Below are 56805 nucleotides of genomic sequence, written 5' to 3' on the forward strand. Positions count from 1 at the left end.
ATAACGTGTTGTAAGCCTACAAGTACACATATTTATAATGATAATGGCCCAAAGTTAATGTTAAAAATTAAAGTCAAAATAACCTAAAGTGCATTTATAATTCATAAAATCTTACTTATAATGGAAAAAATCATACGAGTATCTCATTTTGCTCATATGAACACATACACGCAAGTCAACTCCGTGTGAGTTCTAATCTTGCTCCAAAGTTAGCATCATATAATGAGATGTTTGTTTTGCAAATGGCACCACTCATTTTTAATCATTGCCCTCTTGCCGAGGGCGGTTCCTTCGGAAATATGTGTTTGCGGAAAGAGAACTTTGCAAGTAGCCATCAGCTACTCAAAGTAAGAAACTTTGAAATTTCAACGTAGGTAAATGTTTTACTGAAAGAAAAAAAAAAAAAAAAGTCCAAAAACTCTTATTTTTCTTTTGGCAAAATCCACTTTTTTTTTTTTAAAAAAAAATCATCTTTATGTTAACAACTTTTTTCATCAAAATTAATGTTAATTTTCATTTATTTTTCAGCTTCGGATTTGCTTATTATGAAAAGATCAGAATATTACTTTAAAAGAAAAAAAAAATGTAATGTAACATCAGGAAAATTCTGGCGAATTTTAAAACTTGAGGAAGAAGAAAATAATTAATTTCCACAAACGAGGTCATTGTCTCATTAATTGAATTAAGAAAAATGGACTAAACGTATTAATGGAATTGATTGATGTAAAGAATTGCAACTTAAGTTTGTCAATTTGCGAATGAACTTACTCATCGCGGACTGGCAAGACAGCAATGCAAAACTAGATACGTAAGAGACCATGTGCACCATTGAAATAAGCGATCTCTTTTTGATCTTATCGTTTCCTTTAAAAGTCTCGAGACTTTTGCTTTCATGAACTCAAAACTGTTTTTTAGACAAATCAGAGGTTTATGATGAAAATCTGTGTGCGTGTGTGTGTGTGTTTGGTTCGCTTTTTTCGGTTTTTGATTCGATTTACAACCCGTTCGGGTTTAAGAATTCAATCCAAATAGGTTAGGAAAATTATTTTAATTCGGTGCGGTTCGGATTTGAATTCGGTTCAGATTTATAATTTGGTTCGGTCTGGGGTTGTAAATTTTAGGTTAATAATTCAATTCATATTACTAATTCGGGTTAGACCAATATTAGTAATAAAAAAAAGAAAATTAAACAAAAAAAAAAAAGCAAATGATGAAATATTTATGTTATCAAAACACCAAATTAAACATCAAAATCAAATATTCCACTACAAGTTACAACAATAAAAGAAAATAACAATAAAGAAAGTAGCTTCCAAATTACAATTCCAATTTCTAAGTCATGAAGTTAATCAAGTAAATAAAAACAACTATAAAATTTTTGAATTAAAATAAAATGATCTCCATTTCTCCATTAAAAAAAACAGAAAATGATGAAGCAGACAAGTTCATTATGCAAAAAGAAAAGCAAATAAGTTCATAATGCAACAATTAAACTCCACCGAACAAGCATCAACAACCAACGTATATATTAATCCTTTATTCTGTTTGTCAAATCTTGAATTGGGGATTGGGTTTGTTAATTAAAACTGGTTGTGTGTAATGCAATTGAATAAAGGAAACGAGTTTTTTTTTTTTTTTAATTAAAGAGTTAAAACTGATCGGGTCTGAAGACTGAGGATATAACTCGTTCGGGTTTTGGAGTTGACCCGAACCGATCTGAAAATCGAATAAAATTTCAAGTTCGATTCAGTTCGGATCAACCCGACCCGAACGCCCACCCATAAGGGGCATCTCTCATTGAATAGTCGTATGCAATACATTATTCTCTTTATCCTCGGCAGTACTGTTTGAAAAGAGATTGGTGAATGGTTGATGCTTTTTTTTCTTTTTCTTCTTTTGGGCGACATCACTATCTGAAAATGGTTAATCTCTATGAGAATTTCAGTTTGTTATCTGATGAAATGATGTAAACCTACAAAATTATTCTCAGCACTATGCTTGGAATTATCAAAGTGTTCACTTTTTCTTTTTGTGAAGCGAAATGTTGAGAGGTGTGTTTCTCAAATTGGGGGACAAGACATAGTTGAGGTCTTTGTGGGGCTTAATAAAAGTCATTCAAGTGGGCTTCACTTTTACTTTCTTCTCATGCACAACATTGTTTATCCCACGCTCCAAAACCCAGCAGAAAAGTTATGGTCATAAATCTAGGATTAGCCTAAATAATCTTCTGTGACGAAGCTAAAGCCTAAAGCGAGAGATAAACAAGATCCCAGCTTCTCGAGTCTGTCATTTAGTCAAAATTTGATAGACATTAAAACAGCAATTTATGTTCCTCTGCATGAGAACTTTGAAACAACAGAATTTACGCCTAAAATTTGATGCCATTTGTCCAAACTCTAGCTATGCGCAGATGTCCTACATGCATGAACTTGGCAAAGCCTACTGAGAGTTCTTAGCCCATATTCGGTTGGAAGAAATGAGAGCAGATGAGAGGAATGAAAATGAGAGAAAGGAGAGAAAATGAGAGAAAAAAATATCAATTTCATTTTCATTATTTAGTTTAATATAAAATTCATCTTTTCTACTCTTATTTCTTTCTCCTCTTTTTCTCTCCTCTCCTTTTATTTCTTTAAAACTAAACTTACCATTAAATTTTAGCTAATTTTTATAGGCTGGTTTAACGCTTTTGGCGCTCGTCTTTTGCTTCTCTTTTAACAGAAATACAAAGTTTCACGGGACACTCCAGAAACGTGGAGTTGGTACAGTTTCTAGTCACTGCTGATATCTTTGGCTTCAAATTTCTCACCTAATCAATGTTGTCTTCGTTCAAATGGATGAGCATCTGTGTATTGTCGTCTACAGTCGAAAGCACAAGCAGCATGATAAAACAAACGGCTGATAACTGATAAAGAGTCCGTCATTAAGTATACTAATGCCTTTGCATTGCTGGCAATTTCACGAGCTGTCTCCACGTGTTGCATGAAAAACAAGTTTCATTCAAGCAAATCAAGCCAGCCTCTTACTTTTGCACAAAAGAGTTCTCAGTGCTCTGGTAAAGCGAGATGGCTCACAATAATTGACTACGGCACTGAAACTGGGAATTGCACCCACTCGTTGATCTCTTAAAAATGAATAATATTCTAGACTCCCGAGTATGTCTGTGCAATGACAAAGCAATGAATTTGTTCTAAGTGACCCAACCAACCAAATAACCAAGGAGAAAAGAAAACCAGAGATCAGAGGTAGTTTTAACAAGAAATTTTTTATTTCACAACTATTAATTCCAGTGTGCGACAGAATATAGTATAACAAAAGTGTGGCAAAATTACCAAAGAATGTCAACCGAACTCAACTGTGTGTCTACAACTAAATGATTCCCACAGGCACCTGACCAAAAAAAAATAAAAGAGACCATGCTATGACAGCAACAGAACTATGAGATCACCTTCAACTGTGCATCATCAAAATAACATGTCTAAAAGCTGACTGAATAAAAGACAATCAGCTATTATCTTTGTTAACCATGATATGGTAGTCAATGCTCTGGATGCATCACAGTTTGGGAAGCAAAACTTCAATATGTAACCAGCGCCCTCATCCGTCTATCTCTTTATCTAAGTCAGTATCATTACTTACATCATCTTCAGGAAGTCTAATCTATGCGGAATGCATCATTTTGTGGTCTCAATGTCCCAATCATAGAATGGGGGAATATAACCATGGAAGCCATAAACAATGTGAACTGCGGTAAAATAAACAGTAATTAGGCAGTCTCCATGATTATAATATTATACACCCATAAAAATTCATAAAACGTACCAAGAGAGGAAGGGTCAGAAAACTCCAAATTGGCCACAGAGCAAAGGAAAGCCTAATTGGACAAGAAGTTAGCTGAGCAGATATAGTCTCATAAATTCCATGTCATAAGCTTTTAAAGAAGATGAATAAAATGGTTCCTCTTACAAGAAAAAAGAGACAACTCCAAGCAGGGTAACATATGGCAAAGCAGAGATACAGAATGATTCCCACTTCTCATCAAATCTCCTGACGTTCCACACTAACATACTTGTATAAAAGAAGAAGGCAACATTCAACCCAACTAATACCATCCCGAGGTACAGAGGTAATCTACAGCAGAAATCAAAGACACATAAATAAACATACAGTTTCTCAATCTTGGGCAGTTAAACATATAAAGAAGAGTTCTATTGTACTTTTCACTGCAGAAAGTAGAATCTTCTAATACGTGGTCATAGCCATAACAAACTAGTGCTGGATGATGAAATTAGCAACTGATGAAGAGAATAAGCCAATGATTTGGTTGAATTGGAAATACTCCACCCTATACAGCAAAAGATGCCCTAACTGAAGTGAAATCACATCATACAGAATATCCAATATGTTGGTTCAATTGGAATCCTCCATTTATTACAGCAAAAGCTACTGTAACTAGAAAAGCTTTAAAAAAATACATTATATGCAATATGCCAAAGAGTTTGTTAAATGGGATCTCCCCACTTTATAGTGATAAAGTTAAAAAGAAAGTTTTAATGAGAGTAAAGCTAACTAGAGTAGACCTAAGCTCTTATGTAACTGAAACAATTCCATAGACATTAAAAAATAGGCGAGACTTGACATTCATGAAATATGCAACTTCATCATTATAAATTAATGAAGACTGAAAATTTTATCTGATACCTAGTAAGAGAATGCTACCATAACGGATCGGTATAAATTGAAGACATTCAAGCAAATCAAAACAAAAAGGAAACACATGAATAAATAAAAGAGATAAACATGAATTGCATGAACGAGATAACACTTGAGTCTGCTCCCCAAGAAGGACTGCTACTTTTCTTACTACAATAATTTCATACTTCATAAGCCACAGAACTCAACACCTATGTTGAAGGCAGAAATTCCTGGTGTTTGAATATTGAAAACCTTAAAGTGGGACCAGGAAACAAATTGACACTGACATAATTCCTTAATACTCTGATCAGATCCTGTAGGAGATATAAGTTTAACTTTGTTATTGACTGTTTCAAGCCAATTCTATTTTGTGCAACTGCATTCATAGGTTTTCATAAGAATCTTCCCTAAGTTACATTATACCCAGTTTTAAGCATGCATATGAATGCAATAACTCTGTAACATTTAACACTATCGCAAAAGTAGTAAGCCGTGTTCCTCAGATGTTAAATATCAAAACTCACATAAAGATAAAAATCACCAGAGTTCAAAAAAAATATTTCATACTTGAGGATGCGCACTATGATGATAATATCTCACGCTCCATAATCATACCTAACATTCCAAATTATGCTTTACAATCAAGAGTAGTCTCTTTCCCAGTCATGCAGTTCATTCAGTTTTTAATACTAGAAGAATTTCAGGCAGTTGAACCTGACATACATGAATGCGATAAAAATATTTGAAAACATAAACCAATACAAACACTCAATAATAGGGAATAAACAGTTGCAAGTAACAGAATCCCATAACCCACTACCACATAGAACTTACAGCAGAAAACAACTGAACCATGTTTCGTCCAGCATTAAATCAACAACACAGAATCAAATAACAAAGGATGAATTTACCTTCGAATTCGCTCGTCATGCCACAAAAGATAGATGAAATTAGAATGCCGGTCACCATAATAGATAATAAACAATGCAGAAGCAATCCAAAGCACATTCTCCAAAATCTCAACCCACGTTTTCGCTCTAGGAATTGACGGTGAAAAAGGCTGTGGCCTAGAGCATGCATCATCTTCAAGATCATCACCACTCGAGGCATAGCCCTGACTATGCCTTTGCCTCATATATCCACCAGCTACCGGGGTACTCCCGCCAGACATTTTATTTCACTCACAGTAAAAGAATCACGACTAAGAGAAAACAAGAATCAATAGAACCTCTCCAATTTGTAAACCCACTTGTGAAATTCAATTGTCCATAGAATCTAAGCATAAATCATGTATCTTTTCAATTTCTAGAAAATCACCACCCAATGCCACCATCACGTTGGTTCCATATAATTCATTGAAAAGAAAAAAAAAATCGAATGCAAAACTTAAAGAAGAAAGAAGAAAAGAATTCAATCAATCAAATCAATGAATCTTGCATCATTTTTAAACCCATTAAATAAATCAAATTCCTAACAAACCCCAGCTCATAAATGTGATCATTAACTTGAAAAAAAAAAAAGAATTTCAAAACTTAAATTTAAACAACAAACCCCTATAGAGCCCCGGAAAATCTTAAAACCCCACAATTGAGATTCAAAATTCTCTTCGATGTCCACGTAGCAATTCCTTTGGTTTCACCGGTATGCTGCGGTTAATTAATGCGAAAGAGGCAAAACGACAGGGGTAATAAAGTCCTTTTATTTTTCTATTTTGTGCTGCGCGTGTTTCTTGTTGGTGACGATATGGGATCTACCATTATTTGTAACGGAATGTTGAAGAATATAAAAAAGCGAATTGATGGGGAGCAAAGCAACCGAGAGGGCAAGAGAGGATACTTTTCGTGTTGTGCCTTTTTAAGATTTTTTATTTTGGAACTTTCTACATTATAATTCAATAAGCTTTTTTTTTTTTTTTTTTTTTTTTGGGAATATCTTTCTCTTCATTTTTCTTGTCAAATTTGAGAAATTTAATTATGGGTTTTCATGTTGATTCGGTGGTTAATCAACTTAGATCATTGATCGATCACATTGAATTGATGATTACCGGATCTTCAGAACGTGTCACGTGCTGATTGGTAAGAATCTGATGTGTAAAATTGAAAAGGAGTATTTTGTTCCTTGTCAAAGTGTCGTGTCATTTTGGGTAAGCAATAGGTGGTGGATTAGTTAGGTGGATCATCACGCTTTCATCACTCCGTTTGTAATAATTAGTGATCATCTTCCCATACAAGCTTAACCCAGAAAAAAAAAAAAAAAAAAAAGTCTCTTGCTTTTCTATGTGAATCACATTTACAACCTGGAGGGTGGAACAGGGATTCATAACCTCAGCATAAACAAAAAGTTAAAAAGAATGAGAGGCTTCTTCAATTTAGGACTTTGCTAGCTTACAGAATCTGTAAGTTACAGACTGCAGCATGAGCCGTTGGATGTGGTTGAACGTGGAGTGAGAAATTAAACAATGGAAAATCGGATGGTGGGCAGGTGGGAGATGTTAGTTACAGAGTCTGCACCATAGACTGGTCCATTAGCATCAGAAGTCAAAATCTCAATAAACCCACTTTGACTTGATGGAAATAAATAAGATGATAAAGACGGTTAACCATCCCAACAAATGGGAGGAATTGTGACAATTAAATGCTACAACTCTTGTTTTGTCCTAACTTTAAAATACTCCCCCACAAATAAAAAAGAAAAAAAAAATTCCCCATTTACAGCCATATCTATAACCGGTCTATACAGATACAGAGAATCAACTACTAGAATCACGTCTCCTATAAGAAAATAACGTATGAAAACTAATGATACATGAAACATGACCGACTACAAAAGAAAATAAGAGTTAATTTAAACAAGTGTGAGAGATGTATGATCAGTGGCTTCCACCTCCGCACAAACTAACCAAATCCATCAGCGTTGAGTATAAGACATCAAGAGACAAATGGCCCAAGAATTTCTTGTAATCAGAAGCATCATCAGAAATGTCTATACTGAGTTTTCTCTCTGCTGCAAAACCATCCTCCATTACCAACCACCATGAAATGCATCCACGCATGTCTTCTGGGTCCACATGAGCAACCAAGCTGACTGTTTCACCTTGGTCCAGCTCAAAGGACAAAGATAGAAAATCCCGATTTGCTTTTATTCCCACCATAAGAGCTTCCTCATGAAGCCAACGAATTACCTGGCTTGCGACCTATTGCAAAATTCAAGGACAACCACAATTATCTAAGAGATTGTTAAGCTAAATATTATCCATATCTACATAACCAATATGAAACATGAATGAAAAAACAGAGGCACATCCATAGACAGTAATATGATTTGCATAATGCAGTAGATCCTAAAGTTATTGAAATCCACTAGTCACTATTTATTACTCGAAAGCTCTTACATCACCAAAACTATTATATCCATGAATAGAAAACCACAGCAGACAAATTCTCATCCATTAACCAAGAGTTAGTTTTCAATATGCCACTTCACATTTGTAGAAAATCAGTAAACTGTCTGAAATTTGGGGTGAACATGCATCCAGCAAGCTTGCAACCAGGAATCATGCAAAAACAACTTCTAGCGTCAATTATAAAGGAGAAATATGTGCACTTCCCAATACTTCCTCCGTGAACATAATAGTGTAACATACTAATACTAGCCTTAGTATCCATAATTTAATAAGGCTGACATAAACAATGCAATTGAAAAGGCAAGGAACCAATTTAATAAGGCAATGTTACATCAAGCTGCAGAAGCACGCCCAGAAGTATTCACATTTTAACTAATAAATTACTTCTTATTTCATAACAAGTAAAATGAAAATCTCACCTTTTAAATAAACATGAAGTTGAAAAAAAATCATTGCATCAGCATAGATATGAGCTTGCCATCGAAGATAGAATCATAAACCAACCATTCTAATGCAAACCCTAATTACTTAACTAACCAAAACAAAGCTAGTTAACTAAAACATTTCTCAAATAGACTAGAATACATCTATTAAGTAAAGTCCCTTCATTATCCCACCTAAAAGCACACAGCAGCTTGCAAGAGAGAGAGAAAAGAACTGAAAGAAAAAGGAAAGAGAAAAGGAACAAACAGATATCAACTCAACTGAAAGACAAATTTTTCATGCTTTAAATCAATCTCTAACCTATGTCTCAGAAACTTTGATACCACTCCTAGAAATAAGATGAAGCAGCAAATCACCTGCTGTAGAATTATCACAGGAAGATCTGCCAAGTCACAGTCATATTTATTCATAGAAGACATGTCCTCAGATCTCCCTTTAAAAAGACCGACAACATTGGGTGTGCCTTCCCCCTCGACATGAATGCAATCATCATTTACCACCACATTAGTCCGAAAATGTGATTTAGCAGTTTCTGCTGTTCGCGAATTGGACTCTGCATGAAGAATGGACTGAGGAACTTTTAAGAAGACTGTCCATGAAGATGTTCGAGAATGCCAAGTGGGATGGGATACCAAATGAAGATAAGGAACCCCACAAACCTTGAGACATCACAGAAAATAAAATAAGGACAAGCTGGAGAGTAAAGAAAAGCAGAAAATGAGTAGCACACGTCCAAAGAGAGATAAGGATCATACCGCATTTTCTAGTTCCACGTGAACTTTGTTTGAAAATATTCTGTGAGCCAGAGACAGACAGAAATGACCAAGAAGACCAGACCCATCCTTCGTTGGTGGACCAGATACTCGAGTGCCAGTGGAAATGGGCTTATTTTTTGCTCTCCCATAAAGATACTCATGAAAAACTTGTTGCAGATAAATCTCATAAGTAAGAGGATTAGGATATCCTCCACTCTTTCTCAGAATATCATCCTTTTCTTCAGCTAACTTTACCCCATCATGTGAATCCAGAGGTAAAATTCCAGATTCGACGTTCTGGTTTACCCAACTGTCAACCGATAGATCACCCTGGTTGGACGGTATAAGTGATAGGAATATGGAGATTCCCAGACCTATGCCCAATTGTAAATAATTTTCTCTTATTCCAGTCACATTGACCCCTAATGATTGCTTAAATGCTTCACGATTCACTATATCAAAGACCTGAGGGGCCAGAAGAATCAAAGCGTTAAAGCAAGAGTCAAAATGTGATAAATGGATGCAAAATACAAAGAGAAAAAAACTCAACCTGTTCATAAAAAATTGCTTGATGAACCTCACGAAGAAGTGAATGTTTTTCTCTAACACACTCATCATCATTCACAGACTCCTTAGCTTCTTTAGATGGACGAGGTGAGCAAGAATTTTTGACCTTACTGCATTGCTTAGAACTATCTCCGGACTGAACACCAAGGAAACCAAAACGAAAAGAGCGGCATGAATTTGGGGGTAAATTTATAGCCAGCATACCAGCAGAATCATGGTCAATGCGAATAGTGGATAGAGAAGATGGACGTGAAACAGGTGCTGAATCATATAATGAATTGTCAAAAAGATCAATAGTAAAGCCTTCATTTCCTGAAGCTGGAGCTGCCACACGCTGCCGTTTAACTTTCCAGTTTTGCTGCAATCTATTTGCTTGTCAGGAATAAACTAGATAAGTAATGGGTTGAAGAAATAACGAAAGACACAGTCGTGTAAAAATTAGTTTCTTAGTTTCTGGATGTAAATAAATTTAGAGGAGAATACATAATTGTAACACTTTTTCAGAGCAAATATTATTTTCCATATGAATGAAGAAAATTTTGATATGATATCCACAAAAGATGCAATGCTTACATTTGGCAATATGATTATGCATTAAACCAGTGTATTCAATACTTGATAAGAAAATGAGGGAAACTCACCTGATAAGAGCACCATAGAATCTTGCCTCCTTAGCAATTTGCTGTTCCAATGATTTGGCAGACTGTTTAAAATATATACCTAGATGCTGCGACAGAAGCAACACATATTAAGAAACTACAAAAATAATAAAAAGGAAAAAGAAGATGCAGTATCATAAGAACAAAGAAGAAAATACTCGGTAGCACTGTAGCTTAGTTGCTGCAGAGACAGAAAGATCAGAGAGAACTTCATTAGGTAATGCCTTTGGTCTGGTCATGCCAGCCACCGTTACAGCATCGTTAGCTTCCACCTATGCACATCAAATTGATTTCTGATGTTAACATTCACTGTTTATCTTTTAAATGGCACTTTCCACTTCCCAATGAGTACTTGAAACAATGATCTGAATCGGTTACAACAAGTAAAAGCCAAACCTAGAGCAAAGGAAATTAGAAAAAAAAATTCTAAATTATTGACTTGCAAGGTTTGATGGATAAAAAATTTCCGTCCATTTTCAATTATACATTTGGATATAACTACAAGACAGAGAACTGATATCTCAATTTTGAGCCTTAAGAGTTAAGATCTTTTGACTAGCCCTCCTCCCCCAACCCCATCCCAATGCACAAGAAGAAAATATGGAGCAAATAGTTATATCAGACTCGATCAAGAAAAATTCTCACTGTTTTAGTTACTACCGGGCAGTAAAATCCATAAACGAAGTTTAACTTGGCTATATTTAGCTCATTTCACAGAAACCAAGCACTTTCACTTTCACTGTCTCATTCACAATCTGATCTAAAATCCAAACACACCAAACCAACCCACACTTTCAGCAATACAGTAACGTTTTAAAAAGAAACCATAAAATTCGCTAAAGAGGAAGAGGGTATATTGCGATTGAGGAGCTAAGGCTTTTGATCCACAGCTAATATCAATTGAAACCACTGGCTGCCAGGTATAGGTTGTTTAGTGGTTTCTAGAAAGTAGTTACCAAATAAAAGGGAATGTCTACTAAACAGAAGCAAGACAGTTGCAACGGTACTCAGATAGTAATTCACAATGCACCCAATTATCAATCAACAATCCGAAGCAACAATTGAGTAGCTTACAGTGTTGATAAGGTCTATAATGACAGAGAGCTCCTGGTGAGCAAACTGCAAGTTCTCCACCATATTCTGCCACTGCCATGGCGTAGTAGTGGCCGACGAGCTGCTTTCTTTTGAACTCTTCTTCAGCCTCTTGTTATCATCTTTCTCCACTGCCCACGCAAAGTCTATTCTCCGTATCAACGACTCTCGCTTCTCATCATAACCTACATCTCTGATTAATCACACGCAAAATACTCCCTAAATCAACATCATTTCAAGAACCCTAAAAATGAAAAAAAAAAATATACATATATATTATAAACAATTATGTATCTTTTGTTAAGGATAATTCCTGTACCTACAGCAGATTAAATATGAAACAAATTATAGAAAATTATACCTTCGAATAATGCTTAATTTGTTTTGATTTTGGAGGATTTATTTAATGAGAAACGAAACAAAAGGAGTTTTTAAGAGAGGGAACGTACGGAGGGAATCGTTCAGCGCCAGTTTCTTCAATGGCGTCTAAGCGTTTCACGGGAAGCTTGTCGACGGAGATTTCCAGATTTCCGTTCATTTTTCTCTGGCTGATTTTCCCGGAAAAAAATAAAAAAACAGTAACGAAAATTTTAAAGAGAGTTCACTTTCGATATTTGAAGGCCGAGAGGCAAGCGGCGAGCTTTCTTTCCATTTTTCCTTTATTTTTTTTTTAAACAGAGAAATTTATAAAATAGGGAGATTTAAAAATATGCAAAAATTTGTCAAACTTTTTTTTTTTCAAAATTTAAGAAATTAGACTGGACTAATTGAATTAATTTTAGGAAAAAAATCAAATATACTAACATTAACTTATTAATTATTAGATATGAATAAAATTATGTTATTTATATGGTCCGCCTGCGTTGCAACAGTTGCAACGTACAATACTATTTATCTTCATCCGAAAATACGGCAGGATTAAAAATAATTGAATTAAAAGTGATTGAATCTAACGATTGGAGTTAGAAAGTGAATAAACAGAGGAGCTGACTACTAAAACAAATTGTACAAAACAATAGATTAAATATCGAAATTTTTTCCACATTGTGGAAGTTGTGAGCATCTAAACATTTTCCACTCCTTAGAAATTGCGATGACCGAGATTTTTTCCATCCCCCACCCACAAATTGCGATCGTGAAGTTTCAATTTGGATGTGTGCGGACTCAGTGATAAAAGACGTCAATTAAAGCAAATAGAAATTTCGAAATAGGCACATCTCATTATGTGAAAATAAAGTTAATATGTCGTCCGTTTGATCTGTTGTTGTGGCTTTGGGGCGGACGCAGCAGGAAATGCACCCAAAAAAAAAAAAAGATTAATTATGTTTGAAAGAGAAAGACGGTAGTAGTTAGCCCAGAAAAAGCTGCTTACGTTTAGTTGTTAGATGAAAATTAAGGTGAGATTAGATTAGTAAGAAGGAGTGATTGTTTAATTTCATTGCAAGAATCTTTATATTGAAGGAGCGAGTGGGAGGAAATTAATTTGTTGGAGAAAGTGAACAAGAATCCATGAGTGAGCTATACCGGGCTGCAGCCCGTTATAAAAAAGGCCAAAAAAAAAAAAAAAAAAATCAAATATGTTAGTTAAATTTATAATCATGCCACTAATAATTAATTACAAGAGTGCCATTGAAACCAAAAAATCGATTGTCCCCTTCACGATTCTTCATCTTCTTCGTCTTCCAATTTCTTGGTCTTTGTATATTTTTCTACTGGTATGCTTTCCCAACTTATATAAAAGTCTTTTTTTTTTTTTTTGTGAATTGTGATGGATTTTACCAGTTTGCTCTATATTCTATTTTGATTCATTATTTTGAATTTCTAATTGGCTATTTAGTTTTTGTGATTGGTTTTACTGATTTGCTCTGTAATTTGTTTTGATTCATTAGTTTGTAAAGTTTCAATTTTGATTGCTATCCATATACGTCCTTGTAAAACTCAAGCAAATTGAATTTAATAGCTGTACAACTTTTAAAATGGAATTATTAATTGTTTAATAATTAAATTGTTTGATTGGCTTAATAATTAAAGATGAACAAAATTAAATTGTTTAATTTATTTAAGCATGCTAATTAAGCTTGTAATTATTAATTTATTAATTAATTCTTATGTAGTTTCGTGTTATAGTTTCGAACTAATTGATTTATTTTACATATTTTTTTTAATTTATTATTTTGAATGTTTGATTGTATAAGAATTAATAAATACAACAATAATTAGTAAAAATATAACAATAATAATAGAAAAAAGTTTAATACTCATTCGAAAGTATCATGGCTTAAATTGAAAAACGTAAGATAATGAAGAAAAAGGCAATGGGAAGCCTGTTTGCATTTGTTTCTTTTGCCACATAAGCTTTTGATTGTTCGAGTATTTTTATACACACGTGTTTTTTTTTTTTCTTTCAACGATCATTTTTAGAAAATTCGGAACTACATAAGTCAATCAAACATTTTATATTATTAGCCCGCTCATGGATCCGCCACTAATATTAATATGTTCGGTCTCTCTAATAATGACCATACACATAAACTTGATGCAAATTTTTAGAAAAATGAAGCAATGAACACAATAGATATATTGTCGCACAACACATTGGGGACTATGTATCAGTCAATGTATCAATAGTTTTACACAAATTCTGCTAGTTTCTTACAATAGTTGTCACATTACACTCTCTGTGGGATATCTAATACAGTCAAATGCAATTGATTAAGCATACACACTTCACCCATGACTAATTTAAGGTTCTGGTTGTGCAACTTGTACATGAAATATTGGAACATGATTTATAAAGATAGATCCAAGAACTGTATTTCAAATTAGTATCCCCTCACAATGCCACACAGTTGACAAATATCAACAGTAAAAAAGGCAACATGACACATACAAAATTTCAAGGGAATCCCCGTACCTGTCCTACACCCAAAACACTTCAATTCAAGCTACTTGGGGGATGTTCCTGATAATCCCCGAATTTGTCACCAATAAAACCCCACACCCATCACAATATATTTCAATTTGCAGACAAATTCTAACTTTCAAATTTTAATGTCCATTCTCTTCTTTTAATAAATTCAATATTTTCCAACATTTGGATTTTAAAGAATAAATTACAAACTATAAAAATCCAACTATGAAACATGTTTATTCCAACTATGACAAATCAAAATAAGTCTATTTTGACGACTCATTTCACCGAAAATTTCCAATTTACTATTTTAGTTTTAATTTTTGTACAAAAATGAATTTGTTAAGAAGAATCCACTAATAGGTCACCCAAAATGTGAGTATAATGACACGGAACCATGTTTAAAATTTCATAGAAAAAATAGTTGTCTTTCAATGTATTATACAAGGCTGCAACTTACTGAAATTCCATTCATTATAATCATATAATAGCCAATTGCATGCACTACTAATTACTCATCATCAATATAATATAGTACCAAAAGTCAGCATCTATTACTAGCGTAAAGCATTTCCCTTTGCCTTCAAAATGTGATTAACATTAACCTATTTCCCAATGTTTTGTTTCCTTCTTTAGACGGCAATGGCTATTGATGTGCTAATAATTTTCATATTATTTTAATGCTTCTATAACTTAATTTTATATTAAATTATATTTTATTACATTAATTTTTATATTTTATATTGAGAATATTTAAGTGGAAATAATTGCGAATTGTGGAAGAAAAAAAGGAAAAGGAATAAAAATAAATAAATCAATGAAGATTTAATTAACCATTAAACATGCATGCACGTGGGCAGCATTATAGAACTAATTGACAATTTAAATGGCAAGCACGTGCATGGGCTTAAAATTGGTTAAGCTTGGCTTGTTTTAAATCCTTTTCATTTAAGGATTTTGAGGTGGCGCAACAATATAAAAAGAAAATTTAAGAGGGCAGCCGCACGAAGATTTGGAGCCAAGAATGAATTAAAAGAAGAAAGCATTCTTGTGATGGGATTTGGCCAAATCTTTATTAGCTTATTAATTGAACAAGTCACGTGCATGCATGAAAGAATAAGGCGGCCTGGCTTTTGGTTTTAATTCTTTCCATATAACGATTTAAAGGCCACAATTGAGCCACTTCGGCCTTGGTCGGAGTGGTGGGCTGCTGCCCTCACAATGCTTGTGAGGGCAGCGGTTCAAGCCCCCACAAAAGTATTTGTGAGGGCTAACGTGCTTATTTGTTTAATATTTCAAAAATTTCCTCTCCCTCGTGCAATACGAGTGGAGTATGGACATCCCTCTTCTGTAAGGGATCATTTGTCTGGGCATGTACTTCACAGAATTCAATGTAATAATATAAGTCCCAATCATGTATTTCTGATTGTAAATATCAGTGTAATATATCTGCTATAATAGCAGTTGTAACTATCTGTGTAATGCAGTAATATGATGATTAATCAGTATTAAAAAAAAAAGGCTACAATTGAAGCTACAAAAAGGGCCAAGAGGAAGAAGAGGGGACCGACTTAAAAAGAAGCAGCAGCCACACTTTTAAGTAAAAGGCCGAGAGTAGCAAGAAGGAGGAGGATGAAGACGCGTTAATTCTTGAGTTTTTCTTTCTCTCTTCTCAATTATCTTTCTTAAATGCTCCCAATTAAATTTATGGATTCTCTTTATATTTTTATGAACTAATTTATTTTACTAGGCTACAATGTAGCCTAATTATGAAGATTTAATTCCATAAATCTATGTTATTTGTAGTTTATTATTCCATGGTTGAGTGGTCATTATTGTGTTTAATGCTTTTAAATATCCGACCATTTAAATGATTTGAGAATGCATAATGAAACCGAGAGGAGATTTATGTATTTTTGCTCTGTGTAATGGATGTCATAAATTGAATGAAAGACAAAGATGTGTCAACGTGATTCATGCAGTTTTTCTAAAAATTTCCATGGAGTTTAATGAATCTTTGCGTATTTAAATTCACATAGAGATATAATGAGGTTGATATGTGAATGTATTTTTTTATATTACTCCAGATAGGATATTGAATAGATTATGGAAATTCACTGTCAACATGGGTAATAAACTTTCATAGCATAGATGGAGGATTAAATTGGATTGGTTATGGTGAAATCATATGTCCTAGTGTCTTAATCTTTTAGTGAGTTTTATTACTGCTTGCATATTTATTTAATTTTTAGTTATTTTATTTTATTTTATTTTTAATCTAAATTCACTTATTTGGTTATTCAAATAAATTAGGGTTATAATAATTTCGGTAAATAATAGGATATACAATTTTTGTGGGACGATACTCTACTCTTCATTATATTACTTGTGCCGACTAGTACACTTGCTAATTTACGCATCAAGTTTTTGGCGCCGTTGCCAGTGATTGTTTGGATTAGTATTGATACCAACGAACCTTAGTTTAATTTGAATTTTATTTTTATTATTTTTAATTTAATTTAATTTTTTGTTTAATTTTATGAGATGTTCAAGAAGTTTTGATTTATTGCCTTTTGATCCAGCGATTGAACGTACGTGTAGAAGGCTTAATAGAGAAAGGAGAGAAGCTTTACAGGAAATGAGGATGTGAGACCTTTAAGAGATTATGTTGTGCCTATAGTTAATGGTGCTTGCTCAAGCATTGCACGCCATACCGTTCAAACCAATAATTTTGAAATTAAGCCAGCCAAAATCCAGATAATTCATACGCCAGTACAATTTGTCGGGATGCTGAATGATGATCCAAATGCTCATATTGCAAGTTTCTTTAAAATTTGTGACATATTTAAGCAAAATGGTGTTCAGACAATGCTATTAGGCTTGGGCTTTTCTCGTTCTCACTGAGGGATAAAGCAAAAGAGTGGTTGAACTCACTCCATGCTGGAACAATGACTACATGGGATGGTTTTGCACAGAAGTTTTTAGCAAAGTACTTTCCTCCAGTAAAAACAGCCAAATTGAGAAATGACATCACTACCTTTAATCAGTTCAAGATGGAATCATTATATGAAGCATGGGAGAGATATAAAGACCTACTGAGAAAATATCCACATCATGGTCTACCAGTTTGGCTTCAGGTACAGACATTTTACAATGGTTCGGGATCCAATACCAGAACAATGATTGATGTTGCAGCATGAGGAACGTTAATGGGAAAAACACCAAAAGCAGCTTATGAATTATTAGAGGAGATGACCTCTAATAATTACCAGTGGTCTTCAGAGCGACTAATAGCAAGGAGAGCTATAGGAGTCCATAAGGCTATGTAAACACCTCTTACACTCACTCCCTTATATCAGTTAAGTGTCTATCGATCTCTTTGATGGTCAACACTCGGATTTGTGGATTCTTCTTGCTCACCATGCTGGCGTGTAAAAGATAAAGGAAACATGGAATTGTCATACAATCCGACAACCCTTGAAACACCCTTATTAAGACTTCATAATATTAGTCTTATCTTCTCTTTTATTACTTCAACTACTAAAATATGCAAGAGTTGTACAAAATGATATACCAACGCCATATAGTTGAAAATAGCATTAAAACGACACCACTACCTTCACTCCATCAATATAACAATGCTTATTGACCAACTCCAACTGATGATAGATTTACGACAACCAATTGAAATTAAAAAACGAGTAAAAGGAATACGGAATACCTCAATCTCACTACTTTTTATATTCCTCTTGCATGACTGATTGCAGAGTGGAAATTGCAGTATATGTGTGATAGAGGAATAATAATATGACATTCTCCAACCATAATCATCCGGAATAAACAAACATGCTAGTGCCTCAAAGTGACACAACCATGAACAACAACTCGTGGTCAATAAAGAATTTGAAGATTAGAATTTGTAATATTCATTTATAAACTCAATAAACATTTTATTCAACTGAAAGTTAGCTGCTATAGATCAATTTTGTAAGCCGTTGTCTCTTGAATTATATAAACTTAGGTCTTACACCAATAGTTGAATACTTTCAATAGAGAAGATGTCGTTTGTCATATTTACACACAATATATATAATGAGTTTATCCTTTCTAAAGAAAAAGACTTCTTCAATTCTAAATGGTGTGGTGACTCTTGTTTCTGCATTTTAGAACTAAATATTTGTGATCTTGCAATATTAATATTTAGGACCATAATAGCATCATCATCTCCCTATGTTTTTTAACCAGTTGCTCCATCTCTCTCCTTCTCCCTCTCCCTCAAAACATCTACACACAGCCAGGCAGGGGCGGATTCCCCTTGGGACGTCCCCACTGAAAAAATAATAATTCTTTTATTAGTTAATTTAATTATCCTAAAATTTCTAATAAATTTTTCTTAAACCCCCAATAATTTATATTCAAGTCCCTAATACATATTTACGCTCAAATTCTCACACTCCAAATTTTTAAAACAAATCAAAAGAGATGGACTTTACAAACTAAAATCAAGCCCAAAAACATCAATATTAATTAAATTTTTAAACATAAATATTAATATTAGTGTAGAGAGAGCATTTTCAGCTATGAACATTTTGAAGAATCGGTTACGAAGCCAAATGAGAGAGCAATGGATGAATGATAGTTTGGTTGTTACATAGAAAAAGACTTATTTAATAATATTGATAATGATGTTGTAATGCAAAGTTATCAATGTATGAAAACTCATAAAGGACAATTGTCAACATATTTTGAAGTATAAAAACTCTTTCAAATTTATATATTTATTACTTTTTAAATTTTTTTATGTTATCGTTGAATAAGCCCCCAATCAATCAATATACTAACTCCGCCCTTACAGCCAGGAATGGATGTAGCACATGACCAGTGGGGGCTCAAACCCCCACTGGCCAAAAAAAAAATTTAAAAATAAAAGAGAAAAATATTTTAATTTTCTAATTAATCCCCATTAAATTTATTAAAATAGTCACTATAAAATATAATCCCCCATAAAATTTAAATTTTGACTTTTAAAAAATATAAAAACCTATATTTTAATTAAAAATAATGATAGCCCACCACCCAAAATATTTTCTATTCTAAAAAATATGGTTAATTCTTCCAGTTTATATAATAATAGTAGAACGAACGTTTTCAGTAATAAAACTCATGAAGAATCATCTTTGGAATCGGATGGGATAAGTGATAGTTTGGCTGTTTATACAGGAAATAATAAATTTAATAATATTGATAACGAGTCTATTGCATAACATTTTTAAAATATAAAAATACATAGAGACTAATTATAAAGGTATTAGCAAATATTTTAGATATTCAAAATTTTAGTTTATATATTTTACTATTATCTAATTTAGCCCCCGGTAAATTATTTTTGTAGATTCGTCACTGACACATCAGGCATACGTGGAAACAATTTAAAACACAAATAATGTATCTAAAACCATTAAGTTATAAGCTAAATGTTGTAATTGGCTAACAAATATATGTCCTTTCATAACTAAAATTGTAATTAGAAAATGTATTTACCGGACGTTGTGAATTTTAAATCGTACTACGGGCAACTTGCATGAAACTGCCTCCCAAATCGTATCTACCGCATTACTAGGCTGAGATGGATACTGATATTCAAAGTGTTGAACAACTTCCTAGCTACAAATCTCACCTTCTCTGACTTTAACAAATAAACGTAACCGGCCCTCCAATCTATTTACCAACGCCATACTCTTTCAAAGGAACTTAACCTTTTTATTTTTTTTTCAAGAATTACCTACTGCATTACTTTTGAACGGCACAACAACAGAGCAAACAGACGCGATATTCACTCTGGTTTCACCCTATCTCAGTCTGGGTTGTAGTTGCCCGCTACAATACCAATCTTGCAATCGGATTCATATCCATGCCAGCCATGTTCTTTATTCGAACCATTGATATCTTTTCCCCTCCCCCCCCCCCCCCCAAGAAATTATGATTGTTTTCTTCCGATTTCGCTATCTCCAAATTGATTCTCAAACGAAATCAGTTACACCTGATGCAGTAACAAAATCGCCATTGAATTCATACGGCTTACAGCCCAATCTGCAACATACGTGAATGAACGAAATCTTTTCCCCCAAAGAATTTGCAATCGTTTTTTTTTTTTTTTCTATTTACGTGTCTCCAGATTAATTCTCAATTGCGATACGTTAAACCCCAATTTTTTTTTTTCATCAATAAAACGGAATACGTTCTAATTGCGATGCATTTTGTGAACTTGACTCTCCCCATCACATGAATACATAACCGGTTTCAACGGTTGCCGGTCAACTCCTCATTTAAAATTTATGTAACTCCAAGTGTTAGATTGAGTCACTTTTAATCCAACGGTATTTTCGAATGACGAAAAATAGTATTGCACGTTGCAGCAGTTGCAACGTAGTGAGTCCTTGTTTATAAAAGAAAATTAACGATTTGGTTGTCAAGCTTGTAATGATTATTGAGTGGTATCATCATCTTATTGAATTTTAGTTAATGTTTCAATGACTAAATTCAAACATTGAAATTCGGATTTTATTAAAAGAGTTGGCCTTTTGACAACCCTAAAAATTTCACCATAAAACTCTTTTTTAATTGAAATTATCAAAATAATCTAAATTAAGTTATTTCAGTTCTTTTTTAATGAAAATTTAATTAAACGCTTAAATAAAAATTTTCTTTTTAGAAAGTTTTTTACATCCATCCCAATTCAAAGTTTATATTGATATTTTAAATTTTAATTGATTTTTTTTGAGAAACTTATAAGAATTTAGAATTATAAAAATAGAAATTATAAAAAATAAATTTCAAATTTTATATTTTTAAAATAAAAAAGTTAAACGAAATATTTTTTTTAGAGGAAAATTTCATGATAAAATAATTGATTTTGATATATGGTTAGTATAACTTAATTTAGGTGTATTGTATGAAATTAAAATTTAAATGGGATGTTATAAGAATTTAAAAGGGGTGTTCAAAGCTCCTCTCTAATGAAAATTATATTTGGGCCAAAGAGATACAAGATTGTCGGACCTTGTTGGATCTTTGATAGTTCTTGGTCCCATTTATTATGACTGTTTTTTTTTCTTTCTTTCTTCTTTTTTTAAATTTCATGAAATTTTTTAATTCAAAATTTACTCTCTTTTTTTTTTTTCTCCTTTTCATCATGCTTCCATAAACAATGTTCTTATATCATCACTTGACAGTAAATTCAAAAATTTGAAATTATTATATAAAGATGATCTTGCGATGTGTTATTCAATTCAATTACTTGTACCAGATTTGTTATTAAATCAAGTCAATTCCAACCAAACCCAAGCCACCATTTCCACTTATCCATGCTTGACAGTCTTTTTTATTGAAAAATAAAAAAAAAAACTAAAAGAGGGACTGAAGTAGAACTATAAAGTAAACAATTAACACAATATATCTTCACTCTACATCTCATTTCACTATTCAAAGTGTCTTTGTTAATTGGGGGGAATCTGTGGTGCAACTGTGGTATCGTGCCACAGTTGCATCCAACCGTTGGATGGCAATGGATCCCACCAATCTAAATGCATCCAACAGCTAGATGCAACTGTGGCACGGTACCACAGTTGCACCGTAGCCTGATCCTGTTAATTGATATGTTTCCAAAACTTTGAAACTCGCCTAGTCCAATTTTAGCCTAAACTCATATTTTTCTTAGGGGTCTCACTTTCAGTCACAATCCATATCGGTCCTTTATGCCAAGCTGTCGCACTTACCATATTGTTCCGTGTACCAAAAGTAGTATAAGCAACTGATGAGAAAATGACACGTGTTATTTTATTTAGGGTAACTCTTAATTTATTCTTTGCTTAAAATGATAATCTTTAATTTATCTTTAAAAATGTGAAAATGTCAATTTATCACTATATATCATTACAAAGACAAATAAATAAATAAGTAAATAAATGCACTCCTTATTTTTCTTCATCTTTTAAACGAAAATTATAATAAATTAAGATTTTCACATTTTTGAAGAATAAATTGATGATTGTCATTCTAGTGGGGGTGGATGATAAATTTAATTGAATTATCAATTTGTCTAAAGTGTGGCTCAAGTAGTGACATTAGAGGTAGCAATTTATCTACCAATTTTCAATATGCTTGTTATGACGTAATAGGGTTGTTGGATGGATGATAGACGTGGCAATCTCCAATGTATGGATAATTTTGTCAGCCTTGTAACCTAAAAACTGATGAGAAATTCAATTGCAATAGAACTTGTAAATTAGAGGACAAAATTGATTTTCTTTTTCTTTTTACTTGAAGTTGCATTAGGTACGTGATGTTAAATTCCAGCCATGGCCTTCCCCAGAAGCGATCAAATTGCAGGTACGCTTTCACTCTTTCATTAGCCGTAGAAGTGAATTTGAACTTGATGTACGCACAGAGCCGTACAAAGTGGCCCACAATTAATACAAAGATTGGCAATGTCCCAAAAATTAAATGAAAAAAAAAAAAATTCACACGTCACCCAAAATTCTGCTATAAGTTACTGATCAATTCAAACTCGTGCACTAAAAAATCATGCGGTTCGCTGACGTACGTGAACTTGCAAAGTAATTGATTGCAAACATATGCAATGGCTATCAGCTGTCATTATCTTATTTGTTTATTAATCATGACAGGTTGGCCAAGTTCGATCGATTAGTTGTATGCATTGGTTAGAAATTTATATGAACTTTATCACGCAACTCTTACAATTTTGACCATACAAAAAAAAAAATCTTAATGTTTAAAAGGTTGAGGCCATAAATGCAGTAAGAACTTTATACATGCAAATTGGAATGGTATAACAAATTAGTAGTATAATACGCTGCACTTATAAAGTTAAGATATAATACAAAGTTTGTATCCGCGGGACCAAATGTCAAATCAAGCTTATAATATTGCATGCTATCATATGTCTTCAAACTGAGTATCAGGATATCTCTTCAATATAGGCTGTCAGTTGAAATTCGAAGAGAATCGGATCAAAATATCAAATGAATCCTGGTAAAATAATAATATTTGGTACAATTACTCGTAATAATAGGCACAATGCGCTACTGCTCGTTGCATCATCTTTGCTAGCACTATATATATAGTACTTTTCTACTGCGGTTTAAAACCGCGGAATTTAAAAGAATTAATTTTTAATTAATTATCTTAAACTGTACGGTTTAAAAGTGTGTCTGCATTAAAAAAAATAATTGATCATGATAAATATTTAAAAGCATATTCAACTAGTTGTAGAACCGAAGCATCTCCAAGCAGGTCTATGCATATTTATGATTTATGACATAGAAACAAAATTCTTCAATTTGCAACAGCTCATGGATCATGATAACTCTATTGTTAGTATGACATTAATAACATCCTCTTCCTCTCTCTCTTTTTTAATATTTTTCTTATAAGTTAATTATTTCCTTGAGGATTAGTTTTAAGCTCTAAATTAAAATGTACATTTAAATCAAATTAAAGATGGAAAGACTAATGGGAAAAGTACAAGAAATAGATGCATGTTTTTGCGGTTTTTAGAGAGAGGATGTTGTTTAGAACAATTGAAATGAGGTTATTTTTAAACAACTATGGTTTGACCTAGTGGCTAGAGTCATTCCCTCACACTTGTGAGGGAAGTGGTTTGAGTTTCGGCAGACACATTGTAGGGATTTAATTTAAATTTATTTTCTCAAAACTTGAGTAAGAGGATGCTAATAGTTATGAATTTTCTGATATTATTTAATGGGGTACCCTTAATAAAGGAGTTTTAATTAATAGAATGTACAAGGGGTGCCAATTGCTCCACTTTATAGCAAAAATGTAAAACAAAAAAAGAAGTGGATATTATCCGATATTATTATTATCATTATTATATTTGCTTTTGTTTGAGTAATTTCTGACTCTGCATATAAGAATTAAGATATGTAAAGACTTGTCAACAGATCATATTAGTGCCAATCTAGATCCAAGTCATCGACATACATAGGAAATGCGTGTAACAATCATATCCATCCAAAAGCCTTACAAGAAAAGTACAGATGGCGAGAGAGAGAGAGAGACAGTCTCCAATCAAGTCCATATCTATATATACAGATGCCGCGCAAACCCGTAAAAGCCTGCGAAATTTAATTAATCAACAATATTTGTCGTAGCTGGCTGTAGCTTTTTAATTTCATCCCCGTTTCCTTCTCTTGATCTTCTTCACTTCCGTCATTTTTTGCCTTGTCCGTGCGTATTCCTGTCAGAATTTCACAAATGAAGGAAAGCGTTGAGAATCCTCTGTGTCTCAAGTCCTTGAATCACATATCACTTGTGTGTAGATCAGTTGAGGCGTCTCTTGATTTCTACCAAAACGTTCTTGGTTTCTTTCCCATCAGAAGGCCTGGTTCTTTTGATTTTGATGGTGCATGGTATTATTATTATTTTTGTATATCTACGTATATGTAACTCTTAATTGATGTTATTGAATATTTGGATATGTTTTGATAATATACCGACTGATTCATATATTTTGATATAAGCAGGCTGTTCAATTATGGCATGGGCATTCATCTCCTGAAATCTGAAGAGCCTGACAATTTGCCCAAGGCCGGCAAGAATATTAATCCCAAGGATAATCATATTTCTTTCCAAGTATTTCTCTCTCTCTCTCTCTCTCTCTATCTCTATATGTGCTTGAAATTAATAAATGATTAAACCACATGGGGTTGAATTTGTTGGCAGTGTGAGAACATGGCGATAGTGGAGAGAAGATTGAAGGAGATGAAGATAGATTACGTGAAGAGTCGGGTAGAGGAGGGTGGAATCAACGTTGATCAATTGTTTTTCCACGACCCAGATGGCTCGATGATTGAAATTTGCAACTGCGACGTCCTGCCTGTGGTGCCATTAGCAGGAGATGCCGTGAGGATCCGATCATGTACTTCGACTGTGAATTGCAATTTCCATCAGCAGCAGATACAACAAGAACCACAAATAAATCCACAGTCGTGCCTTTCTGATTCTATTCATGCGAAGGAAGATTTTCTTCATTTTGCTTCATGATTTTATAAATACAGACTTGTAAAAGCACAATGATTAAAGCTAGATTAATTCTTTATATCAGTATATATCAAGTAATTGAAGTCACGTGTGTATGTTTGTGAAATTTTGTGGGATGAAATCAGCAGAATGTCATAAGATTGATTGATATAACAGATTATTAAATATTGGACCAGTTTATCTCTGACAATTGTTAGTTGTAAATGAACTATCCAGATATAGCGATTACTTCAAGTTTGATAATAAAGGATAGTGAATTTACAACTTTTTTTTTATGCATTAATATGAATCATTACCCACAGCGTCATTTAATAAATTTTCAATGAAGGTTCAAGCAAAGCATTGCAACCTGCAAGATCACATTTTCAAGCAAATATATATCTTAAGAGATATCTCGTTTTATGCTCTAAGTTTAAACAAAAGTCCTACGCATGGTGTACTGTTTGTCTCATTCTCATATTCTAGCAAGATGAAATTCTTCTATACTTCTATTGCATTCAACAAACCCGGTGAAGCAAAAATTCTGGTTAAATCTCTTGCAATCTTATTTTCACACCAATTAATCTACAAGGGCCTGGGAGCAAGAAACCGGGTCAAAAATCTATTGAGGGTATATATAGTATTGAAATTTTTTTTTTCTTCTTTTCTTCTTTGAGTAATTTCTAACACTTGATCAAGCAACCATATATTGCTCAAACCCTGGAAGCAAAATTAATGCACATGTGGATGGAGAGACGAGAGTGATTTGCATATATAAATATATGTGAATTAAGCACGGCCATGAAAGCCTCCGAAAGATCCTCCCTTCTCTCTCTCTATATAGAATGAATCCACATTTGCAGCCTTCTCTAACGTTAATCTTGTTCCTAATTAAATAAACTTCCACTTGCAAACACAAAGATGAAGGAAAGCATGCAGAATCCTTTGAGTCTCAAGTCCTTGAATCACTTCTCACTTGTGTGTAGATCAGTTGAAAAGTCTCTTGATTTCTACCAAAATGTTATTGGTTTCCTTCCCATCAGGAGGCCTGGTTCTTTTGATTTTCATGGTGCATGGAAATGTATAAATATAACAGTAATCAATATTGATGAATTTAGGTTTAGTTTCATTGAATACTGACTTGTTGATATTTTGATTTGAAAAAAAGAAGGCTATTCAATTATGGCATTGGCATACATCTATTGAAATGTGAAGATCCTGATAGAATGCCCAGCATCAGCAAGATCATTAATCCCAAAGACAATCATATTTCTTTCCAAGTATTTGTCTTCTTTCACTATTATTATCTCTTTTATCTCCGATATGCACACTCAAAAGCATGTGCGAGCGATGTGCTTGAAATGATTAGTTATATGTACTTTACTTGTTGGCAGTGTGAGAACATGGCGACAGTGGAGAGAAAATTGACGGAGATGAAGATAGAGTACGTCAAAAGCAGGGTAGAGGAGGGTGGAATCTACGTTGATCAAGTGTTCTTTCACGACCCAGATGGCTCGATGATTGAGATTTGCAACTGTGACGTCCTGCCAGTGGTTCCACTAGCTGGAGATACCATCAGATCATGCTCAATTGTCAACTGCAATATCCAGCAGCGCAACAGCAGCGGCAGATTCAATAATGCAAATGAAACAGCAATGCCTTTCTAATTCTAATGAAGGCTTCTTTCGTCGTGCAAAATGATTAGAATAAATAGATTATGGATATTTATCACAAGTGCCTGGTAGTATAGGCTCTTTGTGTATGTATGTATTAGAAATACAATGGTTATGATAACTTGACCATTTAGTTCTTCATTAGTAGTTATTGAATTTTGATGATAAATGTATTTGGTTTTGCATATATAATTTATTTAACTGTTAGCTCCTTTGAAAAATTTTGAGGGTAAGACCAAGAGTAAGTTCTGTTACCCATTAGACAAGGATCAAACAAACATCTCAAGTGATATTTAGAAGACCTGTGAAATAAGAATACTAATGAATGAATGATTCTTGTTCATACTTTCTCATTAACTGTTACAGAATATATACACTTAGAAGGCCAATCAAAAAAGGAATCTAAAAAAAGAATCTCTAAATTATGTAAATTAATCCTAAAATATCTCACTAATATATGGTTTCCTAATATGACTAAATCAAATAATAAAGGAAAAGATATACCGAAAAATATCCACAATTAATTCACTAAATTCCAACACTCCCCCTCCAGTTTAGGAATAGATATTTTGCATTTCAAGCTTGCTAAGAAGACTTTCATGAGTTGACTTAGTAAACTTTTGGTCAGGATATTTGCTTCTTGTGCACGAGTAGAGTTGTAGCATAAATTGATACCTTTTCCTTCGATTTCATTCTTGATAAAACTTCAATCAATTCTAACATGTTTCATTTGATCGTGTTGGACTAGATTGTTCACAATGCTAACGGTAGATGTGCTGTCAGTATACAACTTAGTGGGAGAGCAAACTGTGATTTGCAAATCCTGCATTAACCTTTCCAACCATATAACCTCACACATTCCTTGTGTAATAACCCAAAATTCAGCTTCGGCACTACTCCTTGCCACAACTGTTTGTTTGTTACTCCTCCATGTAACCAAGTTACCACATAGCTTGGTGCAATGTCTTGAAGTTAACTTACAATCTTCACTTCCAGCCCAATCCACATCAACATATCTTTCAATACTCTTGCTCTCAGTTTTTAGAAACATTAGTCCTCTTCCCAGAGTTCCTTTAAGATACCTCAAAATATGATTTACAACCTCTAAATGTCTTTGAGTAGGTGAATACATATATTGGCTCATTACATTCACAGCGTATACAATATCAAGCCATGTGAGAGATAAGTAAATCAATCTACCAACCAAGCGTCAGTATTTTTCTACATCCACTGAAGGCTCATCATCTTTAATCTTGCTCTTCCCATTCTTCTCGAGTGGAGTTCTTACTGGTTTACACCTCAACTTCTCGATTTCTTCTCGTAGGTCAAGAGTGTAATTCCTCTAAGAAATGAAAAACCCTTTTTACTTCTAGCAACATCCATGTCGAGAAAATATTTCAAAGGTCCTAGATCTTTAACTTCAAATTCTTCCTTCAGTTGATTCTTGAGCCCGTGAATCTCAACATTGTCATCACCTATAATTATGATATCATTTACGTATACAATAAGAATGGCTTTTTTTCCAGCTTTTCCCTTCTTAACAAAGATAATGTGATCAATCTGCCCTTGAGTGTACTTTAGCCGAGTGAGAGTTGAGCTAAATTTGGTGAACTACACACGCGGGGATTGTTTCAAACCATAACATTTTTCAGTTTGCAAATTTTACCTCATTCTTTTTCAGATTGCAATCTCGATGGAATCTTCATATATACTTCTTCATTAAGATTGTCATTCAAAAAAGCATTCTTCACATCGAGTTGGTGTAGTTCCCAATCTAGATTAATTGCCAAGGACAAGAAGACTCGAATAGAGTTAAGTTTGACCACTGGAGCAAATGTTTCTTCATAATCAATCAAAAATTTGGTAGTGTCGTTAAGGTGCATCAAATTTAAAATCTTACCACTAATATAAATACTTAGTACAGAACGAGTAAGGATCGATCCCACAAAGACTATGTAGTTATATTTATTATCAACTCTAAAGCAAGAAATAAAATAATAGTAGTAATAATAATAGTAATAATAATATAAATTAATTTAACTAAAGAAAATGCCAATTATAAATAAAAAAAAGGGGTTTATGAATTTTTAACTAAATAGTAAGAAGTAAAGGAATCAAAACTACGAACAAGAATTTACTAAAAACTCTAATTAAAGGAGAAAGAAATAATAATGATGAAAACTTTGGTTAAAGGATCATTCGCCACCACCAAACATGCATATAATATATCAATTCTATCATTAATTTATATTAAAACTATCAACCGTAGACAACAATAAGCTCTGTTAGTCTCAATCTTTCCTTAGTGCGTCGTTAGGCAAAATAAGCTCTTCACCTAATCTCTAACCATTAAATAATTTAAAACAAGCTCTTTAAATTTAAGATAATGGAAGCATTAAACAGAGAAAGATATTAGGTTGATCAAGGCAATAAACACATAAGCTCGGATTATTTAACCTAGGTTATGTTCTTCAATTGAAATCACTAATTCCAACCTGCTACTAATGATTAAAATATCAAGACAATTACGGATCAAGAATTTTAATTTAGCAATAAAATTTATTCAAGTCCTATCTAATTGACCACTCAAATAAAATAAGAATAAACCATGAACATTAATTATAGAAGAACATAAACAATCTTAATTAAATAAATTGAATGATAGAATTTAAATTTAATTGCATAGCATGTTTAGGGTTTTGAATTCACCCTCAACCAAATAAAAATCTAGCCTAACATAATTGAATTGAGAATAAGAGAATTGATAAAACCAATCATGGAGATTAATTCAAGCGGCTGTTGATTTTCCTCTTGCTGCCGAATTGGATCTGCCCTCTTCCAAAGTCTCTTGCTGCCTGAATTCTTCTCCTTTGTTTTTTTTCCTTCTTGCCGCCGAATTGCCTCTGCCCTCCTTTTTTTCTGTCAAGCGGCTGCAATCTCCTTTTATAATGCTAGTTGACCGAATCCTTCTCCAACAAGAATAAAGAAATCCTTTTTCCATTCTAATTGAAATCCTTTTCCAATTTAATGCCACCAAAAGCCATTAATTCCAACTTTTGAAAGTCAATTGTGGGCCCGTTTAAATGCTTTCTACTTTTGCAATGCCATGCACGTGTACTCCAATTGACAATTGGAAATAATTAAATCTTTTAATTATTCAATATTTCTCAATTGGATTAATTACTTTGATTTCTTCCACTCGGTTTTATCAATTTTTGTTTGTATTTTTGTCTTCCAATTTAATCTTTATTCCTTCTCAATTTAAACTTTTTCATGCCCTTTTTATTCATAATCTCCAATTGATTCCCTATTCAATAAAATAATTTAATTAATTAAAAATAAAAATAACTAGTAATTAAATAATTAAGGATAAAATATGTATAATTTAAAAATTAACTAAAATAACTAGAATATTTAAGACCAAAACAAGAAAAAGATGGAGAAATTATAGTAAAATATATGAAAAATATGCACTTATCAAATTCCCCCACACCTACCATTTGCTCGTCCTCGAGCAAACCTAGAACAAAAATAAAAAGAAAACCTAAACTAGACCACTTTCGTAGGAAATCACGATTGCATTTAGCGTATGCAACAAGCCTTTAAACCCCTAGGTGGCCATAGTGGACGAGTTATAGTCTCGTGAGGGTTTCAGCGATGATACCCACAAACATCATTGCATTTTTTTTTATTTTAGCAGAAAAAGAACAAAGGAATTTAAAATAAAACTAGCCTCAAAGATTGCATAAATCATATAGCTCAAAGAAAATTTCAAATATTATCGAAGTTTTAACTTTAATTCAATAGTCAATCACATCTCTCTTTTAATTCTCATAGTGTGTGTGTGAATCAATTCAATTAAAATCCATTCCCAAAATCTTCAATATCCACAGCCTTTGCCTTGAACAAAGAAAAGAGTAGGTCAAACTAATCTTATCATCTTGATCTCCATTTTTTTTTCTTTTACAGGCATTTGTGTGCATTTTCTTTTGAATTTTTTTTTTATTTTTTTTTTTTAGTCAGGAGCTTTCACTCTACCCCTTAAGGTAGCCTTCTTCTCATGGTAGATTATCCTCTACATACTGGTGGTACATATGCCCAAATTACTCAAGGATAGCTTCACTCTTACGGGTTATAGGTAGCTATTTCGGACTATGGTGCCTGTGTATACTACACTGTATTGTGGAGATAAGAATCAAGACAAACAGTCATTTACTTAATTTAAAATTCTCAACTTAGGCTGCGTCAATCTCAAATTCTAAGTCAAAATTATGAAAGAATTGATATTAGTGCTCATGGTTTAAAGAATCTCAATTAAGAGGAAATCAACACAAGAATCAAGTATAAACTAAGGTAATATTCAACCCTTTCTAAGAATCATATTCATTGTCAATCAAATTCTTATCACTGGCTAATATTCAAAACATTTTTTTTGTTTGTTTGTTTTTTTTAAAAGAAAAAGAAAAAGACGAAGCAACAAAAACTAAGTTCGAAATCCACCCCCCCACACTTAATTCTTACATTGTCCTCAATGTAAGCCTAAGCTAACAAAAGACAGAATTAAACATGGGAAAATGAGATGAGACACACAAACAGAAACAAACAAAATTCAACACAACGTAGGTAAAGTAAATAAGAATGAGAGGGAGAAAAATCAAATCTGTTATGGCGTGCTCTCAAAATCTTTTCTCTAGCCATTGGGTTGCCTCCCAATAAGCGCTTGGTTTATTGTCCTCAGCCTGACCTGGTTCTCAAGTTTCACTCATCAACGTACGCAGGTTCATAAAGTGGAGCCTCCTCTACATTGAGTGTTTGAAAATTTTCATAATAAGGCTTCAACCTATGACCATTAACTTTGAACTCTTTACCTATCGTTAAGCTCCTGATCTCAACTGCACTATGATGAAAAATATTAATAACAACAAAAGGCCCAACCCATCGAGAACGTAACTTACCTGGAAACAACTTAAGGCGAGAATGGAATAGCAAAACTTTCTGTCCAACTTTAAAATTCTTTCTCAAGATCTGCTTGTCATGAAAAACCTTAGTCTTTTCCTTATAGATTCGTGAACTCTCATAGGCATCATTTCGAATTTCCTCTAATTCTTGCAATTGGAGCTTTCTGTGTTGGCCGGCGGCGTCCAGTTCCATGTTACATTGTTTCACAGCCCACCATGCTTTATGTTCAAGTTCCACTGGAAGATGACAAGGCTTACCATATACCAACCTGTAGGGTGACATACCAACAAGAGTTTTGTATGCGGTCCTATATGTCCAAAGTGCATCATCAAGCCGTAGGCTCCAGTCCTTTCTATTCGGATTAATTGTCTTTTCAAGGATTGATTTCACTTCCCTATTAGACACCTCAACTTGCCCACTAGTTTGGAGATGGTAAGATGTAGATACCTTGTGAGTGATGTTGTATTTTCGAAAGAGGGCTTCTATTGACCTGTTACAAAAGTGAGTGCCTCTGTCGCTGATAATTGCCTTTGGTGTTCCAAACCTTGTAAAGATGTTACTCTTTATAAAATCTACTACAACCTTAGAATCGTTAGTTCGGGTGGCTTTTGCTTCCACCCATTTTGAAACATAATCAACCCCAAGAACAATATAGAGATTACCAAATGATAAAGGAAATGGTCCCATGAAGTCGATGCCTCAAACATAAAAAATCTCAACTATAAGAATGAGAGATTGTGGCATTTGATTTCTAGGTCCCAAATTACCTGTTCTCTGACAACGATCACAAGATTTGCAAAACAAATATGCGTCCTTAAATAGTGATGGCCAATAAAAACCGCTCACAAGTACCTTAAGGGCTGTTCTCTTTGGTTCAAAATGTCCTCCACAAGCTAAAGTATGACAAAATGTGAGAATAGAAGTAAATTCAGTTTCGGGTACGCACCTTCTAATAACTTGATCAGAACAATGCTTCCATAAGTATGGCTCATCCCACACATAGTACTTGGCATCACTCTTGATCTTGGCCTTTTGTGCATGGGTTATCTCTTCTGGTACTGTCCTGGTAACCAAGTAATTGACAATATCTGCATACCAAGGAGTAACTATATCTACTTGTAATAACTGCTCATCTAGAAAGTTCTCGTGCAATGGAAGTGCATCTTCGTTATGGATAAGTCGACTCAAATGATCTGCCACTAAATTCTCAGAACCTCTCTTATCTAAAATCTCTAAGTCAAATTCTTGCAATAGAAGTATCCATCGAATAAGGCGCGGCTTGGCATCCTTTTTTATGAGCAAGTACCTAATAGCTGCATGGTCAGAGTAAACGATTACCTTAGATCCAATTAAATAAGAACGAAATTTCTCTAAGGCAAAGATAACTGCTAAAAGTTCTTTCTCGGTAGTGGAGTAGTTAAGTTGTGCATCATTCAATATACGAGAGGCATAATAAATGACATGAGGAAGCTTGCCCACACGCTGGCCCAACACGGCTCCAACAGCATAGTCACTGGCATCGCACATAATCTCAAATGGTAAATCCCAGTTTGGTGGTTGAATCACAGGGGTCAATGTCAAAACCTCTTTTAACTTCTTAAAAGTTCTTTGGCACTCTTCATTGAAGTCAAACGTTGCATCCTTTTGAAGTAAATTGCAGAGAGGTAAAGTTATCTTAGAGAAGTCCTTGATAAACCTGCGATAGAAACCTGCATGACCAAGAAAAGAATGAACCTCCCTCACACTAGTGGAAGGTGGTAAGGAGCGTATAAGATCTATTTTAGATTTATCAACTTCAATCCCCTTTTCAGAAATAACATGGCCTAGTACAATATCTTGATTAACCATAAAATGACATTGTTCCCAATTAAGCACAAGGTTAGTGTCAATGCATCGTTTAAGAACAAGTGTAAGGTTATCTAAACATTTATCGAAAGAATCACCATAAACTGTAAAATCATCCATAAATACCTCAATGATGTTCTCCACATAATTAGAAAAAATACTCATCATACACCTTTGGAAAGTAGCAGGAGCGTTATAGAGACCAAACGGCATGCGTCGGTAAGCAAATGTTCCGAAGGGGCATGTGAATGTCGTTTTCTCTTGGTCTTCCGGAGCGATAACGATCTGATTATAACCTGAGTAACCATCAAGAAAACAATAATGAGAGTGACCACTTAACCTTTCAAGCATTTGATCAATGAATGACAGAGGAAAATGATCCTTGCGAGTGGCTGCATTCAGTTTGCGATAGTCAATGCAAACTCTCCACCCAGTTTGAACTCTAGTTGGCACAAGCTCGTTTTCTTCATTCTTGACCACTGTGATGCCTGATTTTTTTTTTAACTACTTGCACAGGACTCACCCATTTACTATCAGAAATGGGATAAATAATCCCCACATTAAGGAGTTTTAGTATCTCTTTTTTTACGACTTCCATCATTGGTGGATTAAGGCGGCGTTGTGCATCTCTCATTGGTTTAAACCCTTCCTCTAGTAAAATGCGATGCATGCACATGGAATGACTAATTCCCTTAATGTCGGCAATGGTCCAGCAAATCACCGTCTTGTGATCCTGAAGCACCCTAATTAACTTTTCTTGTTGAACTGAGGTGAGGATTTTAGCAATTATGACTGGAAGTGTTTCATTATCACCTAAGTAAATATATTGCAGGTGTTCTGGGAGTGGTTTAAGTTCTAAGGTAGGTGTCTGCACAATTGAAGGTAAAAGTTTCTCGTTTAATAAAGGCAATTTAAGGTAAGAAACATTATACCCATTGGTGCGTAATGTGACTGCTCCATCTAAGATTGCCATAACTTCCTTTACCTCATCATCCAACTTTATCAAATTTGCATGTTCCTTAGAATCATCTTTCGTAAGATTTTTGCTTATGGCAATTTCAAAACTGTCATTACCGGATTATTCAAAGAAATCCTGCACCAAAGTATTAATATCATCCATGGCAAAAACAAAATGAACATCACTAGGATACCTCATTGCCTCAAAGATATTGAAGCGAATCACTTCACCATCGAATTCCATTGTGAGGGTTCCATCGTGAACATCAATCTTGGTTCGGGCTGTCTTAAGAAATGGCCGCCCCAACAGAATAAGAGTGGGATTGGGCGACAACTCATCCTCCATTTTAAAAATCAGCTGGAAAGACCAATTCATTGACCTGCACAAGAACATCTTCCATAACCCCTTTCGGGTAAGCATTAGATCTGTCAGCCAATTGAATAATTATACAAGTTTCTTCCATTGGACCTAAATTCAAGGAGTTATAAATCGAATATGGCATAACATTAATTGAGGCCCCTAAATCTAGCATATATCTTTCGAATCTGGTATTACCAATAGCGCAGGGGATAGTGAAAGTACCTGGATCCTTGCACTTAGGCGGAAGTTTTCTTTGAAGTACAGCAGAAACATTCTCTCCAACACTTACCTTTTCGTTACCGCTCAACTTTCGCTTGTTGCTGCATAACTCCTTCAAAAACTTTGCATAACGCGGCACTTGTTTAATAGCATCAAGTAGAGGAATATTTACCTCTACTTTACGAAAGGTCTCAAAGATCTCTTTTTCTTACTCCTCTTTCTTGGATTGTTTAAATCTGCTAGGAAATGGTGGAGGAATGGAGAGAGTCTTAATTCGAGGTGATGGGATACTTACCTGGCTAGATGGATCGACTGGCAATGTCGAGTGGGAATCATCTTTCTTTATTAAAGGAAGAGCCTCAGGGGAGGAATTGGTCACAGAGGGCGATGATGTTATGGATACTTTTGATGGCTTAGCTAATAATGGTTCCAATTGCTTCCCGCTCCTAAGAGACATAGCACTAGCATTCTCCTTTGGATTAATTTTTGGTTGAGAAGGTAACTTTCCTGAAGTTCTAACCTCTATCCTACTCATAGATGTGGCCAATTGGCCAATTTGATTCTCTAAATGTTGGAGCTGTGTCTGGGTAGTCTGTTGGAATTGTATAAAGTTAGTAGCGAGAGCTTTTACAAGATCTTCCAAAGACGTACCTTGATTTTAAGGAGGTGGAGGTGGCCGAACTTGGTAAGGCTGTTGCACCCGCTGTTGGGGGTAGCCCGGTGGTCGAGATGGTGCCACATTAAGAATGCCTTGTTGTTGGTTACCATACCTAAAATTAGGGTGATCCTTCCACCCTTCATTGTAAAAATTAGAGTATGGATTATACCTTTGTCTTGGTTGGCCTAGGAACCCCTCAACTGCGTTGGCCTGCTCATGTGATCCCTCTTGGAGAGTAGGGCACATATCAGTCGCATGCCCGACCATGGAACAAACGCCACATGGTCTCGCTTGTTGCCCTAGAGCTAATTGTTGCACTAAAGAAGTAAGATTTGAAACTTGTTTTTCTAGAGAAGTAGTACTTGCCTCATTGACTCGCTTAGGTGGCGGCAGTAGATCGTTCCTAGTATTGAACTGTTGGGAATTAGCAGCCATGTTAGCAATGAGATTTCGGGCTGCTTCTGGTGTCTTATCCACGAGTGCTCTTCCACTAGCGGCATCAATCATACTCCTATCCATAGGGAGTAAACCCTCATAAAAGTATTGAATAAAAAGTTGATCACTTATTTGATGGTGAGGGCAACTAGCACATAACTTTTTGAATCGTTCCCAATAGTCGTAGAGCGGCTCTCCATTATACTGTCGAATTCCACAAATTTCTTTTCGAATGTTGCCAGCTTTTGATGCTGGGAAATATTTCTCCAAAAATAGTTGACGCATCTCATTCCATGTAGTGACAGTACTGGAGGGAAGATAGATCAACCATTCCTTGGCTGAATCCGCCAAAGAGAATGGGAAGGCCATTAGCTTAACTTGCTCTTCCGAAACTCCGGCTAGTTTCATTGTGGAGCAGACCACATGGAACTCCTTCAAGTGCTTATTTGGATCCTCTCCTGCAAGACCATAAAAAGTAGGAAGAAGATGAATCATCCCAGATTTGAGTTCAAAGTTTACCTGAGGGTTTGGATTCTCAATGCATAAGGGTTGCTGGTCCAAGTTAGGAGCTGCCAACTCTTTAAGTGTTCGGTTGTTATTCTGAGCCATTGGTTCGGGTTCTGGGCTGCTTGGCTCTGTCTTCGGGAGTGGAATGTGGATGGCAAAATCGAGTTCTGAATATGATGAGGTTGCTCTAAGTTGTTCAAGTTTCAATCGAATGTCCTCTATGCTCATGAAAATCTAAATATAGAACAAAAACAAAATAACTAATTAAAATAAAATAAATAAATAAAATGAGAAAAGAAATAAAGAAAAAAATAAATAAATAAAAATAAAACGAGTGATAATAAACAAACTAGATGCTAGTCCCCGGCAACGGCGCCAAAAATTTTGTAGTGTCGTTAAGGTGCACCAAATTTAAAACCTTACCACTAATATAAATACTTAGTACAGAACGAGTAAGGATCGATCCCACAAAAACTATGTAGTTATATTTATTATCAACTCTAAAGCAAGAAATAAAATAATAGTAGTAATAATAATAGTAATAATAATATAAATTAATCTAACTAAAGAAAATGCCAATTATAAATAAAAAAGGGGTTTATGAATTTTTAACTAAATACTAAGAAGTAAAGAAATTAAAACTACGAACAAGAATTTACTAAAAACTCTAATTAAAGGAGAAAGAAATAATAATGATGAAAACTTTGGTTACAGGATCATTCGCCACCACCAACCATGCACATAATATATCAATTATATCATTAATTTATATTAAAACTATCAACCATACACAACAATAAGCTCTGCTAGTCTCAATCTTTCCTTAGTGCGTCGTTAGGCAAAATAAGCTCTTCACCTAATCTCTAACCATTAAATAATTTAAAACAAGCTCTTTAAAATTAAGATAATTGAAGCATTAAACAGAGAAAGATATTAGATTGATCAAGGCAATAAACACACAAGCTCGGATTATTTAACCTAGGTTATGTTCTTCAATTGAAATCACTAATTCCAACCTGCTACTAATGATTAAAATATCAAGACAATTACAGATCAAGAATTTTAATCTAGCAATAAAATTTATTCAAGTCCTATCTAATTGGCCACTCAAATAAAATAAGAATAAACCATGAACATTAATTATAGAAGAACATAAACAATCTTAATTAAATAAATTGAATGATAGAATTTAAATTTAATTGCATAGCATGTTTAGGGTTTTGAATTCACCCTCAACCAAATAAAAATCTAGCCTACCATAATTGAATTGGGAATAAGAGAATTGATAAAAACCAATCATGGAGATTAATTCAAGCGGCTGTTGATTTTCCTCTTGCTGCCGAATTGGATCTGCCCTCTTCCAAAGTCTCTTGCTGCCTGAATTCTTCTCCTTTGTTTTTTTTCCTTCTTGCCGCCGAATTGCCTCTGCCCTCCTTTTTTTCTGTCAAGCGGCTGCAATCTCCTTTTATAATGCTAGTTGACCGAATCCTTCTCCAACAAGAATAAAGAAATCCTTTTTCCATTCTAATTGAAATCCTTTTCCAATTTAATGCCACCAAAAGCCATTAATTCCAACTTTTGAAAGTCAATTGTGGGCCCGTTTAAATACTTTCTACTTTTGCAATGCCATGCACGTGTACTCCAATTGACAATTGGAAATAATTAAATCTTTTAATTATTCAATATTTCTCAATTAGATTAATTACTTTGATTTCTTCCACTCGGTTTTATCAATTTTTGTTTGTATTTTTGTCTTCCAATTTAATCTTTATTCCTTCTCAATTTAAACTTCTTCATGCCCTTTTTATTCATAATCTCCAATTGATTCCCTATTCAATAAAATAATTTAATTAATTAAAAATAAAAATAACTAGTAATTAAATAATTAAGGGTAAAATATGTATAATTTAAAAATTAACTAAAATAACTAGAATATTTAAGACCAAAACAAGAAAAAGATGGAGAAATTAATAGTAAAATATATGAAAAATATGCACTTATCAACCCCATATGTTTGTGTGAAGCCTTGTGCCACTAATCGAGCTTTATACATTTCTACCTCTCCATCTACCTTATATATCACTGTGAAAACCCATTTACTTCCAACCACTTTCTTATCATTTGGTAGGTCAATTACTTCTCAAGTTCCATTATTATGGAATGCTCTCATTTCCTCCTGCACAACTTTCTCTCACTTTAGATCTTTGAAAGTCTTGGGATATTTTTTAGAATTACCACACTATCAATCTTTGTTATGAAGGCTCTAAACCCAAAGATAATTTTGTGCAGGTTATAAAATTGGAAATATGATGTTTCATGCATGTTTTTACCCCTTTCCGTATTGCAATCGGAAAATCCAAGTCACTACTCACTCTAGGATCTAGTTCTTAGTTCAATGATTGGTCTTGCTGAGGAGCTTTTGGCCTTCGAGAGTAAACTTGAAGTGGTCTCTCAGAAATTACTTTGCCCCATTGATCATGACTTGGAACAGCACTAGGGATAAGAAATGGGCTTAGACTTCAGTTTTCTGGAGATGGTTGGACATTGACATTTTCTTATTCTATTAGGGCAGAATTCATGGGTAAAAATGAGACATCTTTTGATATTGGAAGTGATATAGTAGGATCCCAATGACATCTTCATCAAAATTCTCCCCTAGAGATGGGTGTTGGGATAAAAAGGTTGATTTTAAAAAAAGTTTACATCAAACGAGATAAAAATCTCTTAAGAAAAGGAGAATAACATTTGTACCCTTTTTGGGATGGAGAATATCCAACAAATACATATTTAAGAGCCTTGAGATCGAGTTTGCTTCGGTTGGATTGTTTATTATGGAGAAACATTGTGCAGCCGAATATCTTTAGGGACACCATGTTAAAAAAATTTACAGTTGGAAAACGATCAAGAAGGAAACTCAAAGGAGTTCTAAATTAAAGTTTTTTTTAGGGTAAATGATTAATTAAATATGTTGATGTGAGAATTGCCTCACCCTAATAGGAATTTTGAACAAAATTAGTGAACATTATTGATCGAGCAACTCCAACAAATGTCAATTCTTTCTTTCTGCAACCTCGTTTTGTTTAAGTGTGTCAACACAAGAACTTTGATGGTATATCCCATTATTCCCTAAATACTGGCTAAATTCATTTGAGAAATACTTCCTTCCATTATCTGTTCTAAGAACATTTATATTGGATTAAAAAATATTTTGGATAAATTTATGGAACTGTTGAAACCAGTAAAATGCCTTAGATTTATTTCCATCAAGTACACCCAACACATCCTAGTATAGTCATCTATGAAAGTGAAAACCATTGAGTTCTAGTTAAATTAACTGTTTTGGATGGACCTCAGATATCACTATAAATCAACTGAAAAGGTCTTGATAGTTTGTAGATGTGTGACGAATAATTAACTCTGGATTGTTTAGAAAAGACCCAATGTTCAAACTGAAACAAAACTTTTTCTTTATTGATGAAAAGATTTGGATACAAAACTTTCGTATAAGAAAAGCTTGGATGCCTTAAGCATTGATGCCATAACATAATATCATAATAGAAGACATAGACATTTTATTTTGTGACTTAACTCTACTGGAATCCCTAACTCCTGAGAGGTAGTATAGGCCATCTTTTCTCTTAGCAATGTCAATCATCTTCCCCAAAGAACAATCCTGAAATTCACAGTGAGAGGAGAAAAATGCCACAACATAATTCATATCTTTTGTTAACTTACTAAATAACAAAAGATTATATGTCAACTTCGGCACATGTAAATCGATTTTAAAATCATATTCAGTAAGCCCTTCGCTATTGCAGGTGACATTTTTTCATCCACAACCCACACATTGTTCCTGTTATTACACTTGTCATAGTCCTTAAGGACATTCATTGACCCAATCATAAGGTTAGAGGCCCTTGCATCTACAATCTAACAACCTGCTTACTATGACTTTGACGGAAAGTGTGACTTATTTTACCTATTTATGTCATAATTGTAGTAGGAATGTTTGGGTTTTGACTCTCAGATCCTGTTGACACCTTATTTTGGTTTATAAAGTTGCCATAACATCTTCACTTGCTCTGTTGAGAAGTTAAATCCAGCAACTTTACCCAAAGCTAATTCCATTATACGGGCTGATCTAGATTGCTTGCGTTGTTTCCTTGGTTTCCAGTCAGTTGGCTTGCTATGTAAGTCTCGACAAGTTTCATGAGTGTGATAGGGCTTGTTATAATAATAACATCAGACCTTGTCTTTGGACTGAGATACATGGCCATTATCTTGTTTGTTTGCTGCAAGAGCCTCGCCTCGTGTTTCCAAGGAAGGAGCGTATTGGCTGGAAGGATTCATCATCACACATTTCCTATTTTCCTCTCTCCTTACCTCAGCAAACAATTCTCGAAGGGTTGGAAAAGGCTTCATCCCGAGCAATCTTCCACGTACTTCATCCAAGTTCGGATTTAATCCCTGTAAAAAATCAAAAGTACGCTCTTTCTTAAGCATTTTCTTATATTTTTCTACATCAATAGTATAGGACCATCCCATCTCATAAAAAATATCTATTTTTTGCCACAAACTCCATTAAGAAATTGTAATATTAAGTGACCATGAGACTTCCTTGTCTGGTGTTGCGAATCTTTGATCAAATCTCAAAACATTAAGATGTGTTTTCAAGATCGAAATAAATTTCTTGTACTGCCTCTCAAATCTCCTTTGTTGTCTTGTAAAATAGATAAGTTCGTCCAATACTTGGCTCCATAGAATTAATGAGCCAAGCCATAACAATCAAATTTTCTGCTTCCCAAGTGCTATAATTTGGTGTTGTATCTGAAGGAGGTGTTATTGCCCCTGTCAAGTAGCCAACCTTTCCTCTACCCCTGTTGACAAGAATAACATATTGAAACCATTCTCGAAAATTCAGTCTGTTAAGTTTGTGCTGAGTGATTTGCAAAGAGTGGCTGTCAAAAGAAGGTATAGATGAAGATCCGAATATGGATCCTAGAGATGCTTGGTTTGCTATAGTAGAAGACACTTTTGAGGTCATATTTAGTGGTTCTCCAGTCATTTAAAAAATCAAAACAAATCATTGACTAATAACCTTGCTCTGATACTATGAAACAAGAATACTAATGAATGAATGATTCTTTTTCCCACTTTCTCATTAACTTTGACAGAATATATACACTTAGAAAGCCAATCAAAAAATGAAACAAAATAAAGAATCTCGAAATTATGTAACATAATCCTACAATATCTCACTAATATATGTTTTACTATTTTGACTAAATCAAATAATAAAGGAAAAGATACACCGAAAAATATCTACAATTAATTGACTAAATCTCCAACAACCCGCAAAGCGGATTTTGATTGTTTGTGAATGTAGTAAAGAGTGGAATCTAATTTCTTCCAGCACAGCCAAAAGATTTGGAAATTTAGATGTGTTATTTTTCATTTTTGTGTGGAGACTTCTTTTGCTTCCATTCGAAACAATTAACACTTGTAACTTTAGTCACAATGGCTCTTTTGAGAGTAACGAGATGATAAGGCTATTAGTTTCAAGATTAATGAGTGAACTGATGTTGATCAAGTAGGCAACAACTAGCCTCATTGATAAGCACAATTAGCAAATTGATCCTATGTACTGAGCTCTTCTTCTTTCTTTGCAGTCAATGTTCAAATCAAGATCTTCTTTATCTGATTCAGTAGCTTTTGGTTCTTTAATTTAGTCACTAATTCCATGTTATGTATGTTCATTTGACAAATGTAGGGATGACAAATTAACCCGGACAAACTCGGATAATCCGGTCCGGGTTTAACCCACACCGGAAGGTAATACAATGCGGATCCAGAAAGGATATTTTGAACCCGGATATATTTCGGGTCCGGATCCGATTTTATCTTAACCCAGATGTCCGAAACCCGGACCCGGATAATTTAAGTATAAAAGAAAAAAAAACCCTAATGCCTTAAGTCTTAACCTACTACAACCGCTTTTTTCTTCTCCAATTTCTCTTTCTTTCTTCTCCATCTTCTCTTTTCATTAAACCCACTGCAGCTGCTTTCTTTCTTCTTCAATTTCTCTTTCATTCACTCAAATGACTTGGAAAAATCTTTGTATTGAAAAGAAGACAAAGAGGAATGCGCCCATTAAGGCTAATCCTCATTTTTTGTCACTCTTGCTGGTTTTTTGTCACCAGAAACTGCCAAATCTCCACAGCAACTTTCTGACGATGCTCTCCTCGACGCCGACGACAACACCAATGCCACCAAAAATCTGAAAACTCAGCAATCATCCCTCAACATTCATTTAGCTATGGTTTCGGGATTTTGGTGATTTGAGATTTGGAGATTTGAGGAAGTAACATCGAGAGAAAAAAAAATTGTAATAGATATCTGGATTTGAAACCCGCAATTTGGAAACTCGGATTTTTCCGGGTTCAACCTGGTCCGAACCCAAAATTAAAATATTCAGGTTATATCCAGGTCCGGTATAGCAAAATTGTCATCCGGGTCTGGAACCGGAAAGACTGGATCCGGACTCGGACCCAAATTTTACCATCCCTAGACAAATTCACTTTGATCTGAAAATGCATCAATAACGAAGGGGCCCAATCTTTTAACCATGAAGCTTAATAAATAGTTCCATCTTGTATGAACAGAAGACAGTAGAGGCAGCTTACCCCAAATGGTTAAACTTAAAGATCAAATTGATCGAACATATATAATTGCATATATAGCAAGGAATTGAAATCAATCAAACAAGGACTGCAGCAGGCTAGATGTTTACCTGAAGAGCAGAAGACTCTTCAAGAAACATGACAGAAAGATTTACATTGAAGACTTGTGGTTCTGATATTTCCAAAGGAAGGAGGTTACTACTTTCCCAAATACCTTGCATGGAAGGCCAAACGCTTAGAACTTTTATTCATGTAAATTCAGGCTACAATTGAATTATTGCAAGTCCATTTTTCGTTACTTACAAAGATCACCGTGAGACCACACGTGAGCCATAGCCATGGCCATCACTGGCCGGTTAATTCAAAGATCATCATACTGTTAGTTATAATTAATCCAAGAAACTTAGCTACTGAATGAGCGCAAAGATCACTAGTATTATAAGGTGTTCTGAACAACTATGCTCCAGCTTTCACTTCTGTCGTTAAAAAAAAAAAAAACTAATTCTATACATGATGTGTGTGTATATATATATATATATATAAAGCACAATCTCATGGTTGTAATATAAGATTAAATGATTTAACCTGTGAAATCATTCATCAATATGGAAAAAAAACAAGATGTTGATTTTCATACCAGATGGCTTAGAGATGAAGTTATACCTGACAACAAATGATGGCAATACGCGTCAACTTTCCGGGCCTCTGAATTAGCCAAGATTATGGAAGGAAAAGAGAAGAATTAGGAGCTCCCTTCAGTCCAAAACATAGAGAGAAGAGCAGAGTTAGCCAACTGTTTTGGGCCGCAAGGAACCCCTATTTCTACCATTTTCGCAAATTTTATTAAGAGACGAAAGACCGAAAGAAAAGTGTAAATTTATAATGGAACTGAAGTAGCACTCAAGACATGGCTATGCAAAAGCTGCTGCTTTCTAAATATGTCGAGTGAAAAGCAATGCCTTCAGCTTTTGAAACTTACATTTGCTGTGCAAATGGACTTGGCTCCTGCCTTGATTCAAGCTCTCTAACCACCCAAGCCAAAACTATAAATGCATGAATATGCAAATGGCCGGCCAAGCAATAAACAGAGCTATTATTTGTCTAATATCAAGACATGTAGTAATGTCTAGTTTGCTTTTATCAATTGTCTCTATATAGTTATACTTTCAGGTCTCAATTTCTTTTGTGGTGGTCCAAATCCTCTGTGGAAAGAAAGTAATGGCGTTCACTTTGTTTCTTTTTCAGAAGAATGAAGTTGGGATTGCTTCCTTAACCATCATTGCTTATTATGAACATATGAATTATGATGCTGAACCACATCTGTCTCTTTATGCTAACATTAAATTCGCCTTTACCTTCTTTTGTTCACCGACCTTGAGCCTCCTATTCTACATCTAGGGCTTAGCTTTTGCTGTTTTCAGCAACGCTATATGACCCATTTTCTATACCAACATTTAAAGCATTTTCCGTTGTTGGTTTGGCTGCCTCCTCCAACGACTGTAGTAGTGCCTATTCCTCACTTTCCTGTGCTTACGGCGACTTCAATAGATTCAACTGGAGCATTTATATGACGTTTTGACGTTTACAATTTAGGGCCTAAACCTTTGAGATTCTGTTGGGCCACATAGATGGGCTTTTACGCCGGTTGTTGGCCATCACAAAACAAGTGACTGTAAATAGATCTTATTAAAATATTCCTCCTCCACTGTCCCCTTTGTACTCAGTTGAGAGTTGTAAGTTCTATGTTAAGGGTACATTTAAAATTGAGTATAATAGTGCTAAAAGTTTTTTTACAAACTTACAAGGGCCAACTCTGTATTAAAAACTTATTATTACACAGTTAAATTTATGTTGTTGGTACAATAATGTGGAAAGATACCATAAAGTTGAGATTTTGGAAACAAGTGAGAGCATTGTGACACACGATTAAAAAAATGAGTCGCAAGTTGACAGCATAGGTAATAGATTAATAAGTATGATTCAATATTACTCACAAGTGCATGAATTTATTGGAGTATAAAGTCGGAACAACGAGGTTGAATCTATCGGGACTGTTAATCTTACAAAAATCAAATCTAACTTGATTGTTAATCTTAGAAAAATTAAATCTAAGCTAATTAAAACTTTATCCTAGTTGCAAATAAAATATTTTGTTTGAAGAGATTTAAACTAAAAATGCAACTGAAATAAAGACTAGTAAATTAACATGAGAATTCAAGAAATTTAAGATACTAGGATTTCATAATCCAGCACTATTTAATTTAACAATCATGGATATAATTATTAAGCCTATTTAAAATTAATCTTATGTATGTTATTTTTTGCTTAACATCATAATATCTAAGCATCCTATGTAAACATACTAAATAACCAAGATTCAAAGTTTTCATAAGCATTTTATGTAAATAATTTAATGAAGACACATAATTAAAGATAATCACATTTAAATTTATAGACTCAAGTATAGATTTAGTAAAGTATTAATCTTAACAGTCAATAATACATAACAAAATTCGTAAAAAAATTTAATAATATCCAACTAAACATATGAAATAAGAAACATAAACATTAAAGCACACATGTAAGGAATTTAATTAAATATAATATAATTTATTTCACTGAACTAGATATCATCCTTAACCATATTAGAAGAGATTTAATTGCACATTTTTAATTTTAGGAATAGAAGAATAGACAATACCAGTCATAGAAGATTAATCCTAACAGCTGTCTTCTCTTGTTCCTAAACCAGTGGGCGCTGCTCTACTTCAATTGCTCTCTTCGTCTTTGTGTGTGTCCAACTGTCTCCAATCCTTAGTTTTTCAAATGGGTTAATTGATGCCATAATTTTTTTTTTTACAACATCAATAATGTAAAAAATATGTACCAATTATTTTTATTAATAAAATTTTTTAATTATTTTAAAAATACTATCCCTAGTTAACAAATCAATTAAAAAGGTAATTTTAAATTTTAAAAAGAAAAGAAAATAGGAATATAATAAAATGCAATCCCTCTCTTTTATTTCATAAATTTACTTTTAGGACTTTATCTCTCATGTTCTATTATTTGTAATTGGATTCTTGAAAACTGAATCCTTAATTACACTAGACGAAAGAGAATACTGAACAGATTTTCATATGTGCACTTTTGTTAATTAATACACATTGAACAAATAAATTTCACCTTTTACAAAGATTTTCCTCCAACTTTCCTTTAATTAAATGTTGTTTGCATGTTTTAAAATTTCTGCTAATCAATGAAGGGAATGAAATGTTTCCTGCATGTGCAAAGAAGGGTTGAATGTGAATATTATATGGTTTTCAGGTTTAGTGAACTATGGAGCTATTTGGCTTCTGTGAGCCATTCCCATTGTCTTTGTGAGCAACAAGCAAAAGCAAAGTTTTTTTTATTAGCATCACTTTTATTAGACAATTGCAAAAGTACTCTAAAGGATTAATACATGTCATGCACGGAGGCTGCGACTGAATCAATCACTCTAAAAAGATAAAAAGGAAAAAATTTTGACATGTACACATACTCACATAGTAAAAATTTAACAACGCAAAAACACACAGACACACAGACACACATCATGATCAAGATCGTGATGCTGTGGAAACTCTGTAATTGCCAACAGCTGAGAAAAAGGATTGTTTTATGAGGCTTGTTTCTGCTTTGATCATTAAACAATGAGCGTGTGAATGAATGCTCAGTTGCTCTGCTTTTAGCCCACAGAATTCCTATGATTAAGGGGGCCATGAAAGCTATAGAGCTTCAACCCCACTTGTAATGAATACAAAACTTAATTCCAAAGATAAGGAACCCAAATGCAAAACTAAATACACCCAACAACTCGCCCTTTCAAACAGACATGCCATCCCCACGGTTTGTGTCACATACACAGTAACTTAGAAAGGGATGTGTTGAGTATTGCAAATATTTTGAGCAACTATGGCTTCCAATTTCTTCTTCTTGGCAGTGTTAATTTTCAGGCTAATCACTGCATATGAGGACTTGGTGCTCAGAAACGAGTGTTCAATCAATGGTTATGAATTAATTGAAATTCATATGAAATCCTTGTTAAATAATTCCTGATTATTGATTTAATTCTGATTACAAAGTCAACTAGACAATAAATCTCAGTCCAATCAACAGTAAACCTTTCATTTCCTTCGAATTAGGATCCTCTCATGAGCTTGCAATAATTTTATGTCATATGTTACTTAATAATAATGTACGGATATAATTTAACTTCTTTTTTATTTATTAATCATCGATTAACACTTATATTTTTACTTAAGAGAATTTCAGATCATGAGAGAATCTTAATTCATTTCCTTCATGCTCAAACCATTCAATCATTTCAAATTTAGGTATCCCCTGCATGCCGCTTCTAAAAATTAATTGTTGTTAAAGGTTAAAGCTAAGTACTTTTTGCCCTTCCACCTTAATTAACTTATCTGTACTTTTAAACTTCAAGAAATGTCAAGAGAAAATATGCATCCACATGCTCCTCCCTTGGTTCAAGAATCAAAGCTATGCTCAACATTTATAAAAATATAATACAATCCTGAAGCAAGTTCAATATGCTGAAATTAATTAATTAAGTCAACTTTATGTGGGAAATAAAAGTTTATATATAGTGATATTTATTACATGATAAAGATGGTTCAACTAATAAATATGTGGAAGAAAAGTGTTTATTACCAAATAACTTAATAAAACCTAGCCCATAATCTCATTAGCTATAAAGAACAACCGTTGATGTTTGACTTAAAAAGGAAGTTGAAGAATGAATTTCCTTGGTTGATTTTCCTAATTAGAAAAATAATTCAGAATAGAACAAAGACAGAGAGACTATATTCATTTTGTAGGGTACCTTATAAAGATCAGGGCGGTGGCTGGTAGGGGGTCATGGGTGTGTGCTGGCATTTTCACAAACAAAACCTAGTAACAGACAAATATGCCCCAATAACCAATCAAATTTTCCATCAGTCCAAGCAATTGACTAAAAACAAATGCATCAAATCTCTTTTACACCACACCTTTTAAATTTATCCCTTGATTACAGGCAATAACACATGGTTTGCTTTCTAATCCACATTATTTAACATTGTTTTCAATGCATTCATTCGCTTACACACATCACACGCATGTATATATATAACTACATATATATATATATATATATATATATATATATATATATATGTATATATATATATATATATGCGTACCCACTTATTGATCAAAGAGCTAGCCCTCAGAAGAAATGGCTACAAAAGAAAAGCAGAAAAAGAGATCATTATTCCCGTCTTTCTACAAATTATCCGGCATTAAAAACCATCACAAGCCAAAATCCCAGCCAGCTGTTGCTGTTGTGTCACGGTCACAGCCACAGCAGCAGTCACATTCACATGCTAGTAACCTACAAAATCGTCAAGAAACTGAGCCAGCAGTGCTGCGATCAAACAATAATTTGATGTTAAAGAATCTGGGAGCTTTTGAACAAATCGAAAACGGCGGCCGAAGAAGTGTAGATGGAGGAGGAGGAGTAGGAGGAGGAGGAAGAGGGATTAATAATTATGCTGAGGCAAGGAAATCAGTGTCACACGTAGAAACCAATTTGGGAACAAACTTGGCTTCTGTGATTTCATTTCTTCAAGTGAAGGTCTTGGCGTGTGATATGCCGGGATTCATGCAGGTTCATGCCTTTCGCTGTGCAAGAACCACTTATGACAGCTTGGAGAAGTTCAGCTCCAAACACATTGCTTTTAACATTAAGAGGGTACGTGTTTATGTTCTTGTTCACTACTGTTGCATGATTTTCATCCTTTCGACAAATTTACATCATTATATACTGTACGTATCGGTAAAGGCTAGCCATATCTAGCTACATGTTTGGTTTTTGATTTTCGATTTTTGATTTTCTTGGTTGATTCTGAACTCTCTCCCTCTTTCAGATGGTCGCCATTCATCCTAAACGTATGGTGACCCTAGTTATCTTACCCTCATGAGATGAGGAGTCTAGAATTTTTTAAGACCTTGTTTCATGTATCCATTAATTTTTGTGTACGACCGAGGTTACTATTATATTTTCATTTATTAATCACATTAAAATTTCTTCAGAAGAAACTGAGGTTGATAGAGAATTCTAATTTTATATAATATAACGTATTTTTATATAAATTGTTATATGTCAAATACTTAATTATTATTTCACTTCTACGTAGTAATTTATACCAGGACTCAGTATTTACCGTATCAATTACAATAAAAATTTTATATTTCAAGTTGGGAGCTGCAATTAATGACCATATACTTTTTTTTATCTTATTATTGAAATTGAAACGTAGAATTAATGATATTGGATCCAACAACCCATGTGTTCAAAAGCAGTGGAAGCTATAATTGTAAATTGTTTTCAGCTAATTAATATCAAAACTCTCTCTCTCTCTCTCTCTCTCTCTACCCATGTGTGTACAAGTGCAACAGTGACAATGTCTATAACTGTCTTCATCTAATCATGTGCTCTAATGTTATAATATATGGTTAACAATAAATTAAATTCACTCTCTTAATGCAGGAGTTCGATAAAGTGTATGGTCCGGCTTGGCATTGCATCGTGGGTTCAGGTTTCGGATCGTACGTGACTCATTCAACAGGTTGTTTCCTCTATTTTTCAATGGAGAAATTGTACATTTTAGTGTTTCAAACTAAAGTTCAGAAAGCTCTAGACTCAAATTAACTATAATATCTCCTACTATAGTTTATCGTCATTCAATTTTAATATTCAAAAATCAAAACACTACTGATTAATTAACTAATGCCTATTTATCTCTGCTCCTTGCTTGTGCATACTTAACTTAGCTATTACATGATTATTTATTCAAATTAATGATCTTGTAAATGACACCACTTATATGTAATTAATGACATGTCGTGTTCACATTAAAGATTTAATAAGAAGCGGTTTATATACTAAGAGTACCCTTTTTTTTTCTTTTTGTGTTAGGTACGTTAAGGAAAATTTTTTTAAAAAAAAATTGAGTGCCCATGTGGCTGCTGCTGATGGCTAATTGGCTATGGGTGCGTTTGGGATTAAGGTTGGGCAGCTGTAGCTTAAAAGCTACAGCACTAAAATGTTTGGTAAATACTAGCTGTTGTAGCTTTTAAGCTATGTTGATATGATTTTTCACTTGTATAATATAAAATTTATTATATCTTTAATATTTTTATCAAAATTATTATTTAAAATTTATATTTACTATATATTATTAACTTTTGTTTTATAATTACAGCTTTTTTTTCACAGCAGTTGTAGCTTAAAAGCTACAGCACCTCAATCCCAAACGCACCCTATGTTGTAGTGAAATGCAACAAATGGGCGGTTTATAAATAATATTTTTTCTTTTTTGGTTATGTATATATAAGGGGTTAATATTTCTTAATCAGGTCCTTTCTGGCCAATGAATTGAGAATGTATATACCGTACAAGAAAACGCTTAAGCTTAGAATTCAACAATGTGCAATTGACAATTCCAAGATTATTAAATAAGAGTCCAATAGCTAGCTACCACCGAGTTTGAAAATTGCAAAGGACTCTTGAATTTCTTTGTTCATATAGATCTTCTTCTAGCTTTTAGCTGCTGAATTGATTATTGAGGAGTGTCAAGTGTCACATTTTTAAGAAAATGGAGACGGAGCCCATAGATTCAGCCTATTGATAATATTCTATCCGTTGATCTAGTCTACTTTAATTCAAGATTACCAGTAGTTAATATATGGGATAAAACTATGTTACAACTGTTTTAAAGTACCACAACTTTACTTTTATAATTTTTGAACCCTGACTTTTTTTTCCATAATTTATTTAAAGTATTATGATTTTTTTCTCATTTTCTTTTCCTCTCCTCCATATTCAAATATTCTATCCCTATTTTTACAAAATAAATAATTAATTAAAATAGAGATCGTACCTCCAATCATAATTGTTCAAGTTTCTAAGTGTTCTCTATGTTCACTGTATTTTATAAAAATGTCTTATAACCTATTCCACTTTATAGCGTTTCTCTTGTGATGGAAAGAGTTCTTAGCAAGCATTAAATTTGGATAGGCTGGGGACCCTTTTTATAGTACTATTTCAGACTTTACACTTCTTATTGAAATTAATAACATTTATCACTTACGTTATGGAAGTGGTTAATAAATTCTACCACTATCTCTTAAAGCAAGTAAATGGGTCATTAATATGAGTTAATCTATTTATTTATTTAAATAAGTGACTTATCATGTGGACCATAATAATGAAAATTCTTATATTTTCTCCATTTAAATAATTAATCAATCATTAGTCAGCAACCTCTTTCAAATAAAAATATCATCAATCAATCAATTACCTCAATTGTTTTTCACATCACAATCCATAAAAAATATAGTAACTTGAACTCGATATTTAGATGGCAATTGTGGGCGTGGCAATTGAATAAATTAAAATAACAAATTAAATCTATTAGTTAGAAGTGATTGATGTCATATTGGCTTAGATTTATGGATAAAGTTTACAGTTTTATTGTTTTCGAGTAACTAACAACTTTAAACTAATTTGTATTGTACTTATTTTTTTTAATTCAAAGTTCAGTCTACAAATATTTTAAGTGGCAACCAAAGTATAAGGAAAGAAGATAAAGTACGTAATTTTTATAATTATTTATTTAATTTTTATTTTAGTAGTATCATGCTAGTTTTATTTTTTAAGTTAATTTATTAATTGAATTTTAATATTAAGTCATCACTCATTTCTATTTAAGTTGAGACAGCCCACCCATTTTTTTTAATTGTTTAAATTATTTACAAATTTGAAGCAATTTGGGTTTATGTGTCAAAATTTTAAAACATTTGATTTCTTTTTAAATTTCAGTATACGACGGGGAGTATAGTGTTAATTATCAAACCATGACATCCTCCCGTTGAAACAAGCCCCACAATAGATCTAACGGTGAGAGCAGAAGAAAACAAAATGAAGTGGGTTGTTAGCAGTGAGCTGTCAAGTTGAATAAAACAATCCAGGAATATTAAATGCTCCTTGTATGTGTGTGTATATATATATATATATATATATATATCTATTCCTCTTTACATTATTAATTAATTAACCTCTTATCTTCCCCACACGACTGACTATAGAAATTGTCTTTATTGAAAGCTACAAAAAGATCATTTACCAAGCAAAGCTTACCTTACAAATAATGTAACAAACAATCAATAAATATAGCTCATTGATTTTGATATTTCTTAAATCTAATGGATAAAAATAATTTTAACCTAAAACGAAATACATGTGTAATTGTTATTTATAGAAAATTTCATTTCTAATCATATATTTACTTATTTTTTCAAATAAGTCCTTATTAATTTTTTATAATTAATGGTTTCCTCATCCATCTCTTTTATAATTATTTTTAAAACGTTATAAAGTTTTTACTATATTTTTATAAAGATTTAAATTATTATTATTATATTCATAAAAATCACAAATTTTAAATAAATTTTTGTACCTACATTTATAATTTATTTTCTCTCTTGAGACATAGACTAGGTTTTTCTTCTAACAAACACATAGAAACACACACACATTCAATCTATTTTTCATCCTAAATACATACTATCAGTGATGTCACATAGATTTTTTAATCTAAATTTAGTATCTTGAATTATAAGAGATATTATATGTGATATATATCTTATAAATCTAATGAATTATTAAAAAGATGTTACAATGAATAAATTACCAAAACCTTTAACGAAAGATTTCAACCATTTGATCTGATCAATAATTCAAACATGTGGAGAAATAATCAATTAAATTAAATGTCACTGTATTTATTAAATAAATTAGAAAGCTCAAATTAATCATAGAAAGGGTAAACAAAATATTAGAAATTAATAATTTCAATGAAGGAAATATAAAATAAATTAATAAGTTAAGAGATCAACTAAGTAAAGAATTTAATAAAATTAAACAATTCATAAAAGGCTTCAATATTGATTATCATGATATATTAAAATAAGAGACCATTAATATAATCAATAAATACTCAATAGATATAAGATTAAACAAGTTAGAGATTCAATTAAATAAAATAGAAAAAAAGTTGAATAATTTAGTACTAAATTTGTTATAAATATAAATGGAGAACTGAAAAAAAATTAAAAGACTAATGGTTCTGTTACCTGGCTGCAGTTTGGGGGTGTAAAATAAAACTATAAAAATTATTGACCTTTTCAATAATTATTATCTTTTTTAAGGGTTTAAAAATTTTTAGCTGTAACATACAGCTAATGTAACGTAAGCTTTGCCCATTTACCAATGAATGATACCCATGTATAAACCGAATAACGGTACAAATTCACGCCTATGAACTGACATCACAAGAAATATACGATTGAATTTGAATGTGTCAATTAATGCAACAGACTGATGCTGTATTTACTTTCTGGAGTGGGAGTGAGGAGTGTAGATTCCTCTCACTCCAGTGTTTACTTCAACTAATTAGGGAAGGATTGGGAATCCCACTCCGTGGGCCCCACCCATTTTTGGAGTGGGGAGTGGGAGTGGGAATCCACTCCCACCTCTCCCTTTTCTACCTTTTTTTTTAAAATTTAATTTAATTTGATTTAATATTTAATAAAATAAATAATATTATATTTATTTAAATATTATTATTATATTTAACTAAATAATAATTTGCATTGATTATAAGTTAAAATTACTTAAAAATAATATTATTATATTAATAGAGAATTAATAAATATTACTATATGCTATCTTTATTTAATAATATAATATTATTATATTTATTTAAAAAATAATAGTACTTTATTTATTTAATATTAATAATTAATAATAATAAATAGTTTATTCTAAGAAAATATTAATTTTGTACTAAATAATATTATATTAATAAATAATAAATTTAATATAATTATATTAAATAAAATAAAGTTTCATTTTATACTTACCCTTCTTTTTATTAAATTTACTATAATTATATTTAATAAATATTTAAATAATATTATTATATTTAACTAAATAATAATTGGGTTTGATTCTAAGTTTAATTTACTTAAAAATAATATTATTATATTAATAGAGAATTAATAATATTATTATATACCATCTTTGTTTGAAAATATAATATTATTATATTTATTTAAAAATTATAGTATTATATTTAATATTAATAATTAATACTAATAAATAGTTTATTCTAAGAAAATATTAATTTCATACTATGTTAATAGTAAAAATATTTCATTTATATTGCCCTTATCAACAATTTTTAATTTATATAATTAAAATTAAAATCAATAAAAATTGTGATGGTCATAATTAAGAATATTAATTATTATTATAAATTTACAAATATAATAAATAAATGTTTATTCATTAAATATATTTTTATTAACTTTGTAATTAAAAATTATTATTCTTTAAATAAGGATAAAATTGTAATTTGAAACTATTTACTCCCAATCCAAGACAAAGTAAACACATAAATTGGATTCTGATCTTCATTCCATACTTCAATTCCAGTGCAAGTAAACAACCTACTCCCAATCCCACTCCACACTCCCAATCCTAGGATTCCTACTCCTCCGGATTCCTACTCCTCATGATTCATACTCTAATCCAAAAAATAAACGCTACCTGAGTGTAGAAGACGTCGTAATTTATAAGATTGACTTTTCTTTTTCTTACATCTCCAATCATTATCATTTTCTTGTCGAGGTGAATTTGTATCGTTCATAGTTTATATAGCATAATGTAATAATAATTTATATAATAATATTTTTCTAATGAAACATCCTTTTAAGTTATTAAAATAAGAGATATGTTAAAAGATTAAAATAAAACTCTAATATATTATAAGATAAAATATAAGGTATTGGAGTTTGTATTTTGTTTGTCTTTATCTCTTATATTATATATACATATATATTCAATAAGAGGTCCCACAACTTTACATTAATGGAATTAAATTCTCTTATGTTCTGGGTTTATAAATTATCCTACTTGTGAAGTATGGAAGGAGATCAAAGATCAAATTCAAATTTTCTGCAGTTGATACTTTGTAATCTAGAACAACTCACTCACAACTATAAGAATAGTAGTTCGAACCCCCACAAAAATTTTGTGGGTTTTAATTTCCCTCCTTAAAATTGAGTGAAAGTGGTTTAATCTGGACATAAGATTTAATGTAAACTACTAATTCTTGATCCTTGAGTAATAATATCATATAATTAAAAAAAAATTAAACTTGGTCCAATCTTTTATTAAAAGGATTGTGTTTTAAAGAATCTTTTAATAAGCGTGTATTTTTATTTATATACAATCAAGATTTACTTCTTTATTTATATACAGTCAAGATTTACTTCCTTATTTTATTTTATTTAATAACTACCAATCAATTAATTATATTTGTTTAGATAAAAACTCACATTATGAGTGAATATTGATTTGATTTTATACTAATATATCATATGTTGTACTAGTATTTTCATACTTTAATAAAGTGCGAGCATCCTCACCAAATAACAATTATAATATATATATAGATATAGATATTACCTTAACACCTGTGACCATTGCGAAATATTAGGATTGGTAATTAGGTAACTATCCATCATCTTAAGGGAAATTTTTTACTTTCCTCCGGAAATTTTCAGTTTTTACTATTACCCCCTATAATTTACGTAACACCCCTTTACTCCTTAACATCGAAGTTTTCACGGAAAACTCATCACACCAACAAAGCAATAATTGGATGGATGCAATCTCAAATCTCAACCTGCATTTTTTTTTTTTTTTTTTGGCGAACTTTCTATGTACAATTACTGAATTTACAAATCTCAATTTTAGTATTT

At 32.9% G+C, this 56805-nt stretch overlaps 6 protein-coding genes and 2 non-coding genes across 10 annotated transcripts; 3 read left to right on the plus strand and 5 right to left on the minus strand.

Annotated features, from left to right (window-relative positions):
- Positions 1-3243: 3243 nt before the first annotated feature.
- On the minus strand, positions 3244-6620 carry LOC102622853 (uncharacterized). Its single transcript, XM_006475756.3, has 4 exons — positions 5604-6620; positions 3964-4128; positions 3820-3871; positions 3244-3742 (listed from the first exon to the last, which is right to left on the minus strand). The coding sequence occupies exons 1-4, from the start codon at positions 5861-5863 to the stop codon at positions 3653-3655; spliced, it is 567 nt and encodes a 188-aa protein (XP_006475819.1). The 5' UTR covers positions 5864-6620; the 3' UTR covers positions 3244-3652.
- Positions 6621-7237: 617 nt separating this feature from the next.
- Positions 7238-12322, minus strand: LOC102622560 (mediator of RNA polymerase II transcription subunit 17). Its single transcript, XM_006475755.4, has 8 exons — positions 12062-12322; positions 11595-11805; positions 10679-10792; positions 10503-10588; positions 9845-10226; positions 9295-9759; positions 8896-9198; positions 7238-7885 (listed from the first exon to the last, which is right to left on the minus strand). The coding sequence occupies exons 1-8, from the start codon at positions 12148-12150 to the stop codon at positions 7562-7564; spliced, it is 1974 nt and encodes a 657-aa protein (XP_006475818.1). The 5' UTR covers positions 12151-12322; the 3' UTR covers positions 7238-7561.
- A 5215-nt stretch (positions 12323-17537) lies between these two features.
- LOC112498041 (small nucleolar RNA R71) lies at positions 17538-17644 on the minus strand. The gene has a single exon (XR_003065126.1). It is a non-coding gene; the product is annotated as a small nucleolar RNA R71 (small nucleolar RNA).
- A 6977-nt stretch (positions 17645-24621) lies between these two features.
- On the plus strand, positions 24622-25777 carry LOC102622259 (hypothetical protein). Its single transcript, XM_006475754.4, has 3 exons — positions 24622-24971; positions 25086-25194; positions 25285-25777. The coding sequence occupies exons 1-3, from the start codon at positions 24817-24819 to the stop codon at positions 25603-25605; spliced, it is 585 nt and encodes a 194-aa protein (XP_006475817.1). The 5' UTR covers positions 24622-24816; the 3' UTR covers positions 25606-25777.
- Positions 25778-25909: 132 nt separating this feature from the next.
- Positions 25910-27248, plus strand: LOC102629469 (glyoxylase I 4-like). Its single transcript, XM_052438479.1, has 3 exons — positions 25910-26656; positions 26752-26861; positions 26976-27248. The coding sequence occupies exons 1-3, from the start codon at positions 26503-26505 to the stop codon at positions 27246-27248; spliced, it is 537 nt and encodes a 178-aa protein (XP_052294439.1). The 5' UTR covers positions 25910-26502.
- Positions 27249-27960: 712 nt separating this feature from the next.
- On the minus strand, positions 27961-28398 carry LOC127901353 (secreted RxLR effector protein 161-like). Its single transcript, XM_052438482.1, has one exon. It carries the CDS (start codon positions 28396-28398, stop codon positions 27961-27963), a length of 438 nt encoding a protein of 145 aa, XP_052294442.1.
- Positions 28399-44606: 16208 nt separating this feature from the next.
- Positions 44607-44729, minus strand: MIR159D (microRNA MIR159d). Its single transcript, NR_129309.1, has one exon. It is a non-coding gene; the product is annotated as a microRNA MIR159d (primary transcript).
- A 4350-nt stretch (positions 44730-49079) lies between these two features.
- Positions 49080-53034, plus strand: LOC102621773 (uncharacterized). 3 transcript variants are annotated; one of them, XM_015529550.3, is made up of 3 exons: positions 49080-49666; positions 50465-50543; positions 50894-51059. In XM_015529550.3, exons 1-3 carry the CDS (start codon positions 49151-49153, stop codon positions 50926-50928), a joined length of 630 nt encoding a protein of 209 aa, XP_015385036.1. In that variant the 5' UTR covers positions 49080-49150; the 3' UTR covers positions 50929-51059. The 3 variants fall into 3 exon arrangements, with proteins under 3 accessions (XP_015385036.1, XP_006475816.1, XP_006475815.1); XM_006475753.4 differs by lacking the exon at positions 50894-51059 and adding an exon at positions 52799-53034 and having other exon boundaries at positions 49081-49666; XM_006475752.4 differs by lacking the exon at positions 50894-51059 and having other exon boundaries at positions 49081-49666; positions 50465-50701.
- Positions 53035-56805: the final 3771 nt, after the last annotated feature.

This window comes from Citrus sinensis, chromosome 1, assembly GCF_022201045.2.
Source record: "Citrus sinensis cultivar Valencia sweet orange chromosome 1, DVS_A1.0, whole genome shotgun sequence".
Lineage (NCBI taxonomy): Eukaryota > Viridiplantae > Streptophyta > Magnoliopsida > Sapindales > Rutaceae > Citrus > Citrus sinensis.

What these genes read in the sequence shown, in the direction of transcription:
- LOC102622853 (XM_006475756.3), bottom strand. Translation starts at nt 5,863, where the DNA reads ATGTCTGGCGGGAGTACCCCGGTAGCTGGTGGATATATGAGGCAAAGG. An exon ending in CATGACGAGCGAATTCGAAG is followed by an intron (nt 4,129 to 5,603) that starts GTAAATTCATCC and finishes TTTCTGCTGTAG; the next exon opens with ATTACCTCTGTACCTCGGGA. An exon ending in GGAGTTGTCTCTTTTTTCTT is followed by an intron (nt 3,872 to 3,963) that starts GTAAGAGGAACC and finishes TTGTCCAATTAG; the next exon opens with GCTTTCCTTTGCTCTGTGGC.
- LOC102622560 (XM_006475755.4), bottom strand. Translation starts at nt 12,150, where the DNA reads ATGAACGGAAATCTGGAAATCTCCGTCGACAAGCTTCCCGTGAAACGC. An exon ending in ACGTGGAACTAGAAAATGCG is followed by an intron (nt 9,199 to 9,294) that starts GTATGATCCTTA and finishes TGATGTCTCAAG; the next exon opens with GTTTGTGGGGTTCCTTATCT. An exon ending in CTGTGATAATTCTACAGCAG is followed by an intron (nt 7,886 to 8,895) that starts GTGATTTGCTGC and finishes ATTTTGCAATAG; the next exon opens with GTCGCAAGCCAGGTAATTCG.
- LOC102622259 (XM_006475754.4), top strand. Translation starts at nt 24,817, where the DNA reads ATGAAGGAAAGCGTTGAGAATCCTCTGTGTCTCAAGTCCTTGAATCAC. An exon ending in TTTGATTTTGATGGTGCATG is followed by an intron (nt 24,972 to 25,085) that starts GTATTATTATTA and finishes TGATATAAGCAG; the next exon opens with GCTGTTCAATTATGGCATGG. An exon ending in ATAATCATATTTCTTTCCAA is followed by an intron (nt 25,195 to 25,284) that starts GTATTTCTCTCT and finishes ATTTGTTGGCAG; the next exon opens with TGTGAGAACATGGCGATAGT.
- LOC102629469 (XM_052438479.1), top strand. Translation starts at nt 26,503, where the DNA reads ATGAAGGAAAGCATGCAGAATCCTTTGAGTCTCAAGTCCTTGAATCAC. An exon ending in TTTTGATTTTCATGGTGCAT is followed by an intron (nt 26,657 to 26,751) that starts GGAAATGTATAA and finishes TGAAAAAAAGAA; the next exon opens with GGCTATTCAATTATGGCATT. An exon ending in ACAATCATATTTCTTTCCAA is followed by an intron (nt 26,862 to 26,975) that starts GTATTTGTCTTC and finishes ACTTGTTGGCAG; the next exon opens with TGTGAGAACATGGCGACAGT.
- LOC127901353 (XM_052438482.1), bottom strand. Translation starts at nt 28,398, where the DNA reads ATGAGCCAATATATGTATTCACCTACTCAAAGACATTTAGAGGTTGTA.
- LOC102621773 (XM_006475752.4), top strand. Translation starts at nt 49,151, where the DNA reads ATGGCTACAAAAGAAAAGCAGAAAAAGAGATCATTATTCCCGTCTTTC. An exon ending in TTGCTTTTAACATTAAGAGG is followed by an intron (nt 49,667 to 50,464) that starts GTACGTGTTTAT and finishes CTCTTAATGCAG; the next exon opens with GAGTTCGATAAAGTGTATGG.